General features: G+C 45.4%; 3 protein-coding genes across 3 annotated transcripts; all 3 read left to right on the plus strand.

Annotated features, from left to right (window-relative positions):
• The first annotated feature begins 1,923 nt into the window (after positions 1-1,923).
• LOC109694368 (signal-regulatory protein beta-1-like) lies at positions 1,924-13,746 on the plus strand. The gene is made up of 6 exons (XM_074072407.1): positions 1,924-2,074; positions 5,368-5,724; positions 9,048-9,359; positions 11,587-11,904; positions 12,944-13,043; positions 13,389-13,746. Exons 1-6 carry the CDS (start codon positions 2,002-2,004, stop codon positions 13,462-13,464), a joined length of 1,236 nt encoding a protein of 411 aa, XP_073928508.1. The 5' UTR covers positions 1,924-2,001; the 3' UTR covers positions 13,465-13,746.
• Positions 13,747-25,912: 12,166 nt separating this feature from the next.
• Positions 25,913-40,585, plus strand: Sirpb2 (signal regulatory protein beta 2). Its single transcript, XM_020176251.2, is given in 6 exon segments — positions 25,913-26,122; positions 34,236-34,601; positions 35,756-36,097; positions 36,644-36,688; positions 37,952-38,069; positions 38,071-40,585. Coding segments are annotated over 6 exon segments (1,182 nt in total). The 5' UTR covers positions 25,913-25,962; the 3' UTR covers positions 38,222-40,585.
• Positions 40,586-48,251: 7,666 nt separating this feature from the next.
• On the plus strand, positions 48,252-67,205 carry Nsfl1c (NSFL1 cofactor). Its single transcript, XM_020176248.2, has 9 exons — positions 48,252-48,425; positions 50,523-50,620; positions 52,226-52,300; positions 55,000-55,165; positions 55,788-55,880; positions 57,022-57,131; positions 57,500-57,637; positions 65,214-65,378; positions 66,804-67,205. The coding sequence occupies exons 1-9, from the start codon at positions 48,321-48,323 to the stop codon at positions 66,964-66,966; spliced, it is 1,113 nt and encodes a 370-aa protein (XP_020031837.1). The 5' UTR covers positions 48,252-48,320; the 3' UTR covers positions 66,967-67,205.
• Positions 67,206-71,006: the final 3,801 nt, after the last annotated feature.

Consider the following 71,006-nt stretch of genomic DNA (forward strand, 5'->3'; position numbering starts at 1 on the left):
CTCTAGTGATAGAAATCTGATTGCCACAGATACTCTAGATGTACCTGTAATGAGGAGGAGACGGGAGTGAGCATCCCTGCAGAGAGGAGGGAGCTGAGCCCCAATGTGAGTGAAGGGCTGGGACCTGAGACTGGCAAAGCATTTAGGGCCAGATCACTTAGGGAAAGAGAAGAGTCTTTTATTTTACCTTTCCACAGTGACATGATCAGATGTCACTTTTAAATTACAGTATGAAGAAAAGACTGTACTAGGGAAAGGATGAGTGAGGCCAACTGAAAACTCCCCAAGCCAGAGATGAACTGGAGAGAGGGATGCAGGGAGATTTAAGATTGCTAGGGACTAACCACCCATGGTAGTACATACTTGTAATCCCAGCACTCAGGAGGCTGAGGCAGGAAGATAGTAAGTTTGAAGCCAGTCTGAGCTACATAACAAGACACTGTCTCCAAAAAAAACAAAAAAGGATTGGTAGGACTGATTGTTAGTGACCATATTGCCCCCCCAACAACCCAACAAGCCCCCGCAGATTCATACTTTAAATCCTGGTGCCCAATGCAACTGATTAGGAAGTAGGCCTTTGGGAGGTCACTACGTCATGAAGATAGAGGTTTCATAAATTGGATTAGTGCCCTTTTAAGAGGCCCAGATAGCTGCTTAGCCCTTCTGTCATGTGAGAACACAGTGAGAAGGCACCACCTGTGAACCAAAAAGCTGGACCTTTCCAGACACTGAGTGTGCTGATGTCTTGATCTTGGACTTCTCAGTCTCTAGAACTGTTAAGAAACAAATTTCTGTTATTTACAAGCCACCGAGTCTACATTTGGTTATAGCATTCCACACAGATTCAGACAAAGATTTATTTTAGATAAATGGATATGGGGGAATGAGAGGAATTATCAAAATGGCGCCAAGGTTTTCCAGCTTCACTAGGTGGGCAGTCTTGTCACATACTGAGACAAGGATGTAGGAAAGAGAGCATGATGGGGTAGGTGAATGATGAGTGTGCTTTGCAGATGCTAAGAAGGACCCCAGGTGACCTACCCACTGCCATGCAGACACCAGTCATCTCCAAGCAATCAAATCCTACCTGACTCCCCTTTGAACCTGCCCCTTCTAATCCACAGCTTTCACCAGCCACTGGGAAGGAGGCAGGGGTTAGACGTGTTGAGAAAACTGGGTCACTAGATCCACCAGCTTGTGGCTGAGAGGCGTGTGTACCAGTTGCTGCTGCTCAGAACTAAGAAAGTAAGTGAATTCTTGGCTGGAGTGATTTTCTGGCCACTCAGAGCTGCACCAGACCTAAATGGCCAGAAAAGGAACCCCTCCTCCTCCCAGCTGTATCTGGGTGTGTCACTCTCCTGTGTTCATCCCACAGGATGAGTGACACACCCAGAGGCCCCCACCAAGCCTCTGCATCCTCTAGAACTGAAACCATCCTCCCACTCCCAAGGTCTAACTCCTGGCTCACCCAAAGCCACTTCCCCTACAAGAAGACTCTGCAAAGCCAGGGGTCCCCATCAGATTTGGCCTCAAGCTCTTTTTATCACCGATGTCTCTGGAGTAGGGAGAGCAGGCGCCTCAACCCCTAGAGGCTTCCTATCCAGGATCCCTCCTCCTAACTCCAACTGCACAGTTCACCTGAGCTAGGACACAAGGCTGAACACCCCCACCACCATGGCAGACAACGTCTCCAGGTTCTTGGATGAGGACTGGCCACTGGTGCCCCTGACAGGGAGTGAGGGGCCCAGGAGACACAGCCTAGGTACTAAGAGAGTCTGCAAGGGCCTCTGCAAGCACCTGGGAACATTTACCTATCAGTAACTTCTGGGCTTGATTTCCATTCCCCAGCCTAGAAGCAGGAACTGGCTTAATCCCACAGCCCTTTCCCCGTATCACAGTCACTTCCTCCTATATTACAGAAGACAAAGCGTCGCCTATCTTTGCTGAGCACTGAGTCGGGGGCCATCTCAGGACTCATACAGAGCAGATTCCAGGTGCGCAATGCCCATCCTTGCCTCTCAGCCCCGCCTGCCTCTGCCACTGTTGCTGCTGCCTCTGCTGCCGGCACTCGCAGGTGAGCACCGCCACCCTCGGGCACCACAGTACAGGATGCTGCCTGAGTTTGGCAGTAGCCCCATTTCCCCATCGGCAGTGGGGTGGATGAACCTCCATTCCTGGGCCTCTTTCCTTGCTACCTCTTCCTCTTGAAAACATTTCATTAAATGGTTTCTATTATAAGAAAAGTCTCCCAAACAAATCCCTCCAGAATTCCTACACTAGAGGGGTCCTTCCTCTCACACCCAGCTCCACACAGGATTTACCCCACCCAGGTGCTTCTCAGTGGCAGGGTTTCCCAACTGCTTCTCCCTGTCCTCTCACACCCTCCATGCCCTCTAACGCTCCATGACCCTCGGGGCTTGCTGGGAAGGAGGTGAAGACACAGATATTGACTCTTCTGTCCACTGAAGACCATAGCACCATCACCAGTTGCCCTGGTTCAAATGGATATAAATAGAGAGAGGCGCAGGATCACGAACACTACGCACACAGTATGGACTACCAGAAAACACTCGTAAATGGTGCTGCTTATACCATAAAATCCCCCAGAATTCTAGCATCCTACAACCATGCTCCTGATGTGCGTGTTTCTACTGCCTGTACACACCCTTCTCCCTCCAGCTGACTCAGACAGCAGAAGAGGCAGTCCTCCTTCTCCCAGGGTGTTAACATCTTATTGAGAGTCTGTCCAGGAAAGTTCAAATATTTTTGAAACTGACTTACCAATGTTCAAATACAAGTGTCATCACTATTAGGCTATTGACTCTGGGCAAGTTACTAGACCTCTGTGCCTCACTTTTCCTGTCTGTGAAATAAGGATAAATAATAATGGCTTACTAATAGGGTGTAGTAAAAATTAAACATGTTATTAATATAGTTATGTGTTTAGAGTAATATTGGCACACAGAAGTGTGTAAGCTTTCGCTGCTATATGTTTTCAAGGTTTAGTAAACACAAATAGGAACACATTAAGATGGTCTTGCAGGGCTGGTGGAGTGGCTCAAGTGGTAAGAGTGCCTGCCTTGCATGCGTGAGGTTCTGAGTTCAAACCCCAATGCCACTAAAGAAAAAAAAGATGGTCTTGCTATTCTGGTCATAACTCGACTCAGTGTGTATCTGTCAATCTGTCAAGTCTGTGTCTTCATTTAAATTCACAACAATCACATGAAATAGGAATGATCCATTATGCTTGACAGAGAGACATGGAAGCAGAGGGAGTAATTGAGCTTGCCAGAATTATCAGGGCTGGACGGAGTATTACCTTGAGACCAAGTCAGCCTGATGACACACCCACTGGACTCCAGGTCAACTCTTCTAGTTTTCTGTTGCTATAACAGAATATGTGAGATTGGATGATTTATAAAGTAAAAGAATTTATTTTGGCCTTCAGTTCAATAGGCCGGGAGGTTGAGGATTAGTCCGCCATGTCTAGTGAGGGCCTCACGATGCTTCAACTCATGGTGGGAAACAGAGGGCAAGTGGAGCTCGTGAAAGAGGTAGAACATGAGGGGTGAACTTGCTTTACAACAACTCACTTTGCTGGAATTAATCCAGCCCTACATGAGAAAGAACTCACTCGTGTGATAAAGGCATTAACCCATTCATGAGAACTCCACCTTCACAACCCAAATGCCTCCCACTAGGCCCTGTCTCCCAACACTGCCAAATTAAGGAATGACGGCTCCAATCCATGAATTTTGGGAGCCACTCAAACAATTGCACTCCTCTTGTAAAAGTCCTTATATGAGCCAGGCACAGTTTTAATTATTTGTCAAAGGTTTTCAGAGTTCAAACTCCACAAGTCCTATTTTTCATAACTTATATATGCATAGATGAGAAACTGAGGCTCAGAGAGTTTACGTAATTTTCTCAAGGTCAAACATCAAGTAAGCAAAAGAGGAGGCATTAAAGCCAGTCACAGGGATTCCACAAGCCCTGTTTTTAACTCTTCACTGTGTTGCTTCCACATATATTAAATTTTAAGAAGAAATACAATTCAACTAAATATGTTTTATTGCCTTTTCACCTAATGTTACATTGGAGATCTTTTTCCACATTGATGCATGTGTCTACACCATCATCAGTACAACCCAATATGTACTTCAGCCTTATCAATTTAATCGCTGCTTGGTTTTCCATTATGCAGTTGCAGTATCATTTATCTAACTAACTCCAAGTGAGTGGACAAGTGCCTCTCATCAAGCTTTCCTATGTTGCAAATACTATGACTATGTGCTCACTCTTGCCTGATCATTCCTTTTGAATAAGACCCTAGAAGAAATAACTAAGCCAAAGGGTATGAGTGCATTTTGAAGGCTTTTGAAACATAGAGTCTCCCAATAAAATAAGAGTGTCCCGAGGTCGGTAACACATCATGTCACACACTGCAAGGAGCAGCAGCAAAGGACAAGAGGTCATTCTAAATGTTTGTGACCAAAATAGCTTTGGTGAGTCTTTCACCTTTACTTTCCCCTCTGTTTCACATATGGCTTTGTCACATACACTAGATTTTGGGGTCATGGCTGTAAAATGCCATCTGGAAAGGCTGTGTCACTTTGTGTCCCTCCCCAGCATGACAGAACCTGGATCACCACCCCCTTAGCAACACTGAAAATTGGCAATCATTCTCACTCTTACCACACTAGCACTCTAAAAATAGTGTCAACAGAGAATATTCTATCTTGTTTTTATTACATTACAGGCTTGCCAAATAACCCAAACAAGGAAGAAATGTACAAGTAATCAATACAAGTCCCTCTACCCCTCCCATCCCTTGGAGGCAGCCATTTTTTAAGAATTAGCTTGGTTTTCTGCCCAGTACCTTTTTAACATGGACATAAAATGCCACTTTGACCCTGTAGGGAGTCTGCATATTTTCTGGGGTCCAATTCTAGGCTTCCTCTGTTAACATTGACCTCTCTGTCAGCCATGGTACCAGCCTCCTCTATTATTGCAGCCTGAAAACAGGCTTTCACCTGCACCCATTTTTTTGTAACTTTTCTTTCTAATTGTCTACCTCTGAGTAAAAGATGCATTTCACTGCTTTCCTGGGGTTGCTGAACAGTCTTTCATAGATTTTCTTCTACTCTTGTGACCTTCTTATCTGTATCCTTTGTAAGGACTGTCTGGTTTCTAGGTCACTCTTGATACCCAGTCCAGCTATTTGCCCACCCTAGAAGCTAAGGCATGATGTGCAGAGAAAGAATGAAAGGGACTTCAACTGCAACCTGGACCCAGGCAACTAGACCCCACTCTCAGCCCCAGCTGGGTAGGGCAAGAGACTTGGAGCTGACTTGTGTTTCCCTCTAGGAATGGCAAGTAAGGAAGAGCTGCAGGTGACTCAGCCTGTGAAGTCAGTGTCTGTAGCAGCTGGAAATTCAGCCACTCTTCAATGCATTGTGACCTCCCTGCACCCTGTGGAGTCCATTGAGTGGTTCAAGGGTACTGGACCACACCGGCAGTTGACATACAGGTTCACAGGAGGCCACTTCCCACGGATAACAAGTATTTCAGACACCACAAGGATAAACAACACAGACTTTTCCATTCGCATCAGTGACCTGACCTCAGCAGACGCTGGCACCTACTACTGTGTGAAGTTCCAGAAAATGGGTTCTGTCGATAAGGAGCTCCAGTCTGGACCAGGCACCCAGATATTTGTGCGCAGTAAGTCCAGATCCCTACAAACCCAACCCATTGTTCCAAGACAAATCACAAACCCCAGGAGCTCAGCCCAAAGTCCCCTTTTGACAGCCTTGTGTTAAGTTTGGAAGACAAGGAAAATTGGGAGAGGGGAGCAATCTTAGTGAGGGAGCTGAAATATAATCAATAGACCCCTGACCCTTTAGAATCTCACAGCTGCCAAAAGATCACAAAATAGACCAGAAAGCCCTGGGGGTAAAAGTAAAGACTCCAGATCCAGTTAGCTAGGGTTCAACTTCTAGCTCTGCCTCCTAGAGATTGTGTGACCCTAATGAGTTTTTTTAATTCTCTGTGCCTCCAATGTCTTCGTCTGTAAAACAGAGATAATAATTGTCCCCACTTCACAGGCTCATTGTAAGGATTATAAATGTCAAAGCGTTTATGAACAGAAAACACTTAGAAGACTGTCTACTACATAACATTATATCAGTACATATCATCAGTGTTCAGGGTTCTACAACGAATTAAACTTAAGAATACAATCTTATGTGAATAAATGGAAAAAAAAGAATGCAATCTTAAAGATATGCAGCCATAGTTTCTAAGATGATATGAATGATGGAATTGTTGGAACAGAAAATCACAAGAACTGCAATTTTGATGTAAAATATGTAGCCTCTGTATTTCTTAAGCTTGTCATATTCTTTTATTTATTTTTTTTTTTGGTGGTGCTGGAATTTGAACTCAAGGCTTCATGCCTGCTAAGCAGGCATTCTACCTCCTCAGCCACACCTCCAACTTTAAGTTTCTCACATTCTTGACTTCAGTCCTGGTTAATACAACCATGACAGAAAAACAATAAAAATTTAGCAGATGGAAATAATGAGGCCATTAAAAACTCCTGTATAAAGAGACAGCGAATAGCAAAGGCAATACTCAGCAAAAAGAGCAATGCCAGAGGTATCACAATACCTGACTTCAAACTATATTATAAAGCAATAGCAATAAAAGGAGCATGGTACTGGCACAAAAACAGACATGAAGACCAGTGGAACAGAATAGAGAACCCCGATATGAATCCACACAACTATACCCACCTCATTTTTGACAAAGGTGCCAAAAATATACGATGGGAAAAAGACAGCCTCTTCAACAAATGCTGCTGGGAAAAGTGGTTGCCATCTGCAAGAAACTGAAACTAGATCCATGTCTATCACCCTGTACTAGTATCAACTCAAAATGGATCAATGACCTAAATATTAGACCCGAAACTCTGAGGTTACTACAGGAAGGAGCAGGAAACACTCTGGAACTAATAGGTATAGGAAAAGGCTTCCTCAGTAGAACCCCAGCAGCCCAGCAACTAAGAGAAAGGATGAATAAATGGGACTTCATAAAATTAAAAAGCTTCTGCACAACAAAAGAAATGGTCTCTAAACTGAAGAGACCACGCACAGAGTGGAAGAAAATATTTGCCAGCTACACATCAGACAAGGGACTGATAACCAGAATATACAGGGAACTTAAGAAACTAAACTCTCCTAAAATCAATGAACCAATTAAGAAATGGGCAACTGAACTACATAGAACTTTTTCAAAAGAAGAAATTCAAATGGCCAAAAAACACATGAAAAAATGCTCACCATCTCTGGCCATAAAGGAAATGCAAATCAAAACCACACTAAGATTCCACCTCACTCCTGTTAGAATAGCCATCATCAAAAATACCCCTAACAACAGGTGTTGGCGAGGATATGGGGGAAAAGGAACCTTAATCCACTGCTGGTGGGAATGCAAGCTGGTGCAACCACTCTGGAAAAATTTGGAGACTTCTTAAATATCTAAACATAGATCTGCCATATGATCCAGCAATCCCACTCCTGGGGATATACCCAAAGGAATGCAACACAGGTTACTCCAGAGGCACTTGCAGACCCATGTTTATTGCAGCACTATTCACAATAGCCAAGTTATGGAAACAGCCAAGATTCCCCACTACTGACGAATGGATTGAGAAAATGTGGTACTTGTACACAATGGAATTTTACTCAGCCATAAAGAAGAATGAAATCTTATCATTTGCAGGTAAATGGATGGAAATGGAGAACATCATTTTGAGTGAGATCAGCCAGGCCCAGGAGACAAAAAAATCATATGTTCTCCCTCATATGCGGACTTTATATCTAGGGCAAATGCAGCAATGTGGTTGGACTTGGATCACATGACAAGGGGAGAGTACATATGGGAGATATGGGAATAGGTAGAAAACCCAAAACATGAAAGCGTTTGATGTCCCCACTCCAAAGGAGCTAATACAGAAACCTTAAAACGACAGAGGTTATCATTAGCAGGGGATCAGGAACCAATGTAAAGATCAGTTAGAGATGAATCAACATGGGTCTTAGCACATGGGTACATGAAAGCAATAGTAGGAATCTCTCTGTATAGCTATCCTTAACTGAACTAACAAAAACGCTTTGTCTTCCTTATTATGCTTATGTCATTTCTTCAACAAAATTAGTGATAAGGGCAGAACAGGACCTGCCTGAAACTGAGCAGAGGAGGGGGGCAGGGTGGGAGAGGGGAGCAGGGTAGAGAAATGACCCAATGTATGCACATGTGAATAAATGAAAAACTAAATTAAATACATAAATAATAAATAAATAACTCCTGTATAACAAACACAGTGATGATATATATAACATGGCCCAGTTGTAAACAATACTCATTTGGTCATAAAAATATAAGTGGAAAACACTAAGAAAACAAAAACTTATGCCGTGTCTGTGATAGAAGGATGTGAAGAAGAGAAGTATAGGTGGCAAGTGGAAGGAAATAAAAAATATCTTAAGTCATCATCTTTGTAGTAGGTGTATCCACAGATGTAAAACTGAAAAAAATTGAAAAATAACAGTATAAGGATGTTATTTAGAAACACGGAGAAATGCCCAAAGGATCTGCTGAAATAGTCAAAAGATGGTCTGTACATTTTGCAAGAAGAAGCAGCTAAGGGCCCTCTGTTTGATGGTAAGCCTTAGTTGATTTTTTTTTAACAATATACTTTAGTACGGAAGAAAGGGAGGAAGAAGAGAACAGAGGATGACATACATAGTCAAATCTGAATTTTAGCAAGACACAAGGACCTGGTTTCCAAGTATGGGTTGGAAGAGTTGGAAAGTGAAGTTGATGAGGCCACTTTTTTGGTTGTTATAACAGTAGTAATAAAACATATTAAGAGAAGAGACTGGAGAGAAGTAGGGAGGGAGTCCAGCAGGGAGGATATCATGCTAGAGAGTAACTCACCATCTTCATTTCTCTCTCCTCTCTCCTCCTTTGCCTGATCAAAGCCAAGCCCTCCCTTCCATTAGTCACTGGTCCCTCCAGCAGGGTCAGCCCAGGCCAACTACTGAATCTTACCTGCGTATCAACCGGCTTCTTCCCCAAAGTCATTGATGTGAAATGGTTTGAGAATGATGTAGAGCTCCCAGCCTTCTGCACCCTCATCTTCCTGCCTGAAGCCGCTTCTTCCTACACCATGGTCACCACCCTAGTGATCCTTGCCTCCTCCTCACTCCACTCCCAGGTCACCTGCCAAGTGGCCCACAGTGAACTGCAGAGCCCCCTCAGAGGGCACGTGAACATCTCCCAGTTCCTCCAAGGTAAGACCCAGATTCCCAACAAGAGCTCTTTGCCTACATCTTCCCACTTATTCCCACAAACCCCCAGGGAGGTGGGCATGAGGCTCCTGTCCCCCTCCTGCATAATGCTATGACCCATTCCTCTTTCAGAGTTCCTTGCCCTCTAGTCTCTTGGGAGATGGAAGTTCATGTATTCATTCAACATGTTTATTTATTTATCTATTCAACATAGGGTGCCATTATTCTAGCATACTAGGAATTACACGGTCAACAGAATAGATCTAGTTCCACCTCACTGGGCCCACAGTCATGTGAAGCCTATCAACCGAGACACAAACAACTATATATAAAAGATGAAACCAGGAGAAATGTAGCTAACTTGAGAAATGTCTTTTGAAGAAGTGATGTGTGAACCAAGGCGTGGAAAACATAAAAGGGTCAGTCAAGCTCAGTAGAGTGTGTCAGGCAGAGGCAAGAGCATGGGCACAGCCCCTGTGGCGGAGTGGTGGGCACAGGCCCTGTGGCAGAGTGGTGGGAGCAAGACAGATTTAAGGAGCTTCTGCTAGCTGCCTGGGACTAAGTGAGATGAGTGCATAGAAAAAGAAAAGGCCAGAAAAAGAAGAGTGGATACCAGATCACACAGAGTTTCTAGGCTATCGCAGCAAGGACATTTCTCCCACTTGGACTCTGCACCTGGACCTCTGATGACCCAAACCTCCATGCTACCATTGCTTTGCCCCAGGCACTGCCTTGAAAGATGCTTTTTAAACCCAGGCCGGCACAAGGGCAGGAGTAATGCAGACTGCACCCTCCTTCTCTGGCTCTGATTTTATGAGGGCAAAGCCCATTGTTCATTTTCCAAGAGCAAAGCCCAGATTGTTGTGTTGAATCAAACTTTGCAGAGCTAAGGAAGGAAATGCCCCTCACTGCTGCTGAAGCCCATGTCCTGGACTTCATGGGGGCTTTTCCCAGGCCTCAGCTCTCTCCTTAACCCTCTCCCCACCTCAGCATGGGCGAGTCCCACTTCCCTCCTGCAGGCAAGGAAAATGGCTTCCAGGTGTCCAGAGTCCCAATTTTTCTTCTGTCCAGCTGCATCCTGAAAAAACCAAAGAATGCCCATTAATAGCCTTGATGCTCATTCTCAGGTAGCCCAATTTAAGAAGGTTCTAGAAAGTGGTTGTGTTGACATGATCACTACCCTTCACATGTCTTTCAGTGTCCCCAGAGGTCAGAGCCAGAAGTCAGCCCATCTTTGGGTTGACCCAAATTCTGTCTCGTCTCACCCACACTCCCTTCAGCACTTTGGTCTTCTTTCTAAAGACCTAGAACATGCTAAGCTTCCGTCGGGGCCTCTCCCCAAGACCTCTGTCTGAGATGCCCTCCTCACCCCACTCTCTCCCAATACCCCCTTCCTCCTGGCCTCCTTTACCCCATTTTCCTAATGTTCCAGGTACTAGGGCTACATAACAAATTATTCCAGTACTCCAAATTGACTTCAGATCTCCAAAGTTATGATGCCCAAAGTGCTGATGGGGCTCAGCACAGATGGCTGATCTTTGCTCTGGGCCTCAGCTGGATGACTCAGTGGCTGGAATCATTCAACAGATTCTTCACTGACATCCTGGTCCCTGGGTCTGGATGTCCCCTTGGGACCTCAGTTCTTCATGGCATGGGCTGCTTCTTATCATCTTTCCCATGGGCTAGCTTAGGTTTCTTCACAGCTAGTGATGGTGTCCCAAGAAAGACAGAGCCAGGTGAAAACCATGTCAACTTCTATGACTCACTTTGGGAGTCACACATACCATCTCACCAGGCAGGCACAAAGTCGCACTCAGACTTCCTCTCTGATGAGGAGTGGCAAAGCCCTAGAAGCACATATTGGAATTATTGTCACCATTTTCTGGAAAACACAATCTGCCACAGACAGTTAACTCATATTATACTATCTTTCATGTTTTTGCACAAATGTCACTTCCTCCAGAAACCTTCCCTATCCTGCCCACCTCCAGACCAAGTCAGGTACCCCTGTTGCAGGCTCTCAGAACCCCTGTGCAGGTCATGTGACTGCTTATCTCCTCCCTTCCCTCCCCACCCAAGTGTGAGCTCCATGAGGCAGGGCCCATGACTCTCTTGTTCACTGCTATATTCCAAGAGCGCAACACAGTACCTTCGAGGGTCTGGCTGCTCCCAGAGCATCCACATGTTCTTCATGAAGAAAGAAAGTGACAAAAGAGGGTTATTGTTTCAGTTGTGCCTACAGTGAGCATATCTGCACACCATGTCCTGGGACTCCAAGCGGCCATCCTCACCTGCCATGTGCGAAGGTTTTACCCCGAAGACATGCGAATAACCTGGCTGGAGAGGAATGGATGCTTCAAGAGTTGTGAGGCCCTTGTTCCCACCAAGAACCCAGATGGCACATTCAGTCAAGACAGTCACATCCTGGTCAACACTTCGCAGCTGGAGGACGAAAGGGTGTTCACCTGCCAAGTGTTTCAGGACTCCCAGACACTGGTCCAGAAAAGCCTGCAACTGAGCAAGTTTAGAGACCAAGAAGTAAGCTTGGGTGAGTAGGAGTGGAATAACCAAGCAGTTCAAAGCTCAGACCTTCTGTAATTCCAGCTATGTGGGAGGTAGACATGGAAGGATCACAGTTCAAGGCAAGCCCAGGTAAAAAAGTTAGTGAAGACTTATTTCAAAAACAAGCCAGGCTTGGTAGTACATGCCTGTAATCCTAGCTACATGGGAGGGGGGAGATAGGTGGGCTGTGGACTGAGGCTGGTCCTGAACAAAACAAGATCCTACCTGAAAAACAAACTAAAGCAGAAAAAAAAAAAAAAGAAGAAAAAGGCTTGGGGCATGGCTTAAGTGGTAGAGTGCTTGCCTATCAAATGCAAGGTCCTAAGTTCAACCTCCAGTACTGCCAAAAAAAAAGAGAGAGAGAGAAAGAAAAAGAAAAAAGCTCAGACCTAAGACTGGGGCATAGCTTAGGCCTGCATTCAATCTTCTACACCATGAGGGAGGGGAATGAGGGACTGAGTTCAGATGTTTAGCTTTCTAAAACTCACTTCTTCATCTGTAAAGTGAGAGAACTCCAGCATCCTCTTCAGAGGTGACCCCTTGGGTACCCTGAGCATCAAATTTGTACTCCCTTCATCACATGGCCAATGCCACCCACCCGTCCTGCCAGATGCTCCTGCGAGCAACTAAGTTCTCACACAGAAGCCATTTGGCTTCAGCAGTTCCTGTGCATCTGCCGGGTACTTGGCTGGGATGCTCTCATTTGAGGCAAAAACATCCTACAACGTGTGTTATGGTCCCTATGCTAAAGATAAGGAAACTGAGGCTCAGAGAGTTATGTGACTCAGAGACCGAGACGTTATCTTGGCAACTGAGTCAGGAGTGGGACTGAGCCCACTTGAAGGTCAAGTAACAGAAACAGGAACCAAAGGGGCTGAGGGCGTAGCTCAGATGGTAGAGCGCTTGCTTAGCAAGTGCAAAGCCCTGAGTTCAAACCCCAGTACTGCCAAAAAAAAAAAAAAAAACAGACTCTAGAAGCAGAAACCAGGCTCATCCTGACCGTTCTGATGTCTTTCTGTCACCAGGTGCCATACCCACCTCTTCTCTCCTCCTTCTTGGCTGGAAGCTGTTTCCTCTGATCATACTTTCTGCCATCTATGTCCTGAGGAGGAGCCTCCCCTCCAAGTAAGGAGTCATCCCAGCTAGGACTTGGGCTCCCACGGTTGGGGACTCAAGCTACAGGAGTACTATAAGAAGAAAGCTTGGGACCTTCCCATTTCTCCCCTACCTTGAAAGAATGGTGAACCCAGAGGGCCCCTAATAACTGCACCCAATCCATTCAGCCTTCCTGTGTCTCACAGATGCACCCTGGTGTGGGCAGGGGTGGGAGACATTTAAAGAGGAAGAGAAAGAGGGGGTTGTAGAGACTACACCCTCAAAGTAGGTTCTGAGAAGAGCAAGGCTTTGCCTCAGCTCCCCTGCTTCCTCTGTGAGTCACAAACACAGCAAAGACCTTTCTGTCTTATTCAGGAGGACTGGCCCAGGAGTGAGTAATGCCATGATCCCTAAAGTTGCATCACCAGCTTCCGCCGCATCAGCCCTCTGACACCCGTCCCTCCCTGGCTAACCCCGTCACTGTCTCCTGAGGAGGTGAGAGCCTACACTGGGAAAGTCAGTAGGGAGAGGAGGACTCTCATGCTCTCCTCAGGAGTGAAAGCAATTCTCACCTCCAAGTCCATGAACCTGATGGAGAAACCCAGCAGAGATGGGACAGGTTCCAATCCAAAGGGAAACAAACAGACACCTGCAGTTCACACAGCCCTTTCTTTCTTTTTGTTTTATTCATTTATTCACATATGTATACATTGTTTGGGCCATTTATCCCCCCACCCCCATCCCCTCTCTATCCCCCTACCCCCCTCACTTCCAGGCAGAACCAGTTCTGCCCTTATCTCTAATTTTGTTGAAGAGAAAATATAAGCAATAATAAGAAAGACAAAGCATTTTTGCTAGTTGAGATAAGGATAGCTATACAGAGAAATTCCTAGCATTGCTTCCATGTACAAATGTGTTACATCCCAAGTTGATTCATCTCTAACTGAACTTTTAACTAGTTTCTGACTCCCTTCTCATATTGACCTCTATTGTTTTAAGGTTTCTGTATTAGTTCTTCTGCAGTAGAACATCAAATATTTCATGTTTTGGGTTTTCTACCTATCCCCATACCTCCCGTGTGTGCTCTCCCCTTATCATGTAACCCAAGTCCAACCACATTGCTGTATTTGCCCTAGATCAAAAGTCTGCATATGAGGGAGAACATACAATTTTTGGTCTTCTGAGCCTGGCTAACCTCACTCAGAATGATGTTCTCCAGTTCCATCCATTTACTTGTGAATGATAGATTTCATTCTTCTTCATGGACACAGCCCTTTCTGAACCCTCAAGGAAAGCCCATTGTAGCCCCAAGCTCTGCCGTGAAACTTTTGCAGCCTTATCACTAGAATACAGTTGAAAAAAACACTACGGCCAATAAACATGCGAAGAGATGACCAACCTCATTAGCAATCAGGAAAAGCCAAGGGTGCCATTTTGTTCCTATTGGAATGGAAAAGATAAAAAAGGAATTGGATCTTTCTTACAGTAAGCAATTTAGAAAGTGTTGTTGAATGAGCTACCCTATAACCCGGCATTCCCACTCTTGGTTTACACCCAAAGACTCACACATGTAGACCTGGAGATAATGTACAAGTACATACACTGTAGCAGTCTCTAAAACTGACAAAACCTGAAAATGACCCAAATGTGCCTGCACAGGAGGATGGCAAAGCAATGACTGCAGTCACAGCACAGGATACTTGTTACACAGCAGTAAAAATGAGGGAAGTGCACTACATACAGTAATCCATCTAAATCTTAGGAATAAAATATTGGTGGAGGAAGTAGACTCCAAAAGATTTCAGACAGCATGATATTCTCTTTATAAAAACAGCTAAAATGTGTTTAGGAATACACAGAAATACTAATTCTTAAACAGGTTTTAGGCTTGGGTTTTTTTTCTTTGTTGTTTGTTATGGTGGTACTGGGGTTTGAACTCAGAGCCTTTTGCTTGCTAGGAAAGTACTCTACCACTTGAGTCATACCTTCAACCCTTTTGCTTCGGTTATTTTTCAAATAGGGTCTCATGTTCTTTGTTCAGGAAGATTTGGACTGTGACCTTGCTACCTATGCCTCCTTCAGTAGCTGTGATTACAGGAGACAGCCACCATGCCGAGCTTATTTGTTCAGAGGTGGTCTCACTAACTTTTTGCCTGTGCTGGACTCAAACTGTGATCCTCCCAATCTCTGCCTTCTGAGTAGCTGGGATTGCAAGCATGAACTACCATGCCCAGCATTAGGTTTTAGTAATACTAAAATTGTTTTTGGGAATACATTGAAATGTTTTTTAAACCTCATATTTTTACAAATGAGCAATGAACACAAGAATCCAGTAGGAGTCCCTGGAATGTAGGGAGGCAAAAGGATGACAAAGCTGGGTACGTACAGATAGATGGAAAAATTGTCAGGACTCTAGCTTCCATGTTGAATGGTGGCTTCATGAATGTTTATATAACTATAAGCAAACAACAGACAGAATAACAAAACTGTATACAATTGATATAGGTATGCAACCAGGTACATGGATGGGTAATTGATGAGGAAGAAAAGAGAAAAAAAGGATAGATGGGAGGATGGAGGGATAGATGGATAGATGGATGGATGGATAGATGATTAGATGATTGGCTGATGGGCAGACAGATGTATGGACAAAGGATGGATGGAGGGATGGATAGATAGATAGATAGATAGATAGATAGATAGATAGATAGATAGATAGACAGATAGGTAAAGAAAGAAAGATAAAAAGAATCTTTATGGATCTTGAAGCAGGAATTAGAGCAGGTAAAATCTGTGTACTCACCAGGCACTGCTCTTGCCTGTAATCCTAGCTCCTCAGGAGGCAGAGATCAGGAGGATCACAGTTCGAAGCCAGCCTGGGCAAAAAGTTCATGAGACTTTATCTCAAAAGGAAAAATCATCACAAAAAGGCTGATAGAGAGAGGCTCAAGATGTAGACCCTGAGTTCAAACCCCAGCACTGCAAAAAAAAAAAATCTGTGTACTTAAGCTACAAAGGAAAAAAATTAATGGAAGCTCATTACCCATCTACAAGCTCCCTTCTTATTGTGATATTCCACAGTTTCATATAAGGAGGGAAAACATAGTTACTGGTTGATACCATGAGCCTGGAACTTCATCACATTCCAGCCCTACAAGGTGGACACCATACCTCTTTTGCAGGTGAGGGATGTGAAGAAATCTGCCCAGTGTTACTCCAATAACAAGTGGTAGAACCAGCATGTCCAACTTCAAACCCAGCGCTTCTCATTCTTTCCAAGGAGCCACACTGCCTAGGCTTCAGAGGAGGTGAACTTTCCAAGCCCCATTCTTCTGCCTTCTGATCTGTCAGGCCCGCTGTTCTACAGCAAAGCCCACTTGATACCTCTGGTGAGCAAGAGGAGGAAAAACACCTTTCAGGTTTGAAAGGTGATCCTGGAATAGATCTAGCTTAGTCATAAGCACCAAAATGATCTCAGTGAATCTCTAAGGAGAAATGTAGTCCAGGAAAGGTTTTGGAGAAAGGCTGTATGTAAAAAGGGTAAGCATGGCCAGAGAGGTAGGCTTCTTGCTCTACTTTTTCACTATGGCTTCACCCATCATTGTCCCAGAAGCAGCAGTCCCAGAAGCAGAGACCAAAGGTTCTGAGCCCAACCACCATTACCCCTCAAACATGATTCACCTCCTCATCACTCACTCCTGCTCACAGCATAGCAGGTTCAGCTTCCACATCCCCTTCCCCAGCCTCCAACTCTGGAAGTCTCCAGGATATCTTTATCTCTTTCTCCTTTATCTCCCCCTTGAAGCAGGGTCAAAACTAAGGTAAAGCAGGTAGACAGCATACCTCACCTTAGTGAGGTGAAATTCAAGCAAGACACTCATTCTCAGTTTGACCTTGCCTCCTTACATTTTGTGCCCTAGATGACCTATGTCTCCAAGTCCATGAGTTCTGTTCCCTCTAGCTCATTTGCATGATCGCTCAGCCCTTCATTGGCGCTTCCCTGGACTGGTCCAATGCCTCCTCAGAAGGGTTGCTCTGGAGCCTTCAACACATCCATTAAATCAGGATGGTCTTTTTAAAACATTCGTTCAAAAACTTAGACAGTTCATCAGCTCCCACATCATACCTCAAGAAGGACATAGAGGAGATCCCAAGTGTCTCCCACTTGAAATCAGAGGGGAAGTGAAGCAGCCAAAAGAGTCCAGCTTGGACATGAAGAGTCTTTATCCATTTGAGGAAATATCCCATATACTAGACCAGCCCAGCCCAAAGTTTGCTCACTGCAAAGAAGGCCACACCTTCATTTATTCCACAAATATTAGTGAGTGCTTGTCGTCTGCCAAGCACTAGGCAGATACCAAGTGAACACTGGCAAACACTGAAAAAAAAGGTGGTCTCAACTCACAGTTTGATGAGGGTAGGCAGAAAATAAAGATGAGAGAGAAGGACCCGGGGAGGGAAAGGAGGAAGAAAGAATTACAAAATGTAATGCATGCACTGAAGAAAATAAAAGGGTACGAAAAATAGTGAGATCACAATAATAGAGGTCTGCACAGGGTGCAGGAATCAAAGGGCCACTCACTAAAAAGAATGGCAGAGAAAGCCTTTACGAAAAGGGAGCATTGAAGCTGACATCTGAATGTTGCAAAGAGCCTGGGAAATTCCTTTTTGCCAGAGGGAACCCACTGTGCCAAACCCTAAGATACAAAGGAATTTGGAGTGTTCAAAGAAGAGGAAGGGGGCTGGTGGGCTGGAAAGCTGAGTAATGAGATATGGGGAAATGATGAGAGGTGGGAGGGAGAAAGACCACCCAGGGATACTGGCCATACAAGACACTTAGGACTTTAGTCAAAGAAAGGAAGGACATTAAAGTTTTAATCCACAGGAAAAAAATTACACGATCAGGTTTACATTTCTAGAAATTACCATAACTCCTGCGGGATAGGCAGGTTATAGGAAAGCAAGCAACCAGAAAACTCAGATGTGAGGTTACCGCAGTGAACCAAGAGCAATGATGAGCTATGGTGGTGCCAGTGAGGATGGAGAGAAACTGACTAATGACAGGTGTACCTAAAAATGGAAATGACAGGACTTGCTTGGGGTGGAATGAGAAGGTAAGAGAGAGAGAGGGGAGTTGTGGATGGCTTTGTGACAAGATTGAGCAATGGATGAGATGAAGAAGACAAGTGGAAGAAGAAATTGGTGGTGGAAATTAACAGCTCAGTTTTAAACATGTTAAAAGAATGTTTGTTCATCATCAAGTGGAGACACAGTGGGCCGATGGACAGATGCATCTGGAGTTCAGGAGAAGGGTCAGAGCTAGAGAGATATTTTTGGAGTCAGTGGGTCTATATAGCTGGTTGCCAGGGTAGCCAATTAGCAGAGCTGAAATATCCAGATTTCCATTTCCCATCCTTCTGGCCTCCCAAAAGCCCTTGGATACCGTGTCATCTCCATCCTCCTGTACAAAACAGCTACATACATAGACACGGATTGAAAGGGGAAACAGCTACATACATAGACACGGATTGAAAGGGGAAACAGCTACATACATAGACACGGATTGAAAGGGGAAACAGCTACATACATAGACACGGATTGAAAGGGGAAACAGCTACATACATAGACACGGATTGAAAGGGGAAACAGCTACATACATAGACACGGATTGAAAGGGGAAACAGAAAAATGACTTGCTTTCATTTGTCAGGATGACATGATTATAAATATATTTTTTCTTTTCATCTTCATGTCTTCTGAGGGTTGTCAGCATTTTCTTCAACAAATAATTTTTAAACAATTAAACATGGTCTGAATTAGTGGCAAAAAAAAAAAAAGCAACCCCTGATATCTGCAGAGGTTGAGAGCACTCCCTTTATTTTCGGTCACCATGGAGTGCACTAGTGATTCTCAGCAGCTTCCCTGGGCCCTTGGGGAGGCCCTATAAAGAGAGAACAATGACCTGATACATTCAGAAAGTCATTCTGGAAAAACTTTTGGTACCCTTAGTCCAACCCTCTTCCTGACCCATTTACAGGTGGGGAAGTTGTGTCCTGAAGAGCTTAGCTAATGAGATCAAATAAAATAATGCCACCATTCCAGATGTACAGAATACTACATTGTAGAAATTTTCTATAATCTAACATTTCTATTTTAAGCATCCATCCCATGGACTTCATCTTGGTGGTTTAAGTGGTTTCTCCTCCACCAAATCAGGGTCTCCCCCACCCTTTCCATCCCCAGTGTGTGAGAGGTCTATCTTAGCAGATAGACATCTGCTAAGATGCCTATCATCCTGCCCAGCCCTTGACCACAGAGACACGAAGTTGCTCAGCACTAACTTCCTTCTGATCCCAGGGCTTTCCCATGCCCACTGGCTTTCAGCCCACCCGCAGTCCTCTTAAGCACACTGGCACCAAGCAAGCTCGACAGGGTGGTCTTAAGCCCTTTGCAGCCAGGCAGAATGTACACTCCATCTGCTTCTCTGTTGCCAGGCTACAGCAGGAACTCTATGAGCTGTGTCACCCTGATCAAGTCCTCCTGACTGTCCAGTCTTTGTACATTTGTCCTGGGGTTTGAGGAAGCCAGTTGCAGGATCCTTCTCTGGAGACCACCAGTGTTGGTTCCCTCCAGCCCTCCTCCTCTCTCCCACACACTGAGCAATGTTGTCTAGTCCCAACAGTTAACTGAGGTGGGGATGGGGAGTCGTAATATGGGCTCTCCAGGAGCCCTTATTTTTCTAAACTTTTGCATCCTTCATTTGGATCTCAGCTTTTGAAACTCAAAAGTGCATTTGTTCTGCTTTTGCGGTGACAGGCTCCCTGGAGACAATGCATTACATTCATCTGCTGACTAATTGGGTCACAACAAAACTCATCATGCAGGAGGGGAAGGCATCCATGAAAACCAGACTACAGAGCTCAGCAGTGCCACCTACAGGCAGGTTTTATTATGTATACTTTGCAAGGAGAATTGTATCTCAACAAAGTCAACAAAGAAAAAAGATGGAGAAACCATTCGTATAGTTACTTCATTTTTATTTATTTATTTTTTCATAAATACCTCTTTGACTTGGGAGAATCTAATATATCCAATCATACAAAACATATTAGTTCCCTGTGTGCCTTATTCCTACAAATTCCCAGTACCCCTCTACTAGTGAAATGCAGGAAGAGATAAAATAATGAATTTCATGAAAACAATTTGGAACCCTCATTTTTTTCCCAAGAATCCAAAATGTAATTGATCTCAAGCTTGGCAGGAAGGAGCAAAAGTTATGTGGAGGGCAAGTTCAGATAGTGGGATGCATTGCCAGATTCTCAAAACCTAAGGATCTGAATCTTCTGCAGACAGTTACTATGACACCTTAATAAAGGCATTTTTTACTCCAAGGAGCAGTTTCTATAATGCTTTAATAAAGGTAAATATTGGACTAGTCCAGAGAAGTGTTTTTCATTTTTATACCATATCCACTGTCTGTACACAGAAGCTGTGGGCTAGTAGAAGCTTTTAGCAGATTTCCCTTTACATCTGATGGACCAGAACCTCAACACATGTCCCATACTCAACGAATTATTCAATCAATCATTGGCCAAGGGGTGGGGCTGATGTAACTGGCTTGAAACTCTGAAGATTCATCTCCCTGGGCTAGGGAAGGACCTTGGTTCTGCTGAAGCATATGGCTGGATGGAACGGGGGTTCTGCTGAGGCATATGACATATGACTAGAAGGAGTAGGGGTTCTGTTGGCAAGGTGGAGGGGGATGTGACTATGGAGAGACCCAAACAAGGGTATCTTCCATAGAATGGGTGGTGAATTCAGTAAGCTGTGAAAATACTGCATCTTGTTAGGATACAGAGCCCTGGAGGTGTCTGGACCTGGAGGGAGAATGCTGGATGCATGCCACAGAACATTTAAGCTCTAAGAACCAGAGCACTAGGAGTTTCACCAAATGTCCCCCAAGAAAGCTTGGTATGGAGAGGCTGGGGCAGCCAGCAGAGCTGGCCACTTTCAACTGAGCCAGCTGGGTCTGGGCAAGGAGCAAAGCCACAGTGACCCTGAGAACTAGAGTTCATTCCATTTGTCATTCCCAGTGCACTTGTATAATCAAAGGGGGGGAAGGGGTACAGGGGAAATAGCTACTATTTACTCTCTAGGCACAGGTGTTCAAGCTGTATTTGATTGGAGTTAGAAAAATTTAAGTGATATACTTATTAATTATAAAGAAAAAGAACCTAATGGAACACCTGGCAGACATCACCAAGTAATAAAAGTGAATATCACCAGTTTGGGGCAAATGGAAATCCCAGCCAGGTACTAAGCAGCATGTGAAACTTTTTGTGCCTCAGTTTTCTCATTTGTGAAATGAAGATAACAATGAAATATACTCATTCCGTTGTTCTGCAGGCAAAGTGTGTCACATTTAAAGCACCCCGAACAGTCTTGTACAGTGTAAACTCTTCATATATGTTAACTGTCTATTCATCTTGTAACCTGAATGTTGCTTGAATTTTTTTGGAAAGTCTTAATCACAAGAGACCCTATTTTGAAAATACCCAACACAAAACAGGGCTGGCAGTGTGGTTCAAGCGATAGAGCACTTGCCTAGCAAACATGAGGCCCTGAGTTCAAACTCCAGTTCCACAAAAAAAAAAAGTTAAATTTGGTAAAATTAATGCTATGTGGTTTTCCACAATAAATGTTTTTTTAAAAGATCCCATACACTCTAAGGAATTTATGAGTGAAAAAAGCCAAAAGTCAAGACTGTATGACTCTATTTATATGAAATTCGAGAACAAGCAAAATCAATTTGTGATGGTAGAAAGTAATGATGGTTCCTCTGGGACCAAGATTGAAAGGGAAGGAACAAGAAGGAATTGTATCTTACAGTGACAATTACATGGGCGTATGCAGACATAAAAAGTCTAAAAGCTTACTGAGCCACACATCGAATACTTTCTATAAGTCATACCTCAATAAAAACTTAAGGCACCATCAAAAAGCAAGTCACAGGATTTGACATAAAATAGGAAAGGAAGCAATAAAGGAAACTCGAGTTCTATAAGGCAGGGCAAGTTACAAATAGCAGAAAGCTCTGAGGACCTTAGAGGTTGTGGCATTAATGAGACAGCAAATTCTTTCTCCTAAATGAAGAGTATGACAAAAATACCACTACATGATATCAGGATTAGTCATAGAAAGCTGAGCACTTCTGTGTAGTTCTCTTGGGAATCTAGGATTTGGAGCTTACACCATTGGAAATCCTCATTGCTTTATCTTCCAAGTTCACTGCTAGGTTTGGAAAGATCAGCGAGGGACTCACAGAAGCCACCACCAGTGATCACAGCTGCTGGTGGTGGAGTGGTGACTCAACAGAGTGTGTGGGCACTGCAAAACTGTACATTTGCATAAGTTAAATTGTGGATGCCCACATACCTACCTGCCCCTTCTCCATGGTTACAGGAGCAACCATGCTTCTCCTTCACCTTCAAGATTTAATGCAAACACCTCTCCTTAGTAGAACCGAATCCATAACAGTTCTGGCAAGGAGTCCTGGGAGATGTAATTCCCAAGTTTTTAGCCCTTCTGTTGAAGGGGAGAACAGAGGAGGAAGAGGAGAATAGTGCTGGTTGCACACACTGGTTTGCTGCTTTTTAAGTTGGTATTTACTCCATTGCTGATGAGGATGATTGTTTCCCTTACACTTGCTTACTGTGCTTTCTATTTTACAGTAAACAATGAAAAGCTATTGTTTTAACACAGTTCCTTTTTTTTTTTTTTAGTAGAGGCTTGAACTCAGGGCCTTCACCTTGAGCCACTCCAACAGTCCAATTTTTTGTGATAAGGTTTTTCAAGATAGGGTCTCAAGAACTATTTCCCCAGGCTGGCTTTGAACTACAATCCTCCTTATCTCTGCCTCCTGAGTAACTAGGATTACAGGCATGAACCTATGGTGCCTGACTACAGTTCCATTTTGTAGGGAAAAAGAAAGCTGATTTAGGAGCAGCTGAGCAGCTCAAGTGGTAGAGTGCCTGCCTAGCAAGTGCAAGACCCTGAGTTCAAACCCCAGTACTGACAAAAGAAAGAAAAGAAAAAGGAGAGAGAGATGTGTAGAAGGTGTAGATTGTGTTTACAAACACTTCAAGTGCCCCTTTTGAGAACAACTTAACTCACACTAGTAACAGTTGCCATCATTCATGTGACACCCAGCACTCTGACCAGGAGGAATCTCATTGCTCCTTGTTATTCAGAAATTACTGGGAGCAAGACGTCCATTTTATCAATAACGGGACAGCTATAACACTTCAAGTACTTTCTTGTGCATTTTCCCTTCTTATAGGAGTCCATTTCCAGGCAGGAGACTTGTTGCTTGGAGGATGGAGCAGAAGGATTCCAGCTAGAACAAAGAAGCCTATTTGTTAGGAAGGGAACTGAGGTTAAAAAAGTCCCAACCAGAAGCAAATAAGGGGAAATCCTCCCCTTATGACTTGTGAAGGTGGCAAGAGAAAGAGGAAAGAAGGGCAGTAAGTGAGATGCTAGAAGTCTTGGCACCCGCAAGATCCTGGGGACCGACATGTGCTAGGGTGGGGTATGTTTAGAGGCTCTGAGACTGGAGCCTGTGCCTGGCTTCCTGTGTACTCACAGACCATAGGCTGCACAAAGGAACATATCCAGCCTGGCTTCTGAGCACAAGGTCAGAAATGGTGAAGGAGCTGGATGTCTCAGACACTGGTGGTTAGCTCTAAGGAAAGCAGTGTCTGGGAGCCCTGTAGAGAAGACATTGAGTCCTGTGAATTCTGTACTCAGTGTGCTCATTGTAGATGCATTACCCAAAATGTCCACAATTCTTTCTCCCCATTCCATACCACGTCCTTTGCAATATGACATGACTTTGTAGCTCCTCCTATCAAGAGGTGAAATCTAGACTCAGGCATGGTAGTGTCCTCCTATAAACCCAGCTCTTGCGAGGCCAAGGCAGGAGGATCAAAGTTTGAGGCCAGCCTGGGCTACATAGTGATGTAATGAGATCCTGCCTTAAAAAAAATGGCAAAATCTATTTTCTTTAAACCTAGTCAGGTCTTATGACTTGCAATGACCGAAAGAATACAACAGAAATGATTTTATGCCTTGTAACTTCTTTTCTCACTCCCAAACTTCCACTCTCATGGGAACCAGCCTAGGCTAGCCTCCTGGAGAATGAGAGGTCACACGGAAGACAGTAGGTGCCCCATTGACTATCAGCCAACCCCAGTAGCAAAGCCACCTGGCCAATCTACAGTGGGAGCAATCCCTGCCAAAACCCCCTGAGATGAGAAGATCTGAGCCCAGACTAAACCATCAACCCATGAAATCATGCACTAAATAAATGATCATTGTTTTAAACCCCTAAACTTTGGGATGGTTTGATACTCAGCTGTACCTAACCAATACAATTGCCTGCCTGTTGTAATACAGAAAGCTATTTGTAAGTAAAATTTGAGGAGAAAAGAAATAACTGAGGAAGGAAACTACATAGACGAGTGAGTGGTCTGGAATTCCCCTGTTGCGGTGATGTGGGGTGCTGAGGGGTCAGTACAACTGTTTAGACCTGTATCAGTTCAAAGAGGCTACCATATACCGTGTTCTCCTCAAAAGGAGAACAAGTACAGGAGCAATGGGTACCAACGTGGCACCAACCACAGGACCCACTGCACCACACACCTAGGGCAAAGTGCACAGACCAGGTCAGATCAACTCCTAATGGCTGACACCAGACCCAAGTGGCCCAGGGGCATAATTCAGACCCAAGGCCTGCCAGCTTCCCCAGGAAGAAACCAGCTTCCCTGCACCCCGGCCCACGTGAAGTGAGGTAGGGAGGGAAACACTGAGCACCTGAAGTTTAGTTTGGTTTTGTTTTTCTGGGAAAGACGGGGAACCTAAAAGAGAACAGAGGCAGTACACCTGCAGCCATGTTTTATTCCCATTTTGTGAGTCAGGAAACAGATGCACAAGGCACTGAAATGATCGTCCTATAGTCACAAAGCCAAATCTGAGTAAAGCCAAGATGTGAAACCAGACAGTGTAGTTGATGCTACAGTGGGAAACTGGAAAGCCTGGGGTTGCAAGTCCAAGTTTCCCTTCCTGACTGCCAGCCGTGGGGGCTCCTGAGGAAGCAGAGGTCCCTTACAGAAAATGAAGATGCCACATAGGCGGATTTTTGCATAATCAGAGTTGAACCATTTGTACCCTAGGAAATGGAATTTTAGAGAGATATCTGTGTTTGCACATTTAGGAATTGGATCTGTGCCCTCCCTGCCCTGCCAGGGAGGCTAGCTTCATAATCGATGCTTCTTTTGTTGTTGCATTTTGTTTTGTTTTATTTTGCTTTGTTTTGTTCTGTTCTGTTTTGTTGAGACAGGGTTTCTCAGTGTAGCCCAGGCTGGCCTTGAACATTTAGCCTCTTGAGTGCTGGGATTACAGGCACACACCATCACACCCAGCATAATCAATCATTCTTGAGCAAGCCTCCTCTATTTCTTACATACCATGAATAATGGCAACTAACATGGGTAGCACTGCACACTTTCCATCAGGTTAGCCTCTCAGCACCTTGCTGGGAAGGGCATTCTGCTCTTCACATTTTGCAGATAAGGAAACAGAGGCTCAGAGACAGCAAGCAATTTTGAAAGCTCACACAGCCAGGAAGAGGCAGACCCAACACTTGATCCTAAGGCCAGCTGACTGCAGAGGGCGCCCTTTGTCAGGGGCACTCGTCTCTCTCCAAGTGTACAGGACAGGGCCTGTAGCATGGAGTCATTAAGATTTTGACACAGTCATTACAGGAACCATAGCCCAAACACAAAAGTCCGGAAGTCTTTGGACCCGGCTCCTTCCTCTTGCACCACCAGCCTTGCCTGTTTTGTGAAAACACTTCCCCAAGTAGCCAAGGGAAGAAGAAACAGCCTCATCCATGGGCCCCACCTCAGACTACAACAACCACCAGAGAGCAGATGGCCACCAGTCCTGGGGACCACAGGAGGCATCCTGGGCTGCACACAATGCACACCCCCACTGCCTGGCTCCCTCACCTCCCTGCTCCCTGTTGCTGGCGTTGATCCTTGTCCTATCAGGTGAGTAGGATCTGGGACAGAACAGAGTCCAGCGGTGGCTGGTTCCAGAGAGGGGACCCAGTGTTCTAGCATGTTGAGGGACTTGACTCCACCGAGATGGAGTATGAAGGGGGCCCTGAGAGCTTTCATGACCCCAGCAGAGGGCAGACTCTGACTCCCAAAAAGCAGGACGTCTTTGGAAGCAGCATAGAGAAGTGACAAGGTCCCTGGGCTCTGCTTATACCCGGTGGGTTCTGGTTGGAACTTGTGTGGCCATGTCTGATGCCAGGGCTCTGTGAGCTGTCTCCTCTTCTATAAGATGGGACCGCTCATAGGCCCTTCTCTAGGGTGCCAGGAGGATTAAACACAAAAGTGGTGAGATCCAGCATTGGACCAGCTACATGGTTTGTGGGAACCAGTGCAAAGTGGAAACACCTGTGTCTTGCTGAAAAAAGTGTTCAGAGTTTCAAGGCAGTAATAGCAGAGGGTCCACCTGGGAAGACCAAGCCTGAATCTAAGCTCAGGACCCTGTGTGACAGTACACATCACAAACTCATGAGCCAGCCTCAGCTCAGCTTGAGACACAGCTAATTGCAAACTTTACCACTGACTGGTTTACATAACTTCTCTGAGCCTCACTTTTTCCCGTCTGTAAAAGGGGGCTAATAACAAGATCTACTTCATGACTTTTTCAGATGATTCAATAGGATACTACTACCAGGGACTCAGCGTACAGTAAAGGTTTAAGAATCTTTTATTATCATACCTGTGTCTCTCCTCATTCAGGATCAGGCCTATTTAGCTCCTGGGTCTTGGGGCTCCTGGGAAGCTCAGCCTCTGAGCGCTGAGCTCTCCGATCCAACAGGCAGACCCTTTGCCCTATGGACTCATTCCATCTCCTGCCCATACCCATGCCCCTACTGAGATCTAGATTCTGTTCATCACACCGGGGCCCTCCAATTGGTCACTCCAAGAGAGGTTCCAATGGGATGCAGGTATGGGACCAGACCTGGATGCTTCCTCACTTTGAAGGTCATATGAGTTGTGGCACCATGTCACTTCCCCAAGCTGCTTTCATATATATATATATATAAAATAAAACAGAAAACCTAATGCCTACTCATTCATTCCAGAAATACTTTTGACTGTCTGCTAAGTTTCAGGTTCAGAAAAAAGTCAACCTAAACTACACAGAGTCAAAAATACTTTGAATATTTTTTGAAAATATTGATGCTCTACCAGGCTTCCAAAGGTAACCCTCAAATGGTGACCATGGAAAGCAGAGAACATAGAAAATGGCTGGGAGGGAACCCTAGAGCTGTGGGGGAGGGCCTGGGCAGCTCTATAAACAAGGCACAGGCAGAGCTCTTAGGACACGGGTGAAGGCCCCAGTGACAACCTGAAAAGAGAGTCGGGAGCAGGAGGGGCAGATGTGTTGAAAGGGCCCAATTCCAGCTTCTTCCCTGGTGTTTCCCTTCCCTAGATACAGTCCCAGCTGGGATAAGACTCATCCTGAGTCCTCAACTTTTCCCTCTGCTTCATCTCCATTCATTGCCTCTTTCTCCCCACACACAGGCTTCATCTGCACAAATTTATCTTTTATAAACAGCTTTATTGAGGGGCAATTTATATTCAATAAAAAAAAATCACATGTATATAAAGTACAGGTGCTGCCGGGCACTGGTGGCTCATGCCTGTAATCCTAGCTACTCCGGAGGCAGAGATCAGGAAGATAAAGGTTCAAAGCCAGCCCTGGGCAAAAGAGGGAGGCTGGTGGAATGGCTCAAGGTGTAAACCCTGAGTTCAAACCGCAGCACTGCAAAAATAATAACAGTACTAATAAAGTACAGATGCTACTTGATATAGGATGGGCTGTGTCCTGATAGAACCAGTATAAATTGAATTAACGTAAGTCAAAAACGTGTTGAATCCACCTAACCTGCAGAACATCAGCCTAACCACCCGAGCAATGTAGGAGGGTAGTTGTTGACCCTCACGATCGATCGCATGGATGGAATGAGAGCCAGCTCTGTGCCACTGCTCAGCTTCACAAGAGAGGCACATACCTAAGGTCACTAGCCTGGAAAAAGATCAAAATTCCAAGTAAAGTTTCTACAGAACAAGATTGCTTCTACACCACAGAAGTGGAAGAATCAGTCAAAACATTGTAAGCCTAGCTCTGTGTGGGCAATCTGATTACTCTGTGGGTGTTGGATAGGTTTTGCACTTACGAAATCATCACCAAATTCAAGACAATGAACATATCCAACACCCAGAAGGGTCTCCTTGTGACTCATCCTTTCCACTCCTTCCAACCTGAGGCAAGCACTCATCTGCCTCTGTCACTATAGCTTAATTTGCAATTCCAAGGAGGACCGTACAGTCAGGCCTCTTTTGTCTGGCTTCTTGCACTCAGCATAATAAAGGTGAGAGATTCACTTGAGTTGTTGTGTGTATCAGCTGCTCATTTCTTTTCATGTCTGTCTCTCATGTGGATAAGCCACGGTTTGTTTTTCTACCTGTTGGCAGACTTGAGCTGTTTGCAATTTAGGGCTATGACACAGAAAGCATCTATAAACACACATTCTTTCATTTCTCTTGGGGAAATAGCTAAGAATAAGATGACTGGAAAGTACGGTAAGATTTGGTATTTTTATCTGTTCCCCCATATTCTTTCCAACACTTGTCATCTTTTTCATTTTAGTCATTCTAATAGGTGTGGAATAATAACTCAGTGTGGTTTTAGTTTGCATTTCCTTAGTGACATGTAACAATGCTGAACGTCTTTCCATTGCATCTGTTTTGTTGAAGGGTCTCTTCAACTCCCATTTTTTACTGTGGTCCTTGGATTTTGAAAGATGTTTATAATCTGAACACAAGTGTTTATCAGATATATGCTTTGTGTTTTCATTCTCTAACAAGTGTCTTTTATTTCTGTTGTTGTTTGGGGGATTGTTTTTTGAGACAGGGTTTTGCTATGAAGCCAAGGCTAGCCTGGAACTTACTATGTAACCCATGCTGGTCTCAGCCTCCCAAGTGTTGGGATTACAGGCATGCACCACCATGCCCAGAACTGTCTTCTTTATTATTATTTTAACTGACACATACATTAGTACATATCTATGAGGTGTAGCAATATGTAATGATCAAATCACAGTAATTAGCATTTCCTCAAACATTTATCATTTCTTTGTGTTGGGAAAAGTCCAGACTCTTCTAGTAATTTTGAAATACATCATAAGTTCTTAAGGACTATAACTACTCTGTTATAGAGCACCAGAACTAATTTCCCCTGTCTAGTTGTATTTTGGTAGCTGTTATCTAATCTCTTTCCATCTCTGCCATCTTCCTACCCTCTCCATTTTATAGTGACCACTGCTTGGTCCTCTTCTTCTATGAGACCATTTTTCTTAGTTTCCATATATAAGTGAAAACATGCTGTATTTATTTGTCCTTCTGTGCCTGATTTATTTCACTTAATATGATTGATGTCCTCTGGTTTATTCATATTGCTGCAAATGACAGGATTTCATTCTTTTTATGGCTGAATAGTATTCCATTGTGTACATAAAACACATTTTCTTTATCCATTCTTCAACAATGTATTTTTCTACCTTGGTGATTCCATATCTTGTCTATTGTGAATAGTGGTGCAATAAACATGGGAGTGAGGGTATCTTTTGAACATTTGTGATTTCATTTCCTGTGGTACACACCCAGTGGTGGGATTACTGGATCATATGGTAGTTTCATTTTTAGTCTTTTGAGGAACCTCCATACTGTTTTCCACAGTGGCTGCACTAATTTACATTCCTAGCAAGAGTGAATGGTAGCTCCCCTTCCTCTACATCCACACTGGCATTTGTTACTTTTTTGTCTTTTTGGTAATAGCTATTCTAACTGGACTGAGATGATACCTCACTGTGGTTGTGATTTGCATTTCCTTGGTGGTTAGTGATATCAGTCATTTTTCCATATACTTCTTGGTCATTTGTATGTCTTCTTTTGAGAACTAGCTATTGAAATCATTTGCCCATTTTTAATTGAGTTCTTTTTTGGCTGTAGAGTTTTTTTTTTTTGGCTTCTTACAGATTCTAGAATTAATCACTTGTTGGACAAACAATTTGCAAATATTTTCTGTCATTCTTCAAGTTGTACTTTCACTCTGTGGATTGTGTTCCTTGCTATACACAAACTTCTTAGTTTGGTAGAATCCTATTTTGTTTATTTTCACTTTTGTTGTCTTTACTTGGTGGGTCTTCTTTAAAAAAAATCTTTGAGGATAGGCATGCCTCAAGTGGTAGAGCTCCTGCTAGCAAGCACAAGACCCTGTGTTCAAACCCCAGGACCACCAAAAAATTTTGGTTTTGTCTACATTAAAGTCACGAAGTGTTTCCTTTATTCTTCTTCTAGTAGCGTCATAGCTTCATGTCTTACATTTAGGTCCCTGATCCATTTTGGGTTGATTTTTGGACGTGGTGAGAGGTGGGGATCTAGTTTGACTTCTTGTATACGTGCATCCAGTTTTCCCTGCACTGTTTATGGAAGAGACTGTCCTTTCTCCAATGTACCTTCTTGGTGCCTTTACCCAAAATCAGTTGACTGTATTTAGATGGATAAATTTCTGGGTTCTTCATTCTGTTCCATTGGGCTGTGTGTCCATTTTTTATGTCAGTACTACGTTATTTTGGTTAATTTAGCCTCGTAGCATGTTTTAAAGTCAGGTAACATAGTGCTTTCAGCTTTTTTCTTTTTGTTCATGTTTGCTTTGGCTATTTGGGGTCTTTTGTAGGCCTCTATGAATTTTAGGATTGTCTTTTCTATTTGTGAAGGATGGCACTGATATTTTGATGGGAATTCCATTGAATCTATGCCGGTTGGAGTGGCAGGAACATTTTAACATTTTTTACCATCTGTGAATATAGGATATCTTTCCATTTTTTATGTGTGTCTTCTTCAGATTCTTTAATCAGTTTTTTTATAATTTTCATTGTAGAGATCTTTTTGCTTCCTTCGTTAAGTTTATTCCCAGACATTCGAATCTTTGTAACTTTTTTAATAGGATTGCTTTCTTTATTCCTTTTTTAGCAAATTTGTGGTGTAAATACTACTTTTATGTGTGCTTTTGTATCCTGAAACCTTACTGAATTCATCTAGAATTGCCTAATATTGCACTTACTACTATGATCCATTTTGAATTAATTTTTGTTTATGGTTGGAGGTATGAGTCAAAATTCATATGTTTGCATGTGAATTCCCAACTGTTCTAGTGCCATTGTTGAAAATACTCTCCACTCTCTGCTGAAATTGTCTTTACAAACCTTCATCAAAACTCAGTTGTCAGCTGGGTGCTGGTGGCTCACACTTGTAATCCTAGCTACTCAGGAGACAGAGATCAGGAGGATTGAAGCCAGCCAGGACAAATAGTTCAAGAGACCCTATCTTGAAAAAAAACCCATCACCAAAAAAAAAAAGGGCAGGTGGAGTGGCTCAAGGTGTAGGCCCTGAGTTCAAACCCCAGTACTATCAATAAGAAAATAATAACTTTTAAAAAATCAGTTGTCCAAAGCCAAGTGTGATGGTATATGCCTTTAATCCTGCACCTCAGGAGGCTGAGGCAAGAGAATACAAGTTTGAGGTCAGCCTGAACTACACAGGCTGACCTCAAAAAATGAAACAATTCAGTTGTCCATATGTGTGTGAATAGAAAAAAATCCATAATCATAATCCAGAAAGAGGACTCCCCGTTTAGTTCCATTGATGTGTTTTTCTATTTTTATACAAATAAGACAGAGACTTGATCATTATAGCTTTAATAATAAATCTTACATCGGGTACCATTAGTTTTCCAAATTTGCTCAGTCTCAAATTGTTTTGCATATTCTAGGAATTTCAGAATCAGCGTGTCAATTTCTAAAACAAAGCCCTGCTGGGATTTGAATAGAGATTGCATCAAATCTATATGTTAATTCAAGAAGAACTAGCCAGGGTTCAAACCCCAGTACTGCAAAATAAAAAAAAGAAGAAGAAGAACTAGCAGGCATGGTGAGGCACAGCTGTAGTCCCAGCTACTCAGGAGGCTGAGGCAGGAGGTTCACTGAGCCCAGGAATTCAGCCATGGGCAACATAGTGAGGCATGTCTCAAAATACAAATTAAAAAAGAAAGTGGGTTGGAGGTACAGGTCAGTAGTAGAACACTTACCTAATATAGGTAAATCTTAGCCAAGCAATGCCTGTAATTCTACCTACTCAGGAGGCAGAGATCAGGAGGATTGCAGTTCAAAGTCAGCCCAGGCAAATAGTTCACAAGACCCTACCTCAAAACAACCTTTCACAGAAAAAGGGCTGGTGGAGTGGCTCAAGGTGTAGGCCCTGAATTGAAACCCTAGTACCTAGTACAACATTTACAAAAGTTCTTACAATGTATCAAATATATCATATTTGAATTCACCCCCTCCACCACTCTCCTTTCTCCCCCCATTCCTGGAATAGTTTCAAGAGGTATCATTTTTGCATTTACATACATCTGCACACATTTTTTGTACCATATTTACCCTTGTACCCCCCTTTCCCTGCCTCCTCCCTCTCCTGCTAGTACCAACACCTCCCTCCCCCTGCAGGACCAATTTTCACAAAGAGTCCTTGAGAGGAGTAAATGCAGTGAGTTCAGCCCTGTTTCTCAGTGCTCATTCTGAAGCCAAGCTCAACAGTTCACCCCATCTCTACAATAGACCCATTTCACAAAACACGAGCAACAGCTGCAGCTTGTCGAACTCACAGGAGACAGGGATGGTGTCTACCCTCAACACGACACCACACAGACCTGCACCAGGGACAATTGAGGGTGAAAGGCAGGGGCCCTGGAAACAGGCAGCTGGGGTTTGAATCAAGGCCCTGTCACATATTCTTATTGGATGACAGTTTTCCAGGACTGTTGCAACAAGAGTACCACAGACTGGGTGACTTCAACAGAAAATGTATTTTCTCACAATTCTGAGACTACAGTGTTGGCTAGGTTGTTTTCTACAGCCTTGGCATATACACGGCCACCTTCTCTCTGTGACCTCATATGAGCATCTCCCTGTACATATCTGTCCACTGCATGGTGGTATTCACAGAGAATCCCAGCACAGAAGGCTGACGCAGGAGGATCACCATTCAAGGCCAGCCTGGGCACAAGTTTGTATCTATCTCAAAAATAAGCCAGGGGGCTGGCAGAGTGGCTCAAGTGGTAGAGCACCTACCTATCAAGCATAAGGCCCTGAGTTCAACCCCCAGTACCACCAAAAAGAAAAAAATCCCTGGATCAAAAACAAGACAGGCACAGTAGGACATACCTATAGTCTCAACAACTAGGCAGTTAGAGGAAAGAGGATCACAATCGAAGCGAGCCTCAGCAAAGTTAGTGCACCTCAAGTGGTAGAGCACCTGCCTAGCAAGCTGGAGGCCCTGAGTTCAAACCCTAGTATTGTCAAGTGGTAGAACATGAGTTCAATCCCCAGTTCCAGAAAAGAAAAAAAAAAAAAGCCACCAGTCAGATTGGATTAGATTGGATCCACCCTAATGTTGTCTTTTAATTAACTCTTTAAAGACCTTATCTCTAAGTATAATCCCATGCTGAGGTACTAGGGATTAGGACTTGAAGATATGCATTTGAGAAAGATAATTCAGCCCCTAACATTGGTAAAGTACCTAGCCTCTCTGGGTTCTAGTTTCCTTTCTTTTTTTTTTTTTTTTTTTTTTTGCCAGTGCTGGGGTTTGAACTCAGGGCCTCAAGCTTCCTAAGCAGGTGCTCTACCACTTGAGCCACTCCACCAGCTCTCTACTTTTCTCTGTGACAAAATGGGGAAGACGCTGTCTACCTCATAGGAGCTCTGTGAGGCATAGGTGAGATCACGCATGCATGTGCAGTTCGTGGTGACCACTCAATTCAGCTGATTCTTTATAGATTTTCCATTAAGATCTATAAAGAAGGCCATCCGTCGTCCCGCCTTCCCCTGTCCGTTCCATCCACAGCCCTGCCTGTCCTGAGCCAGTGCTCTTGACTAGACAATGACTAGATTCTTTTCTCAGACCTGCCCTCTGGGGCTCCAAGCCGTCCTGCCAGTGAACAGCCTTTTCTCCTCTGTTATAGGGGTCTCTGCACAGAGCAATGGGAATGAGAGACAGGTGCTGCAGCCTGAGGGCCCCATGCTGGTGGCAGAAGGTGACACACTCCTCCTGAGGTGTATGGTGCTTAGCTCCTGCATGGATGATACAATAAAATGGGTCAAGGTGAGTGCCCAGGATGAGCGAGAAGTGTATAATTTCCAACATGGCTTCTTCCCTGGGGTGACACCCCTGATCCAGCGCACATTGGAGCCTCTCAGTTGCGATTATTCCATCTATATCCACAACATCACCAAGGAGCACATAGGAACCTACTTGTGTGCGAAGTTTGATGGCTTGAGCGAGGACTCAGAAAGGAAGCTGGACGAGGGCACCTCTGTGTTTGTAAAGGGTAAGTAGGAGGTGCTGCAGCTCTCACATTTGCTCTGATCTGCCTCTCCTTCCTGCACAATCACACAGGATCTATCCACCCGGCACATTTGCTGGCAGCTGGGGTAATTCTGCTCCTCCTGTCTCGTGCCAGGGCCCAGGGTGAACAGGTAGCAGCTACTGGTGGTGTGTTTTTGTCATGGAGATGGCAGAAGCACAGCTCCCCACATTCCATCTAAGCTTCTATCCTATTAAGTCTTCTAACAGCCCATTGGTTATGGCAAGCCACAAGGCTCAGCTCCAAGTCAAGGAACAAGGTAGTGTGGTTTTCCATCATGAGGCTCTGGCAAGATTGTGGAGGAGGGGAGTCAGGATTTGGGGCTGGTGATGTAATCTGTGAGTCCCCCAAGTAATCAGCCAGGTGCCCAGAATTCCATGGTTACCTGGATATCCAAATCCTGGGTTTGTTACTCAGTAGCAGTGTGTTCTCTTTCTTTTATCAGGATCTTGCTATGTAGCCCAGGCTAGTCTAGAACTCACAATCCTCCTACCTCATCCTTCCAAGGGCTGGGATTACAGCCATGAGCCATCACACCCAGCCTGTAGTCTGTTCTTACATCTATGAACGTCAAGTGCTTAAATTGCAAAATAGGCAACAAACTGTGTACATCATAGCACATTCAGTGGTTAAACAGAAGGGTGGATGCTTGGGAATACCCCTTCCCCAACCCCACCAATGCTGTTGACAGGAAGAGGATCTGTGTGAGAAGGGTCATTTTAACTTGACACCAGCATTTCTGGAAGCTTTCTCTGGTCTCCTTCCAAGCTGCGATGGTACCTTCTCTGGGGTCCTGAAGTCTCCTGAGATCCTAAATCCTCTGGTTTCCAGACCCAGGGTGCTTTTCTTGACTACCTCCACCACCACACTGAGAATGACTTCCAGAAAATCTTGAGTCTTGTTATGTTTTTTGTTGTTTGTTTGCCAGCCTTGGCACATTTAGCAGGTACTCAGAACTTTTTACCGAATGAACCAACCTGTGAACAAAGGAAGGAAGGGTAGAGAATGGCTGAGAGAAGAAACCCGAGCAGCGGGAAGGGAGGAGAGATGCCAGAAGGAAATGAGCGGGCTTTGGAAGGGCAGAGGGAACCCAGCAAGGATCCTCTCTTGGCCTTCAGGAGCTAAAGACCCGGAACCAGGCCTCTGGATCTTCCAGCCCCAGGAACTGGTGTTGGTGACCCCTGGAGACATTGCCTTCCTGAACTGCACAGTGCTCGGAAATGGTCCCCCTGGCCCCATCAGGTGGTTCCGGGGGACTGGTCTGAACCGAGAAGCCATTTACAACTTTGAAGGCATCTCCCACCCCAATGTGACAGCAGTGAGGGCCTCCAACAATGACTTCAGTATACATCTGCAAGGTGTCTCCTTGGAAGATGCTGGCACCTATTACTGTATAAAGTTTCAGAGGAAATCCAACACGCAGTACCTGTCTGGACAGGGCAGCAGGCTGAGAATGAAAGGTGAGACTGGGTGCTTAGGAGGTGTTGAGGGCAGGTTGTCCAAAAGGAAAGTTTCACCATATTCCAAACAAGCCAGCTCCTCTATAGCCTCTGTACCTTTACATAAGCTGTTCTCTCTACTGGAGCTTTCTCCTTTTTTTCTGAGAAAACACCTACTCTTCCTTCATGGCCTGGTGTAAATAATCCCTCTTCTGTGAAACTTTTTCCTTGTTCCAGGCAGATGTAGCTTCTCCAAATTCTGGATGCCATCAAATTTTGTACAGACCATTAAGAATTCAAGAAATGTCTGTTGCATTCTGCATGGTGCTGAGTGCTAGAGATGCTGTGATGCATTACATTGACTGTATCCCAGAGATGCACAGGCAAGAAGGTCTCACTAGTCCTTTAGAGTTGCAGGGTTTGTCTTCCAACCCCCACCCAGGTAGAAACTGCAGGCTTATGCGTGGCCCCAGCTCTTAGCACAAGCTCAGGAAGTGGCAGGAGAGAAAGCTAAGGGGAAGCAGGAGAGAGACTCTCTCCCTTACAGCAAACCCCACTTTCCCACAGAGACAGAATTCTCCAATGAACCTGAGGCTCAGATAGCTCCAACAGGTGAGTGTACCCGCTTCTGGAGAGTTAATGGGTTCCCCACAATTAGGGGGTACCGCAGATGGCTTAGCCATGGAAAGGGCTCATCTGCCACCTGGAAAATCCCCAGAACTCCAGCTCAGCAGCAGAGGAGGGACCCTGACAGCCATGTTCTAGCAGCTGAAAAAAAGCAGGGCTCTGGGAGCCAGTGATGCCTCACTGCTCAGTGGGAAGCATTGCTTGACAGGCGGTGACCAACCCCCCACAATGATAGAGTGTAAGACTGTACTGAGAGGCTGGGTGCAGCTGTGCCAAGGGCATGGCTGTGGGGCCAGGCCTCTGGGATGGAGACTTTCACAGTTGTGTGTCATGTATGCATTGCCTTGCTCCTTGATCTTTAATGTCTAAAAAGAGGGGGAGGGAAGAGGATGGAAAAGCCTGCCTCTTTGGGGCGAAGGGTGGTTCTCCAGTGAGGTCAGAGGGGCCAAGGGCCCCCTGGTAACACTTGGGGGCACTGGGTGACTGGGGAGCTTGGGGTATGGCCACATTAGCCTCCCTGATGCTGGGCTCTATTCCTGCCACTTGTGGGAACCAGACCACCTAGGTCCCATCACTTCTTCTTTTGCAGTACTGGGGACTGAACCCAAGGCCTTGTACTTGCTAGGCAAGTGCTCCACCACTTGAGCCATGTCCCCAGTCCTGTTGTTTTCATTTTGTTTTTGAGATAGGATCTTGCAGAACTTTGCCTGGGCTGGCCTTAAACTTGAGATCCTTCTGCCTCCACTTCCCAAGTAGCTAGGATTACAGGTATGCACCATCACGCTCAGATTTTTTCTTTTTTAATTTTTAACTGACACATGGTATTTATGCACATATTTACAGTACCAAGTGATAACTCAATACATGAATACAATATGTAATCATTTCTTTGACACAAGTAGTCCTAAACAAACCACTTCCCACTTTGAGTCTGTCTCCTCATCTACAGAAACTGATCATTAACCTGTGTTAGAGGACTAAATTAGGCAATTGGGGCATGCATGACTCAGGTTCTGAGGCAGAGGAGCAGGGCAGCCAATCAATGACAATAGATTTCTACCAACTGAGGTCAGGTGTTGTTGAAATGATGTGGGTGTAAACAGGGTGTCAGCCAAGACTTCTTTGGTCCCATGACAGAGGGAGGGGAGGGCTTTGATCAGTGTAGAAAGGACAGCAGCAGAACCTGACCTCTCCCAGGGCTATACAATACTCACTGAGGGTCCTGCTAAGCTCTCCCCTCTCCCCCAGGCCTCCTGTCTGTGCTTACACCTGTGGTCCTGGGGCTGAAGGCAGTGACCTTGGCTGCACTCCTACTCACCCTGGCTGCCTGCAGGAGGAGCCTAGGCAAGAAGACTTCAAAACCCCAGGCCTAGCACTGCAGTGAACAGCTTAGTATGGATCGAGGGGCAGGAGCAAGGGATCATCCCTGGTGTTGGATCCTCTGACATGGAGGTGAGCCAGGCTCCTCCACCATCTCTCTGCCTTCAATCCCAGCCTCCGCATGCCAGCCGGGTCTAATGACAAGTCTAGATCCCTACGCCTGGCTGCAGTCACCTGGTAAAATTCCCCACTTGGCACTGGACACCCCTCTGATGGCTGCTTCTCTCGCCTCAGCCTGTTCAAGCCCTCCTGTTCTTTCCAGTCCTCTCCCTGGTTACAGCTCCTTCTGCCGTGCCTCCCACTTTCTGTCACTCTCCTTAGCTTTCTTGTCATTCACCATCCAACCCAGCGTCTTCTTCCCAGAAGATGTTGCTGGGCATTTCTACTCATCCAGTGGAACACCTGTCTCCCTCCCAAACACACATTCACATCCCTCTCTCCCACTTTTTCCTTCTTTCCTTCCCCAGTGGCCGGCTTGGGTGGGTGTAAGAGAACACAGGTGTGGCAACTAACAAAGCTCTTGAATAACAGTGGCTTAAACTAAAAAAAAAGAGAGAGATTGAGATTTTTCTAGCAATATCCTGCTATAAGCAACCCAGGCGGCACATGGGCGCCCTAGTTTGGAGCCCAGGATTCCTTGGTCTTGTAGGTACCAAGTCCTCATCCCAGGCTTCAAGACTGGGGAGAGAGGCAGGAAAAGGGAATGACCCTCCCCCCTTTAAGGGCACAGTCTGGAATTTGCATCCCTCACCTCTCACTGGCTGGAATATGGTCACACCTAGCTGCAAGGAAGGCTGGGAAATGTAGTCTATATTGTGGCAGCAATGTGCTTCACTGAAATGTTTCACTAAGGAGCTGGAGGGCAAATGGGGTAACTGGAGATCTCCACCACTATGAAGTGAAGGCCTCCTCTTCCTTGCCACGTTCAATACCTGAGCTTAATTCCCAGTGGGGCAGCATAAAGGAACGCACTTCTCATTAAGAGTGCCTTTGACCTCCACTTGGAGGTTGCTACCGCCATCTAGTGGTAGAGGCCGACGGTGCCGTCTAGCAACCTCTAACACACCGCTCAGCCCACCATCAAGCAGTACCTGGCCCAGGTCTCCAGGGCCCTGAAGCCCAGAAGTACCGAAGAGTCTGATGTGAGTGACTTCAAACCCTGAAAGATCCTTCAGCGACACAACATCGAGGACAATAACAGGGACTTCTCGGCCCTGTGTGAGAACCGGGTCCATCTCACACTTACTGAGACCCTAGTGAAAACAGAGTTTTGGACCCAAGGCCCAAACTCCTAAGATTCCATATGTCAGCTCAGGCCACCCGCCCCTAAATGCCAAATAAAGGGGTATAGTGAAGGCAGAGAAAGGAGGTTTATCACATGGCTCGGAACATGCCTTGGGAGTAATCAGAGCAAGCACTCAGCTCATCTTCAGTCATCTTCGGGGTACAGCCATGAGCTATAGGTATAAATAGGCAAAAGAACTTGGGGCAGGGGACAAAGGCATACATAGTCTAACAGCCGCAATCACAGGTGTAGTTGTGACTAGCAGAGCAGTCTTGTCAGGCAGGTGGTTTGGCTGGTCCAGTTTTGGAAAGTCACCCCATGAAGGGAGTAATATGGTTCCTGCTTGAGAGGATTCTTGGAATAATTGTCCTCACTGGGAGGGTAGCAGCTCCAGGTGGCTCCAGTTCATTGTCATAAAGGTATTATCAGTTTTGTCCTTTTGGGAATCCAAGGTGATTGTAAAGTGACTGTAAAAAGAATAGCTTACAGCAAAGACAGATACAAAATGGAGACAAAGGTGCCAAGCTTTTCCTGTTTTTAGTTAATTTGTGAGCTCAAATAAGGAGTCAGTGCTTTTCAGCAAAAGCAACTTGAGCACTTCTTACACTGGTATGTGCTGTGTGCACTGTGGACCTTCAGTACATGTGGACTCTCTTTCCTCTTTCCATGGAAACATTCAGTAACACCTACGCCAGGGAAAGAGGATCAGTCTGGATGCTTGTCGTTATGGCAAACAGGAAAACAGCTTGAACTAAGCTAAAGAGGACATTAAGTCTAAAAATGGAATGAGTCATTGCATTACCAGACTAATATTAAAAAGGGTAATAATACCCCCCCCCAATGATATCCACATCCTAATCTCTGGAACCTATGAATGTTGCCTTATATGGGAAAAAAAGGATTTTATGAATGTGATTAGATTGAGGATCTTGAGACCAGGTGGTGAGCCTGGATTACCCAGCTGAGCCCTAAATGCAATCCCAAGCGTCCTTATAAGAGAGAGCAAGACAGCAACATGTAGTGCAAAATCGCAGAGAGCAAGGGGCCCACAAAAGCGGAGCCCAGAGTGATGTGGCTGTAAATTAAGGAAAGCCTGCAGCTGGAAGAAACACAGAAGGATTCTCCCATGAGGCTCCAGAGGCAGCATGGTTCTACTGATGCCTCGATTTCAGACTTTGGGCCTGGATAGTGAGAAAATAAATTTCTTTTGTTTGAAACCACTGAGTTTATGGTCATTTGTGACAGCAGCCTCAGGAGGTGATACCACAGGTAAACATGGAGTTGGAGCTCCAGAATGACCTCACAGGGGTCTCTGACCTGCCGCTGCAAACCCCGCCTGTGGGGCACTGCCCAAGCTGGTCCCTGCCACCCCTCTAACCTCACTTCCCACTACCCCCTAAGTTGACCCCATTCCAGCAGTCCCTTGGGCTGTGATCATTTGAGTCTCTGCTTGACTGTTTCCATTAGGAAGCCTCCCTACACCACTCTATCCATGCTGGCACCTCCAACCCCCTCATCTCCCATGATTCTTACTACTACCTGAAAAAAAAGGTGTGTGTGCGCTTGTGTGTGAGTGTGTGTGGGTATGTGTGTGACTGTGTGTGTTTATTTCCTTGGTCGTTGTCAGTTAGCTCCCTCCACTAGAATTTGAGTTCCCTGACAGCAGGAACCTCATTTTCCACCATTGTATCCCGTTCATTCAGTCCTAAAGGAGGTTGCGGTCTGACTATGTGCTCAGGCACTAACCAGTGTGCTGAAAATGAAGCAGAAAAGTAGTACACATAGTATATGTGTACAGCATATATAGCAGGGAGGAGGACCAGAAGAGAAACAGACAGACCTGTGTTCTGATAAAGTAGCAGGGGGAAAGGGATGGCATAGCAGGGAGATAAAACCTAAAGAATCTGAACGGGAAGAAGGTCACATAGCACTAGGGGTAGAGGGGCACTAACACTAGGGTGAAGTAGCCTATAGAATTGCATGTACCACATGTGGGTTAAACCTTGTTTTGTTTTGTTTTCTAATTTTATTGCCTCTGTAACCTGCTTGCAAGGGTATATAAGGTGAGATCCCTTTGTTCTCAGGGCTCAGCCTTTAGACACAAGCCCGCTGAGTCTGTGCCAGCACAATAAAGCGTTGCTTCCTCACCTGAGTCCTGTGTCTCTGTTTGAGTTTCCTATAACACATAAAGGTAAAGTTCGTGGTTTGAGAATCTGGCTGCACAGGTTCAAATTCCAGTTGTCTTACTTACCTCTCGGGTGAATCTATTTCTCTCGCTTTCCTTGTCTCTAACCTGGTAATTGTTGGGAACCACCATGAGCCACAATCTGACAAGGTCGTTGCAGCTTAGCAGGATCCTGACAAGGTCAGGGGTTGCAAGTGCACCTTGTCTCTCACTGAGGTTTTAAGGAGCATGGACTGGCTCCCTTTGTCTGGAGAAAAGAATCATTAGCCTGAAGGTATTTGTTTATGAAAAGTTAGGAACAGGTGATATGTCCTTAGCAACCAGGCCCGGATTTTGTGTATGTGAAACCAGGTGAAACTAGGTGAAAACAGGGAGGTCTGTGTTTCGTTAGTGAAACTAGGAGGGTCCAGGTTTCGTTTATGAAACTAGGAGATTGGAGCAAGAACATTGTTTTTCAGGTAGAGGGCATTGTTCCCCAGGCATAGAAACTCTCCTTGCATTGTATAACTTCCTACTTTGTACTGTTTATAAGCCTGATGCAAAAATAAAAAATTTGCCGGTTGGTCATCAGCCTTCTGGCCCTCTTGATATGTGCCTTGTCTGTTCATTCCTTCCCTGAGCACTTTCGGGTCAAGGACCTCTGGGATCCTGGCAGGTAATGACATTAGTACCTCCTTTATCAGGTACTTTCAGGGCTAAGATGCACTGGTGCATTGAAGCCTTAGCTGCAGCCGGCCCACAGGAAACGCTGACTGTTGCTGCTATGATTACATTGTGCAGTGCGGCTGTCATTGTGCAGTGATGACTATAAACTGCAGCACCGTCCTCCCCAGGCAGGGAAGTGAGCTGCCCACAGGACCTGGGATCTGCCTCTGTGACTTCAGCCACCATGGGTGCTGAAGTGCTCACATTCAACTGAAAAGTCCTCTAGAAAGTTAGCTGGCTCTGCTCAAGTTGTTAACAGCAAAAGGTGTTTCCAGAAGTCCTTGGTTCTTGCACTCTGGCATAGAAGAATCCAAGCAGAACATGTGGGGTGGTGAGGTAGATAAGTTTTATGAAGGGAAGGGGAAGTACTGGCTCTGCCAGATGAAAAGTATCAATGCAGGGTGAGAAGAAAAAAGGGCTGGGGTCTTTTGCCAGGTCATTTTTATACCACCTTGAACTTGAGGTGGGGAGAGAATACATCATCACCTGGTTCCTCTGACCTGTGGACTAGGGGGAGGAGCTCCTTGAGTCGGGAGATGGAGTAGACCCAAACTTTCCCTAATCCTAAACTGCCTCAAAGATGACCTATAGGGTCATGGCCATGGGTGGTGAAGGAAGTAGTCCCCAAAAGAAGTGGAGGAGGTACTAGAAAATAGAGCAAAAGGTAAGTAATACAGGACCCTGGCAGAGGACTCAGGAAAACCTGCTGTTACAGATTGAATGGGTGGGAGGGAACTGAGACAAAGTCTCTCGTACAGATGCTTTGAGGCTTGGAGCACTGCATGGGCAAGATGACAAAGAAGGAACAGAGGAAAGGCCACCATCTCTTGCAGGATCTTCACATGTCCTTTGTGGACTTTGGGATCTGAACCTTGGGAAGTTAGTGGCTGCACACCTGGCCTCCCTGAATTCCAGAATCTCTCCTTCCCTTATTTTCTCCTGTCTTGCAGCTCTTCATCTCTCCTTCCCTTCCAGTCCTCCTCTCTCAAAGATCCCCAGCTAAGCCACCCAGAACCCAGCCTCCATGATGGGACCTTCACATTTGTCCTCTCCGGCCTTAAGGGCCCACCACTTCCTCCTACAGATAAGACATAGAACTGGAAAAGAGGGGGCAGAGACCACTCGACAGGGGCTTCCTGCATCCTGACTACCCAGGATGGCAACCCAAAGGTACAGTGTTTGGATGGGGCAAGGGAGGGAGCCTGTCAAGAGTACCCTACCCTTTCCTCAAGACAAACAGCCCAGAGAGCAGCTAAGCATCTGTGGGTTGGCAAAGGGAGGGGAGTCAGCCCTAGTCAAGCATGGTGTTTCCCGTCTTAAACTCTATATTAATAGCATTTTGACACACAGATCATTGCCAGCCTTGTCTTTTGGCTCAACAGTTGAGACTATGCAGGTTGAAGGCAATAGCTCTAATTCATTTCATCTTCATAGCTGTGTAGTATTCCACTGAAATCAGGTTGTTCCAGTTTCTCACTAGCATAGAGACCAAGTCATTGTGTCCACTGGTACAAATATGCAAGTCTTCCTAGTGCACACACTCACAAGCAGAATCGGTGGGTTACGTACTTTTGTGCCTTCTCAACTCTGCCAAGTTTGCCAAATAGTGTCACCAGGCCACTGAGCCAGCTTACTCCTATGCCCTTGCTGGTTCTCCACATGGTCATGGCTTGTCACGATTTTTACCAGCTGCCATTGTTGTTGCATTGGGTCTCACTATGCAGCTAAACATCTTCCCAGACACTGGTTTGTTGCTCACACATCATTGATCCCAATCAGGAGGAAGACTCCTCCCAAGAGATCGTTTTTTCTGTTCAGTATCACTAAGCCAGAGAGCAAAACTGAAGTTGAGTGTCAATAGCCAAGTTTATTCAGTGGCCAGAGAAAGGAGAACAGAGATCTAGGCCTGAAACTCAATTTCTGCAGGGTTAGAAGAAATGAGAAAGATACACACCTGTATTCCTAGCACTTGGGAGGCAGAGGCAAGAGGACAGTTAGTTCAAGGTAGTCTTGAACTAACTGTCGTTAGTTTGTAAGACTCCATGACTCCATCTCCAAAATAACCAGAGCAAAGTGGACTGGAGACATGGTTCAAATGGTAGAGCACCTGCTTTGCAAGTGCAAAGCCCTGACTTCAAACCCCAGTCTCTCAAACCCTCCCCCACCCCAAAAAAAAAGAGAAAGAGAGAGTAAGGAAAGGGTTTAACAAGGGGGAAGACTGTGCATATCTTTCCTAGAATAGGCAGATATTTCCACAACTCAGGCACCCCCCTTCTTTGCTCCTTGTATGGTCATGGCTTGTAGGCATGTCACTTAGTATGTAAATTACATTATAATGAAGTTAGAGGTCCTCTGATGTCACTCTGGCAAACCATCTTAGATTCAGCCAGTTGTGGCTATAGAGGAACTTCTGTCCTTCAGGCATCCTGTCCTCAAAGATAAAAAGATTCGAGAGAGGCAGAAATTCAGCTGGGCCACCCAGGCAGCACACTGGATCACAGGTGGACAGTTCTCCCGTTATTTTATTATCATTGTCCTTAGTTGACTTGGGGAAGTTGTGAAAGGAGCCAGCAGTCCTGGTTTTGCTGAGTAGGATCATAGGGCACGAGAAGAGGGACTGGAGGCACCTATGTAGCAGCTTCTGCGAGGCTTGGGTATCAGCTTAATAGCTTGCTTTACATGGCAGCTTTACCTAAGCTGCTTGGATACAGAGGTTCTAGTGCTTGGGGGACTGGAGGGAGAGACCAAAGGAGACACTGGCCTTGGAGGACACACAGACCCTGCCCACAATGAAGTCACCATTTGTGAGGAGTCACCAGAGAAAAAGGAAGGAGGATTCCCAGTTAAGAAAGAAGGACTCTGGACTGGCATAGTGGCCCAATTGGTAGAGTACCTGACTAACAAGTGTTAGGTCCTGAATTCAAACCCCAGTACCTCCAAAAAAAGAAAAAGAAAAAGGGACTCAGCTTCCCAATTTCCACAAAAATCACAGGAACTTGAAAACCATGACAAAAGTCATTTCAAGGGATTTCACAAAAAAAGTAAGCTCACAAGGCAGAAATTTAACAAAGACTTGTTTAGTAAAGCAGAGAGAAAGAAGCCCACCCTCACACACACACAGGAGGTGGGAACAAGAGGCTCAAGATGGGGTCCCTGACCCTGATGTATTTATGCCTTCTGACGTGGGCACATCACCTAGCAACACCTAATCATTTTGCTCAGTTCCCAAGCATGAAGACAACAGGTTTAGGTAGATCTATTATTACTCAGACCTGGAGACAAAGAGCCTGGGTGGGCTTGTTAGTACCCAAAACATGAGACAATGGCTGTAACATTTAGCACTTCCCCTCTGGTCAAGGAACCCACTCGCCAGGCATGCCTGGGTCTCTCCACTCATTCAAGGAGATTGTAACTCACTAATAGAAGGAAGGAATGCTTGCTGTTCTCAGTGAGTTTTGGCTTTACCTCCTTATTGTCTTAATTCCCGAGTCTTGTTTGATTTTTTTTATTATTATTTCTAACTTCCCTGTCGCCTTATTCTACCTATCTTGGCTCAGACAGCGATGGGGGGTGTCTGCAAAAGCCACTGGGAACAGGTGCCAATGGCTCATGCCTGTAATCCTAGCTACTTGGAATGCTGAGATCAGGAGTATCTCAGTTCAATGCCAGCCTGGGTAAATAGTTCAATAGTTCATGAGACCTCCATCTCAAAATAACCATGGCAAAATGGACTGGGTGCATGGCTCAAGTGGTAGAGCATTGGCTTTACAAGCACAAAGCCTTGAGTTCAAACCCCAATCCCACCAAAAAAAAAAAGGAAGACTGGAGTAGACTGGGACTGGAAGGTGTGAATGGGGGAAAGTAGGACTGAAGGAGGGGAGGAGGGGCCAGATGTGAGGCTAGAGGTGGGATGAGAGTGGACAGACTGGGATGAAACATGGGAAGGAAGCAGGCCATGAAAGGTGGGATTGCATTAGTACTGGGGGCAGAGTTAAGGATGAAAGTGGTCTAGAAAGCATCCAGAGGCCCAACTTGGCTGGGTGGGTCAGGAGGTTGGGGGGTCTATAAGGTAAGAGGTGAGGTTGGAGGTGGTAGTGGTTCAGTTTGGAGGTGGGGGTGGGAAGGAGGGGCTGGAGCTGGCCCTTGGCGCTCACACCCTTTGTGTGAAGGACACTTAGATAAGGGCTATGTGAGGTAGTTTCAAATTCACCCCTTCCCATCCCCTCCAATCAAATTGCTAACCTAAATTCCTCCAGGCAATGGCCTAAATTCCAAACAACGGAACCTTCCAACACCACACACAGGAATTGGCCAGCATAGTCCTACAGGTGGAGGAGAGGCAGGGTGGTGCCGTGGTTAGGAACAGACCACTGAGTCCTCAATCCCTGGGGTCAAACCCATTTGGGAGTCTGGATGTCCCCATTTGTAAGAGGGAAACAATAATAATGGAACTTACTGCAGGAGGTTGCCATGAGGATGAATTAGTATATTTAAAGCTCTTTTAAGACTGAGGTATAGTAAGTGCTTAATAAATACTAGCTATCAGATAGTGTTACATGGAAGGATGTCCCCAAGCCCTCTGGAGAAGGCATCAGGGGTAGTACCCCCATCTCCAAAGGGCTTAAGAGTGAAGAGGGGGTGATGACCAGGTTCAGAGACTCATTCTAGCCCAGCTGCTGGACCTTGAGGTGCTGATCACATTCAGATCTTTATACTGGGGTAGAGGGTCATCAGTTTCCATGTGGAAAGGCCTTATTGGAGCTGGGTGTGGTAGATACATCTATAATCCCAGCACCTGGGCATCTGAGGCAGGTGAAAGGAGGATCATGAGTTTGAGCCAGCCTGGACTATATAGTGCCCCTCCCCCCAAAAAAAGAAAAGAGAAAAAGACCTCATTGACACCCAAGTGTAAAAGCACAGTCTGGGGAGCCTCCTGTCTCTTGAACTTTCTATGACTTTGAAGTGCATTTCAGGTTGACACAGCAATGAAGAGTGCAGGGCTGGGGACCAGGTCTGATCTTGGGTAGCCTTGCAGTGGAAATAAGAGTCTTTTGCCATGAAACTGTCTCACCTCCTGCATGTGCTACCAGGACCCAGTGCCATGCACACCTGCTCCTAATAACCTGGACCTGGACCCTAACTTGTTTGACATCAAGTATTGTTTGCACCATTTCAAATAGTTCAAGAAAGCAGCTACTGTATCAGTGGAGAGAAGACTGGATGTTGTATTATTCATAACTTCATTAAGATGGATTTGGAAGCTGGGAGGTGATGGCAGGATGATCGAGGGTTCGAGGTCAGGCTGGGATATATAGTAAGACCCTGTTTCGAAAAGGAAGGGAGGGAGAGAAGGAAGGTAAATCCAGCAAGCAGCAAATGCTAACGCCCTAAAGCCAAGGCACCCTTGGCACATTTCAGAACAGCAAGAAGGGCAAAGCGCCTGGGGCAGAATCTAGTGAGAACTAGAGAAATGAGGTGGGAGAGCTGGCCCATGTCACCTGGGTCTTTACAGGTGGTAAGACTGCCTTTGACACAGGGTGAAATGGGGAGCCATGGAAAGGTTGTGAGCACTGGAGTGACAATTTCGACATCTGGGGTTAATTTCCTCCTCCTTCCCCCAAGTAAGCAACAAGAGGGCAGGGACTTATATTCACAGCCTTGGAGGACAATCAGGCATAGATTGCTCTCAGGAAATGCTTCAGCAAGTAAATGCATGAACGACTGAAAAAAGTAATGAAATGAAGTGATGAGTCCGTGGGTAATTGTGAATCTGACTCCTTCAGGGTCCCTTCACCCCACAGGACTGTGGAAGACCCGCCCCGCCCCCTCATGCTCTGCCTGCTCCCACGCCCGTGGTTAGGCTGAGGTTCGCGCTGCCGCCAGAGGGCGCAGAGCCGTGGAGGTTTCCCTCACGGAAGGCTTTGCGTGAGACACCGCGTGGGGCGGGGCCTGCAGGCGGGCGCCCTGCGGCTTAGCCGAGCCGAGCGGCAGGCGGAACGCAGTGGCGGGGCTGGGGCTGTGAGGCGGCGGCCGGAGCGGTTTGGGACGCGCACGGGGCGAAGATGGCGGCGGAGCGGCAGGACGAGCTGAGGGAGTTCGTGGCGGTGACGGGAGCTGAAGAGGACCGGGCCCGCTTCTTCCTCGAGTCGGCCGGCTGGGACCTACAGGTAGCGCCACGAGGCGGGCCGCGTCGGGCGGGCAGGGGTCTGCGGGGGGGCGGGGGGGGGGCGCCTGGCGCTTTGAGCCCGAGGCGGCCGAAGCGCACAGTCATCCCTGCCGGGCCAGGGCCCGACCCAGGCCTCATGGACCTGGGACCGCGTGCTTCTCGTCGCCGGCTGTGCTTGGGGGTTGGAAGGCACTCTACGTGGCCTCAGTTTCCCCCGCGGGCTCGCGGCGTCGGCGACAGTCTGGGCGCTATCGCAGCCCGCATGGATAGGGGTCGCCCGGGGGCGTGGCTGTCGCGCCGAGTGGACTCCGAGGCCTGGCGGGACCGAATGTCCACCTCCGGGGGTGGACGGGCGCCCTGGTCCAGGTGCCGAGCCCAGCCTCAGGCGACCCACGCCTTGTCTCGCTCTATGGCTTCCAGAAACTACCTGGGGGCGGGGGAGGGTAGGTCGGAGCCTCTTCACCCCTCTTAATTAGCTTTTCTGCAAAATGAGATCCTGTGTAAGTTATTGTCGAGTTCACAGGCACGCCACAGTGTGAATTAAATACTTGTTGATTAATGGAGAAGTTAAGCTGCACGAGGCAGGGGTTTTTGCGCGCTGATGAAGCCCCACCACCTGGAACGATGCCGGGCATGTAAGAAGCACTCGATATTCATCGTCCAGAGAATCGCATGAATGTTCTTAGCCAGCATACGTCCCAGGTGGATGATGGCGATGACTAGTGTTTATCGAGTACCTACTACAAACCAGGCACTGTTGTGTTTTGCTGTACGTGCCTTATGTCACTTAGCCTTCACCTTTTGTGGGATGAGGCATAAAGAGGTTGTTAAGTAACTTGCTCAAGGCTTCACTAGCTACTAATCAGACAGGTAAAGACCAACCGAGTTTTATGGATGAGGGATTGGAAGCTCAAAGGAATTAGCCCAAGGTTACACAGCCAGTGAGGCACACAGTTGGGATTCAAACTGGGTCTGCTGGCTTCGCCATTTACATTGCTTCCCAAACCTAAGCTTTGGATGAAGCATCACATGCATTTATAGGCCCAGTGTGAAGCCCCTGTGCTGGACAGAGGTACAAAATAGGAATGTGTCTGCCCCAAAGGACATAGTGTCACAAATAACAGGTTATCTATCCCTTTCTCCTCACGACAGGAGGAGAGGCAGTCTCATGCATGTGGCATGATGGACTCAAATGCAGGCTCTCTGAATGTCAGAGCTGCACAAGTCCCAAGACAGCACACCACTTCTCAGCAGGCTGGTTATATCCCATAAAGGCACACCCAGACTGGCTATGTCCCGAGACCGCTCAGTGCCTCCTACAAGGCTGGTCACCTTGAGGACAAGAGCTATGTCTTTTTCATCTCTCTAGACCTTATTGTTCTTCCTTATTTCTTTGTGCAGAATATGTGATTAGTAAATGCCTATCCATTGAGTTGGTGAGAGAGACATTCAGCCACAAATAGCCAAAAGGCTCATATATTCCTTCAGTATGTATAGAACTGATATGTGATGGTGGTTATATAAATCTTAATGGATCATTTCACCCAGTATGCAGTGTTGATGGGACAGATATCCCTATTTCATATGTCAAGAAACTGAGACTGACCCCATAGTTCCTGACTTCTGGCTGGAAGAACTTAGGAGAGCCAGAGCACACTGCCTGGGATGGAACCTGGCTCCACTCCTTACTAATTGTAACCTTGGGCAGTTTCCTTGATTTGTCAGTGCTTCTGTATCAACTATAAAGTGAAACAGTAATAGTACTAATTGCATGGAGTTCTGAGAGGATTGAGTGAGTTAACACATGTAAAGTTTTCAGAACACCCTGGCACATGAATCAGTGGTCAATAAATAGATGTTGGTTTTACTTCAGAAGAATGAAGAGTGTCTTCCACTCCAATTTTCTTTCCTTTTTCCTTAGTGGGTAGAATTTGTTTCAGGTGATATGAAGACTAACAGTTGGTCTATTATGTTTTGTTCTAATTTTGTGTGGCTCCAGATAGAGGACATCTTACAAGTGCAGGGCATGTCTTTATGTTTATGTTTCTCTGTGCTCAAAGAACATACAGGGTCCCAAGGTGCTACTTCTATGTTTCAGATTGCACTAGCGAGCTTTTATGAGGACGGAGGGGATGAAGACATTGTGACCATTTCACAGGCAACCCCCAGTTCAGTGTCCAGAGGCACAGCCCCCAGGTAAGGGCCAATTCAGTTGTTGCTACATGAGTGTTTCCAGCAGTGATGAGTTCTTTTTGGACCTGACAGAGATTTCAGGCCTGGGTGTTTGAACCAGAATTCAAACAATTTGCAAGTCTCAGTCGTTTTCTGCAAAGAGACGTGTGATCCTTACCTGAATGTGGTTATAGGGTTAATTCTGAGAGAAAGTACAGGGACACACTTTTAAAAGTTTTTAATGGGGCATGTGGCTTATACCTGTAATCCTACCTACACAGGAGGAGTGTACAAAAAGTTCTAGAGACCCCATCTCAGCCCATAAAAGCTGAGTGTGGTGTGTACACTAATCCCAACTACTTGGGAGAAATAAACAGGAGGATCACAGTCCAGGCCAGCCCCTGCATAAAGTAAGATCCTACCTCAAAAATAACCAAAGCAAAGAGGATGGGTGTGTGGCTCAAATGTAGAGCGTCTGCCTAGCAAATGTTCATATGTATATATGAAAGAGTTTAACAACAGGAAGACAGAGAACTTTTTCCATGAATACTCATCCTAGCCTGTCATTCAGACATGTCAGGCTAGAAAGTTCCCCTGGGAAGGTGAGGGAGCAAAAGTACCCTCTCTGGGCACTAGTACAGATGTCATCACTTCGATCCTTTGCACCATGTCTTTATGCAAATGCCAGAAAGATAGTCTCAGCTTACCCAAGCAATGACTGTGTTGCCATAGCGATTGCTCTTTGTCCCTTCACTTCTAGTTGATGAAACCCCAAAGCCTCTCTTGTCCTGATTGTCTTCTTCAGGAAGGAGGATGGCCAGTTTGAGGGCCAGTCTGGGTTACATAGTGAAACCCTGCCTCAAATAAATTTTTCTTGACTGGCCTGCAGTGATGCCACCAGTGCTGCCACCAGCACATTTATTTGTCCTTGACTTGTTCTTTTTCTAGTGTGTTATTCTATCTTGTGTCTGCATTTGTATATGCAACTTTCCATGATGCTATATTGACCCCTCTTTACCAACTAGCCTCCCCAACCCTTTATCTACCCAACAGTTCTTTGGCGCTAGTCCAAATGTGGTGTTTTTCTGAGAGACCTTTCTTGCTATGTCTCCTGCTCCCCACAAGAGGTTTTGTGTTCACAAGGCCCCATGTACTTCCGTCTGTCAGACCCCCTTTTGCTGTGCATTATAATGGATGCTGCCTGGCCCATCTGTGCCACTAGCCTATAACAACTGCCAGTTTTCTTTATAGACCCAGCATTCACTTCAGTGCCTAGCATATAGGCACTCCCTCAATATTCAAAAATTAAATGATAGAACTATTCAGTAGTAAGTTTTTAAATTAATAGTCTATTCTACCACTCCCAGGACAGCTTAGATTTCATTTTACCTCACAGTAGCACTTTCTAATTTATTCTTAGTCCTGTATGACTTTAAAAAATAAGTGCCATATTATTTTGCATATAAACTTAGGGGAATTAACCATCCACATATATCCTTTTGTCACCACCACCACCCCACCATGCACACACACAGAATCTCACCCCAGTCTCCTCAGCTCAGTAGCTGGTAATGGGGGTTACCTTTCTTCAGCTGTCCCTAAAATAATTTTACTTCTTTTTCTTTCCAGTGATAATAGGGTGACATCCTTCAGAGACCTCATTCATGACCAAGATGAGGATGAGGAAGAAGAAGAAGGCCAGAGGTAAGTCTGATGAGAAGTACAACCCACAGAAAGTTCACAGCAGTGCATAAATCACCTAGAGCAGGGTCGCTATTATATCTTAAGAACAGTCTCCTACTTCCTGTAGCTTAGAAGTGATTCTTGTTCTGTTACTGTTTTTTTTCTTTTGTCTTGTCCTAGATTTTGTTGTGGGCTGTTTTTAAAAATTGTTAAAATAATATGTATTTGCTAGCAGAGAGTCTCAAGTGGTACAGCACCTGCTTAGCAAGCATGAGGCCCTGAGTTAAAACCCCAGTGCTGCCAATAAATATAATATGTATGTATTGAGGAATATTCAGGGAAGGGAAACTAATCAGTAAAAAGGAAAAAAGTCAATCATGTTACCACAGTCCAGACCATAACCATGTGTCAATACTTTTGTTGTATTTCTTTCTATCTTCTTTCTTTTTATAGAAAAAAATCAATATATCTCATAATAAGCAGACTAATTGGCTTATCAATGTGTGTTCCCCCAACATACATACACTGTTTTGTTTTGTTTTAACTTTTTAGGTATGTCATAATAAAATTAATGTCCATTGTGGAAAGTCCAAGTCTAGAATAATGAAAAAATGTAACACTTACCCTTTGGTATCCATCGTTAATATTTTGGTATATTCTTATTTGGTTTTTGTTCTATATATAAATATACTTTGTTTTTTACTGCATTTTTTATGGTAATGGTAATTATGTGATGAAAATAATTTTTTCTTTGGTTAGATTAATGCTAGGTATTAAACATATTGTGTTATTAAAATTCTTCTTAAGTAGTTTCAGTGGTTATTGTTTAATAATCCATCATATGGGTTGTCCAATATTTAGGTAGGTTATTTCCAGTGTTTTACTACTATTAAAGTCAGTTCTGTGAACAGCTTAGTGTATTGATCTTTGACCAGTTTTTGGTTATTTTTCTTATAGTAGTTCCTAGTAATGGAAATACCAGGTCAGGGGCATGAAAAGTTTTAAGGCTGTTGATCATAGGCACCCAGTTCTTAAGCCAAGGCTTAAGATCCATCGAGCAAAACATTATCTACTTGGATTGAACAAGAATAAATTGGCCATAGCTTCATTTTACAGGTTTGGGTTCTCCATGGGTCTGCCTCTGTTTGTCAACTATTCCTCAGGAGCATTAAGTATATAATAGTCACGGAGGAAATGGAGTTACCTCACATTAGTCCTTGGGAAGTATACCGAGAAATTAATGTGTGTTCTCTGCAGATCCTTTACAAGCCTTTTCTTTTTGTGAGACTAGTATTTGAACTTAGGACTCTACACTTGCAAAGTAGGTGCTCCTACTTAAACCACATTTCCAGTCCATTTCTCTCTGGTTATTTTGGTTATGGGGTCTCACAAACTATTTCCCCACACTCCTCCTAATCTCAACCTCCTAAGTAGCTAGGATTTCAGGAGTGAGCCACCAGCTCCCGGCTAGAACCTTCCTTTTAAATACACTCAAGGTTTGAGGATATATGTTAATTTCAGGATTTTACACTACTTGAGTGAAAGGCAGTGTCATCAAGTACATGAATGGCCAGCTCCCAAATGAGCTACTTCGCTTTCTCCTGAGTCACTTCCTCCAACCTATGACATTCCATTATTATCTCCATTATTTCAATGACTTTCTTGGCCCCTCAGCATTTCAGACCTGAAACAACACTGCCTCTCCTGTTTCTGCCAAAGCCTAAGCTTTGCCTCTCCTTCCCTGGTAAATGCTAAGAATTAGAGGGCCAAGACTAAATTTTACAAGTTCTCACTTCCCCCTTCTTGGGGATATGCTGTTGACTTAGCAGTAAGAGTGATCCGAGGTAGCTACTTAACAGCTCAGTCTCAGATCTAGGTAAAAAAAAAAAAAAAGTACTGACTTCAATCTCAAGCCCATTGAGAGTCTTAACCCATTATAGCAGCTGGTATGGGCCCCTTGAAGCTTGTATTTGAGATTGAAGCTTCTCTGGGATTCTCCAGTACTGTTTCCTCAGGGCACCCAGTAATATGTTACAGAATGGTGAGGTGAGTCTTGGGGAAGCTCTTGTTGCTATCACAGTGCCTCACATGTGTGCATTACTCTGCTTGTTCTTTTGCATACATCTGCTGATTCGAACTTCATGACCCTGACTTAAGGAGCAGGTAGGTAGGGCATGTAATCCCTCCCTCCCATTTCAAAGACAAGGAGAGTGCAAAGAGCAATACACTGGCTTACTCAGGCCACACAGTGGCAGAGCCAGGACTGAAGTCTAGCTGCTTGTACTAACCACTCCACTGCCATCAATAATCCAGAGCTACTAGAGATAGCTGCTTTTGACTAGGACCATGGTCGCTATCCTCCAGATGAATGATTCCAGTGTACTCTGTCCTGCACTGATGTACTGTTGTGCATGCCTGGAATAACCTTCCTCATCTCTTCACCTGATAACCTCATTCTTAAGACTCAGCCCCAGAGACACCCTGCTAGGCAGCCTTGGTTGTCCTTCTGCACTCATTGTGCCGAGGTCCTTACTGACTTCATGGCTGCTCACATTGCATTGTACCTGCCTGCCTCCTTACATTTGTCCCCAGCTAGCCAGTAAGTTCCATAAGATGGGCATTATACATTTGCATCAGTGTGCCCATACCTATCCCAGAACCCAATGCATACTGTTCATTTTCTAAGTGTGTTTGGTGTTAGAAGTGTATTTTCTACACAGGTTTTATGCTGGGGGCTCAGAAAGAAGTGGACAGCAGATTGTTGGCCCTCCCAGGAAGAAAAGTCCCAACGAGCTGGTGGATGATCTCTTTAAAGGTGCCAAGGAACATGGAGCTGTTGCTGTGGAGCGAGTGACCAAGAGCCCTGGAGAGACTAGTAAACCAAGAGTGAGCATAAGGGTCTTTGTGCCCACAGGACTTAGCTTCCACATCGGGGAAGGAGGCCTTTTTCCCTCCACTAGTGACTGTTTTCTCATTTTCTTACTTGGTTTTCTATGTAGATAATTAGTGCAGTTTCTTTCACCCTTTTACAGGTAACTGTAGTTGGGGACAGAGTTTCTAAATCTGTAGCTTACAGTTTGGAAAAGATCCTGCAGACATGTTTGCTTTGGCATAGCCAATAGCCAATTTGACCACTCATACTTTGCTTTATTTTATTTAACTGAATTAATCACCTGTTGTTATAGAAAATAGGAATATCTGTCTTTGGGAAAAATAAAAAGTCTTTGGTATTATCCTGTACCCAAATTCCTAAATGGCCTTCATTAACTAGAATGTAGTGGCAGCTGTTCTCTTTAACTGAGTATTCCTGCTGTTTCCAGCTTCATGCCAATCCTGGTCACTTAATTCATTTACCATTCTGCCTGGCCCTGTGTAACTTGAGTTTGATACTCAGAGAAAGTAGTTAGCATCTTGATCAGGATCCCTGTCCTCTCTTTCCCTCACCTAAGATGTGTCACTGTATCCGAGTAACCCTACCACCAGATGTTTATGAACTTGTCCTTTACAGCCATTTGCAGGGGGTGGCTACCGCCTTGGGGCAGCACCAGAGGAAGAGTCTGCTTATGTGGCAGGAGAAAGGAGACGGCATTCCGGCCAAGATGTGAGTGTGCATCTGTCTCCCTTAAGAAAGCTTGTGGACTTTGTTCGGAAGGGGTTGGTCCTTCTGAACACATGTGCATGAACCAGCAGCCTCTGAAAGGGGGGCTTGCAGAAACAGTGTCCTTGCAGTGGTCTGAACAGAGGGGCTCACTAGGAAAAGCAAAGGCAGCTCTCATCTGCTGGGCAGGGGGCTGGTGAGAAGGGTTGGGAAGGGATTGGGCAAGTGATATTTTCTGAGCACTCCATGGAGTACTCCATCTCAAGCAGAGGGATAGTATATTTGGGGTTCTCTGATAGTATGGGCATGATTTGATCTTCAAACCACCAGTAAAAGCTTGAAACACTTTTTTTTTTTAAGTTTTTCTTATTGTCTAATACTTTTTCTGTGTGCAAAGGGTCTCTCTTCCTGAAGGTAAAATCATACACAATTTTAAATCTTAAAATTTCTAATGTTGTTCACAAACATTTTCATGGAGCCTTGTGACTATTAGTTTCTGTAATGTATGTTTTAAATAATTTTAGGTTTATTCCAAAATAAAGTCAAACAGGAAGAAAAAAATCCTATCTCCTCGTGGCACCAGTTATTAATTCATTGGTTTCTGGCCTTCTAGGCCCTTTTCTGTGAGTGTGTTCAGGGAGGGAGTTGATAACAGAAATTGTCGCTACCCTTTTTTTTCCTATATTCCTTTTTCATTTTGTTTTGATGTTACTGGGGTTTGAACTCAGGGTCTTGTATTTGCTAGGCAAGCAGTCTATCATTTGAGCCACACCTCCAGCCCAATTGGTACCATTTTTAATGATTGCAAAATGAGAAGATTGTCATGGTAGTTGAGTAAAGCACATATCATACACATTGGCATCCCTGCAGATAAGGTAGGCATAGCTTTCAGTGAGTCACTCACTCAGAACCACCTAGCTAGTGACTTGCAAAATCAAGACACAAACCCAGGTCTCCTTAAAATAAATGCCCATGCTCATCACCTGTATTGTATCTCGTCCTGTTTTAGGTTGATGCTTGTTTGGTGGTTATTGGTTGACTTCCCTGTGCATGCGTATGTGTATATGTGTGCCTCATTTGCAGTTTCAAATTGATGTTCTGTCCAGAGTCCTATCAGTGTATTAAGTGTTGACCTCCTGTACAGGTTCATGTAGTGCTGAAGCTCTGGAAAAGTGGATTCAGCCTGGACAATGGTGAACTCAGAAGCTACCAAGATCCATCCAATGCCCAGTTTCTGGAGTCTATCCGCAGAGGGTGAGCAGAGAAACTGTGCTTTCATCCCAAATTAATAGATGGCAGGTGGAAAAGGAAGAAGCAAAACATTTATTATTATTTGAGAAATTTGATCAAATTTAATACAGTTGAGATACAGATTCACAGGTTTGCTTCAGAAATTTTGTGTCCATTTTTTTTCTTTGGGCCTGAGACAGAGCCAAGTGGCCGAATAAAAAATAGGTGTCTGCTGTAGCTGAGCAAGCAAGAGAAAAGTGCAGTCAACTCTAGAGTGGCTGGCTCCCAGTGACTTTCACCACTGGAACTGAGAGGTTTCTTCCCCCTTGTCTTCAGTGCTGGCATTTTCATGCTACTCTCTGTAAACCCTAACATTGTCTTTTCCCTCACAGGGAGGTGCCAGCAGAGCTGCGGAGGTTAGCTCACGGTGGGCAAGTAAACTTGGATATGGAGGACCATCGGGATGAAGACTTTGTGAAGCCCAAGGGAGCCTTTAAAGCCTTCACTGGTGAAGGCCAGAAACTGGGCAGGTGAGTAGCAACACTGGGAGGGTGCCAGATTTTGTGAGTCCCACCAGCCAGGTCCTATAGATCTGTGTCTTCAGTATGAGGAGCTTTTCATTTACAGAGTGGTTCACATTTTGGTTTCATGGGGGAAGAGTATGGAGAGAGTATACTTTGCAGTTAACAGACCTGAGTTTAAGTCTCTGTTTCTTTACTTTGTAGCTATGTGACCTTTGAGTGAGAGGAGCCTCAGTTTTCCCAGCTACAAATTGGTACTAATAATAGTCCTTACTCCCTAGGATTACTGTTGGGAGGTGTAAAGGAGCCAGTTTATTTCTCATACTGAGCAGTAAATGTGACAAAATTGCCACTTTGACTAAGAATCCATGGTGTTCAGGGAAGGTGTGATCACTTGTATGGCTTAAGGTCTAGAGTGGGGATTATGAGGGGTGTAAGGAATTTCTAACTTTTCCACCCACAGGCCACCTACTAGCATTGCTCGGGATCCAAGGAAGCTCAAGAACTGGTTGCCTCTGTACCATTATGGCAACTCTTTACTTTTTTTTTTCTTCTTCTTCTATACTGGGGTTTGAACTCAGTGCCTACACCTTGAGCCACTCCACTAGCCCCTCGTTTTTTTTTATGATGGGTTTTTCAAGATAGGGTCTCGTGAGCTATTTGCCTGGAGCTGGCTTTGAATTGTGATCCTCCTGATCTCTGCCTCCTAAGTAGCTAGAATTTTAGGCATGATCCACCAGCACCCAGCTGATTCTGCTTTTTTGGTGGTGCCTAACACTGTCTTTTTCTGTGACTTTTTCTGCCACCTTTCCTCTGCCACTGCCTGTACAATTCTGATTTTTATACAAGGAAAGCAAGGCTCTTGGGCTTTAATGGCTTGCCCTTGGGCGCATGGCTGCTTTATGACAGAGTTGGGAGTGGAATCCAAGCCTTCTGATTGGCATTCCTTCCCATGCTCCTGGACAGCAGGACACCCTCTCTGCCCTACACCTAGCAACCCTCATGCTAACCACTGTCCTTGCTACCCCCCACCGCCATCTGCAGGGATCAGAGCTGGGTTTGCCAGCAGCCAGACCTTTCTATCTTTTGGCTGATGCACCCCTGGAATCCCCTGCCTCTCTGTTGGCCTTCCATGCCTCCTTAGAGTTAGGATATTAAAGACCAGCAGTTTGTGATTTATGTAATTATGTCCACATGCTCTCATCATTTCATCTGCCACCTTGGGGGCTATGGGCAAGCCCAGGACAGCCATGATTAGGATGAGCTTTCCTATTAGCTATGGTGAGCTTTGTAGAGCACCTAATTGTTTTTCTTCTATTATTATTAACAAAATATGTTCAGACAAAGAATAAGCTATTCTTAAACCCAATATCCAGAAATATCCTTCTACTCTCATTCAGGTATATAATACATGTGTGTGTTTGTAAACATGCTACTATGGCTTGGATATAAAACTCATTGTGTTAAAGGCTTGGTCCCCCCGCATGGGATTGTTGGGAGGTGATGGAATTTTTATGGGGTGGGGCTTAATGTGTGGTTCTGAGTTCATTGGAGACTTGCCCTCAAAGAGGATTGTGGGACCCTCTTTCTCTTTTGCTTCCTGGCCATGAGGTGTGAACAGTTTACTCTGTGCCATTGCTGTCTGGCATGCCCACTAGAGATCCAAAACAGTGGGTCTGCCTTATTTGGGACTGGAACCTCCAAAACTATTAGCCAGAATTTCTCTTAATTTGATTATCTCAGGTATTCCCATAGAGTGAAGGGAAAGTCACTAACAAACATGCTGTTTCATCCCCCACTTTTTCCTAATAAGTGAGGTAGGCTGTCATTCCATATTAGTATGTATATTTCTACACAATTGCTAATGCTTACGTTATGTTCTATTCTATGGATGTACTATAGTTACACCAGTCCTTGGTAAAATATTTAGGCAACCACCAGTACCGTGAACAACATTGCAGTAAATGTCTCTGTAATTAAATCTTTGTGTATATGCTTTTGTTGGACCAAGATAAAATTGCTGGCCCCAAATTTCTTCATATTTTTAAGATGTTGTCAAATTACCCTCCAGAAAGGTGATAACAGTTTTTTAAGGGAATGTTCAAAAGTCAAAACAGGATGCATGGCTCAAGCAGTAGTGCACCTGCTTTTCAAACAAAAAGCCCTGAGTTCAAACCCTAGTCCCACCCCCAAAAAAAAAAAAATTTCAGAACAACATGCAATTTGGGTTTGTTTATACTTTCATGAGCTGAATAGGGAATGCTTCTTTTGGGAAATCTAACTAGTATACAGTGTGTGCAAGCCTCTACATCTTAAAAAATTAAAGTATTTTTAAAGAACTCTCACAAGATGGAAATACTTTATTAGTGCAGTAGATGAGTCCCATAAGTCATGAAAGAGCTTAGTAATCGGGGTGAGCCAGGCACTGGTGGCTCACTTCTATAACCGTAGCTACTTGGGAGACTAATACCAGGATGATGGCGATAACCCTAGCTACTTGGGAAACTGATACCAGGATGATGGTGGTTCGAGGTCAGCCTGGGCAAAGAGTTCCTGAGACCCCATCTCCAAAATAACCAGAGAAAAATGGAATGAAGGTGTGGCTCACCTGCAAGCGTGAAGCCCTTAGTTAAAAACCATCAGTACTGGGGGCGGGAAGCCAATTCAGAATGATGTTTGTCAATGAAGTAAATATTCATTGCCAGTTAGTTTACTTGAATTTTGTCTCAGGTCTGGATTTTTTTTTTTTTTAATTAAAGCAACTGCCTTTTTTTTTTTTTAACCCCAGTATTGTGGTTTGAACGCAGGACTTCACCCTTGTTAGGCAGGCACTCTGCCCCATGAGTCACACCTCCATTTTAAAGCTGAGCTTTAAAAAAAAATGTTTGGGGCTGGCAGAGTGGCTCAAGTGCTAAGAGCACCTGCCTAGCAAGCACGAGGCTCTGAATTCAAACCCCAGTACCGCCAAAAAAAATGTTTTATATAGTTAAACACAATGGGATTGCAGGGGGGGGGGTTGTTTTTTGTTTGTTTGGGTTTTTTTTTGTTTTGGGGTTTTTTGTTGTTTTTGTTTTGTGGTATTGGGGCTTGAACTCAGGGACTACACCTTAAGCCACTCCACCAGCCCTTTATTGTGTTGGGTATTTTTCAGATAGGGTCTTACAAACTTTGCCCAGGCTGGCTTCGAATCACGATCCTCCTGATTTCTGCTACCTCAGTAGCTAGAATTACAGGCATGAGCCGCTGGTACCCAGCCAGGATTGTGGCTTTTGAGTCTAAATCAACTGGACAGTTTCTTTAGTTTTTCCCATAAATTTTGCTATATTTTCCATTGTCTTTTTGTTTTTGTTTTTTTTTTCCTTTTGAGATAGTGTGTCACTGTACCCCAGACTGCCCTCAAACTCTCAGTCCTCTTGCCTTAGCCTCCTAAATGAGGTTACAGGCATGTACCACTACATCTGGCTACATTGTCTTCCAAATGTCAGCCAAAATAATTAAGACCGTGAGTTTAAGAAAATTTTCTCAAGTTTACCTTGAAAATAAGGCAGTCCTGAGTTTTTTCTCTAGTTTTCTGGAAAATGATGCTTTATAGTGAATAAGTAAATAATCTCATTTCTAAAGTGAGAAAATTCTTTGAATTGCATGAAGTGTTTCTGGTTGGTTTTGGCTTTTCATCTGTTTTTTTGGGCAGCAGCTAACCTGACACTTTGGGAAGGACTGCACAAATTTGACTTTGATTTGCAAATACCAAGAATGGGTGAGGGGGGTGGGGGAGGCCACGGCTTTTCGAAATGAGCTTTAACTGCTTGCTGGGTTTATGTAGTGATAGTTTTCGTGAAGGTCATGGCTGAGTCTCAGGATTTGTAATTGTTACAAGAAAGTACCTTAGTACCAGTTTATTCCACTATGAAGGCATGAACAGTTGGGTGACTGAGGCTCTGAAAGAGGCTTGGTTTCTCTGAGACTCCTTATAGTGTTTGCAGGGAGACACTAAAGAAAGGCATCTGGTTATAGAGGTCAGTCCTGACCTTTCTGCCTTTGGGTGAAATGCCCTCACTGCTGCAGGTGACCATCTGCTCAGGCGGCAGCAATTCTCAGGAAGACCAGACAAAACTGTCCTTTGAACAGGTGTGTGTGTGTGTGTGTGTGTGTGTGTGTGTGTGTGTGTCTGTCCTACACAGTGAGTAGGGCAGTTTGGAACGCTAATGCTCAAATGTCTGTCTTAAAGAAGCAGAAGGCCCAGTGTAGGAGTGTCTTCTCCTCTTCTCCCACACCCTCTGTTAACAGCACAGGCCAGAAGTACCTCTCCTTTTACTTAGCCATGTGTAGGTGGTAGCATCTCAAAGTGATTTGGGTTCAGTATTCAGGTAAATGTAATGGGACAGAACCTTAAAGAGTGATAGCAAGCAGACATTTGAGGATTTTCCATTGTTAGCCATGCATGATACTAATAAGCATTTCCATGTGTTTATCTCCTTTAATCCTGGGTTTGTTTGCTTTTTGCTTTCTTTTTTTCCTTGATCTTGATGGTACTGGGATTTGTTTGTTTTGTTTTGGTTTTTGGTTTTTTATTTGCAGTACTGGGGCTTGAACTCAGAGCCTTCACCTTGAGCCACTCCACGAGCCCTGTCTTTTTTGTGAAGGGTTTCTTGAGATAGGGTCTTCAGAACTATTTGCCCGGGCTGGCTTCAAACCGCAATCCTCCTGATCTCTGCCTCCTAAATAGCTAGGATTGCAGGTGTGAGCCTCTGGTGCCTAGCATTTAAAAGTGTAGCCCAACAAGCCTCAAACTTACAATCTTCCTGCCACATCCTCTTCGCCTCATTGATTACCGGCATGTGCCACCACAACCAGCAGTACTGGGGTTTGAAGTCAGGACTTCACACTTGCAGTACAGGTGATCTACCACTTGAGCATGCCTCCAGACCTTAATCCAGTTTTGATTCCCATTCTACAAATAAGTACCAGGACTTGGCAAGGTCAGGCCTTGCCCAGGGCCACACTGCTGCTCAGTGCTGAACTAGGCTTGCTTCCCCTCATCCCCCAACCCAGTCTCTGCACTTGTTCAACTATCTTGGGGATTTCATTTAACTTTTTTATTGATGAGGAATGTTAGGGTTAGGTTCCTAAAATCCAGGCCTACTTCTAGCTGATTCCAAGACCCGGCACTGTGATCTAAAGCCAGACAGCTGGTATTCTATCCTGGCTCCACCTCAGACCAACACGGGCATCCTAGGCAAGTCACTTGACCCCACTGCCTCAGTTCCTCATCCATCTTGTTTAATTTAGGGTTGGAGTGGGGCCAGATGGCAGGCAGTGCCTCTGCAAAGCTTAGTAATGGCTGCCACTCACTATACCGCCTGCTCTGAAAGGTACATAGAGTGAAGAGAGGATCTCCATTTACAGAAGAAGACATGGTGGTGCTGAGACCTTCAGTAACAAGCTGAGTGTCACATAGCTTCTAAGTGAGGAACACATCAGACTGCCTGGAGGAGGGGAACAGTTTGAGAAAGCATTTTCAGTATAAGTATTTCCCAAAGTAAGCCATAGGAAGTAAAACCTGTGAAAATCCTTTCTGAGGGGAAGACACAGACTATATAAAGGGAGATAGCTGTTGCATGAGCACTTAATTTGTGTAGGGGGGGGGTACTGGGGTTTTGAACTCAAGGCCTCACACTGGTAGGCAGGTGCTCTACCATTTGAGATACTTCACCAGTTCAAATAAGTACTTAAAATTTTTAATCTGATCTATAGCATGTGCTGTGTTCTTATCTGTAAAATGGAGATAATGCCCATCTCAGAGGGTGCTTGAGATCATTTAGGGAGCCATGAAGACAAAGCCCCACAAGACATACTCACACAAAGTGGATGTAAATGTCACTCCTGGTGTCTGTTCCCTCTACACTGCAAAAGATGCCAAGTACTTTGGAATAATAGCCTCTTCCTCATTTTAGGCCTGGCTAAAAATGTGACTGTCCTTTCCTAGTGGGAGTAGCTTCCATGAGTACCTATCGTGTACTTGGAATTGTAACAGGAGAGTTGATAAAACTAATGAGCAAAACAGTAGTAGTAGATGGAAGGCTTTTATATGTGTAACCTGGAACTTTTCACTAGTGCAGTTCTTGAAGCGTGTAGTAGTGTCATTTACTTGTGTGTCCCAACCCATGTTTGAATACTATGTGCTCCTCTTGTGCCACCTAAGTATGGCCAGCATATACCTCTGATCTCCGTTTTATAATTCTCCAGGCCCATACTTTTCACTTTCACAGAAAAGGATAAGTTTACTTTTCAGTCACCATTTGCTGTTGTACATTCCCAGGCAGCATCTCACTGACTGGTTTCCATGAAGTTCTCTTTTTGTAAGAGATTAACAAGTGTGATTTGAAAAGACCTGGTGCAGGTGTCTTCACTGCACAGTCTCTCAACCTTCAATAGGCTGGTGGCCTGTGATATGCTAGAACATGAGACATTTCCCAAACCTTCCTGGAGAGATCTCAAAGGAATAGGGTCCTCTGGGACACACTTGGAAGAGCACTTTCAGTTGGATTTGCTACAGGTACCCTTTTTTTAGGCCATAAAGAGGAGAGGGAAGGGTGGGGTGTAGAAACTGATCTAATTAGAGACTTTGGGAGAAGTCAGTTAACTCATATAATAGCCTCTCTGCAGAGGTCTAGACCAGGCCATCTGCTCAAAGGCTAAAAATGAGGCAAGTAGGTGGTTCAGCAGAGAGGATAAGACTCCAAATGATTGAAGAATTTGGACTTGTATGAGCATTTTGTGTTTGTCGCCATCCTGAGTGCTTTATGTACTCAGGACAGGAAACCTTGTCCCTTGTTACTGGAATCCTGTTAAAAGGCCCTCGTTGAAACTAAGGGAGTTGGAGTGGCTTGCCCAAAGCCACACAGCTAATGAGTTCATTCAGGCTCTGGTTCATCTGATTCTGAGAGCTGAGCTCTAAACACTGGCAGACTTTGTGTCCTGTTCACTGTATAATTAATCCTTACAGTACCTGGCCCTTAGCTGACCTTCAGAAATTCTTGCCCCCACCACCACCACCATAGTTGGCACATGAGTATGAGATGCACACGTAAAGGAGGTCACATTAGGAGATGCTGGCCTGAACTGTCCATCACAGCCAGTCACCCACCAGGTTGTGCCAAAGCTGCCTTAGCCACAAATTTGGAATGCCTCCCTCAGCTACTTTGTGGAGCCTAAGACTCATCCCAGTCTATTGGATCCTCCAACCTCATGACCCAGTCTTTGCCATCCCAGACTATGTTCCCTTCAAGCCCTTGGTCAAGTGAGGACACAAGGAAGAAGGTTTGAGCAACTGGCCCAAGGCTTCTTAGGAGTAGGAGCCAGCTGCAATATCCAGTGCAATGTGTAACTCAAGGTGTGAAGTGAATTGTTCTTGACCCAAGGTTCCTATAAAGGCAAGAATTCTGTCTGTCCCAGTTACTCTGTCAACAACACCAAACACAGGGCCAGGCATATGACAGTTAACTCGGTGAGAACCTGAGAAGAGGCTCCCTTCCTGCCAGGGGCCTGGTTTCTTTTCCTATCCTGATAGTTCCTTTCTCCTCAGCACGGCCCCCCAGGTGTTGAATACCAGCTCTCCAGCCCAGCAGGCAGAAAATGAAGCCAAAGCCAGCTCTTCTATATTAATCAACGAGTCAGAGCCTACCACAAACATCCAAATTCGGCTTGCGGACGGTGGGCGGCTGGTGCAGAAGTTTAACCACAGCCACAGGTACCTTGCATTCTCTGGCCTAGCTTTTTCTAGCAGTGTCCCTGCTGATCAGGGACATCAGGCAGTTGCTCTTCCTTCTGTACACCAGCAAGCAGGCCATACTTTTCTCTGAAAAGCAGCAAGGCAGAATGATCTATAAATCTGAAGCCCTTGGCCCTAGTCCCCACTCTTCCATCAGTATAGGCAAGGACTGTGCTCTTCCCTCCTATGGGTCTCATTCTTCATCCTCAGGGTTTAAGCCACCGGACTTTGTTCAAAGGAAATTTTATAACACTCAGATATGGAAGAGATCAAATTAGAGCTACCATGTCTAATAGGGGACAGGATGTACAGTGCTCATACCCCACTACCTGGTTTCTCCCACCAATCTCTCTCCAGAGCCCTCTGTAAACCACTTATTTGTAAAGCTTTTCTGGATCTGGTCTTTGATAATTCTGGGGGATACCTGCTGTACTGTCTCAGATTATGTGGGCTGGGTCAGCGCAAACAGTCTCCCCTGTTTTAAAGTTGGGGAAACTGAAGCACCAAGGGGTAAAGACACTAGCTGAGGAGGTGCTCTAGGACTGTTGCCAGTAAAGATACTTGGCAACTCCTTTCTCTGGAACAGTGTCTAAGCTTCATCAGTCATGAGCCCACTAAGGTTCCCACATGTGGGCCAGTGACTGGTTTGACAGTCCGTGAGTGTTGACCAGGTCCCCCCCTTATGGGGTAGAGGTGTAAAACAAGCTTGGGAATGAGTCAGGAGCATCTGGAGCTTTGCTCCTACTTCTCTTAGTTGGGGGAGGGGAGCCCATCTAACTTACCTAAGTTACTGCCACAGTGTCACCCCAGCATTCTTGCCTAAGGGGGCTGTTTCTGCAGGGGTGAGGGGGCCTCTCTCAGATGTACCACTCTGTAGACTGCACAGAGGCAGAAGGAGACTTATTTCAGGTGATTCCATCCTCATGACTACCAGGTTCATATCACAAGCAGCATCTGGAGAAAGGGATTCCTGTCACTGAGGAGTTTGACACACAAAAGAGTCTTCACTGCCCCATGCAATTCAGGAGAAGATAGTAGTCAGATTGTCCTAGAAATGTTTGCTTTATAAGCAATATAACTTAATCAGTGCCACGGAGTAGGGAAGCCTGCCTGTAGGGGAGGTAGAATTCAATGTGGGGAGGAAGTAGGGTATGATGAAGAATTAGAGGGAGAAAAGGGTGAAGGAAAGGGAACAAAATTAGGCAGTCCTTGGGCACAGTAAGGGTGTTCGTGTTTATCCTAAGGAAGGTAGGGGATTGCCCCAGAGAAGGGACTAGTCTGCTGTGCTTCCGGGTGACAGCTTTGGCAGCTCTGTGGAGAAGGGTGGGCATCCTTCAGAGAGCAGGGGCTGTGTGTGGGTGGCAGCCAGGGTCCCTGTTCACCCCACTTACCCCACTCCTCCAGGATCAGCGACATCCGACTCTTCATTGTGGATGCCCGGCCGGCCATGGCTGCCACCAGCTTTGTCCTCATGACTACCTTCCCCAACAAAGAGCTGGCTGACGAGAATCAGACCCTGAAGGAAGCCAACCTGCTCAACGCTGTCATCGTGCAGCGGTTAACATAACCGCCCAGCCTGGCTTCCCCTTCCTCCCATGTCTCCCACGGTCAGCAGCCATGCTTGTGGGAACCACCCTCCTGCCCTTGTGCACACCCAGCAGTCCAGTGCCACGTCTCCTCCGTAGCTCTGGGTTCTTAGACTTTGGTTGGACATTTGTTTTCTCCTTAGTTTCATTTCCTGGGTTTTTGTGATGATCAGTGGACTTTAAAGGAAAAATAATAATAAAAACCACCAAAAAAATTGAAGGACTATCACCAGCATGTTGTACAGAAGCTCCCACTGAAGGCGGCTTTGATTGCTGTAAAATCTTGTTTGTTTGGGGACTTGGGGGGAGGCCTTCCTCCAACCTCTGTGTAAAAATCGCTGGGTACATGGTATTCACCTGTCCCAAAGGTGGCTACGTGAAGGATCCCCCTTCATAGGGAAGGAAGAAGGGAGACATGGGACGAAGGTTTGCAGCCTCTCAACTCACAGGAACATCTCACCTGCCCCAGCAAAACCAGACATTGGCCCCCAAAGTGAGAGGTCAGAGCTGGATGCACACAATCCCTTCACAGGAAAATGAGTGCTTCCCAGCTCCACTGGCTTAGCTTGAGACAGCCATGCTCTTGAGCCCCAGCCAGCTGAGGCACCACTGCACCTGCAGCAGCCCCTATCCCTCACCAGCCAGGCTGTTCTTCCTGGCGACTCCGGTCATTGCTTTCTTTACTCCATATGCAGAGTTCAGTAAGGGTATCTTGGCCTAAGAGAGAAACAGAACCAGAGCTGCTAAGTAATACCATTGGCAGATCAAGTTTCGAAGAACATGGGCATCCTATGCCACAAGCACCTTTAACTGTTGGTGTTTGCGAGAAGCTTCTGGTAAGCAAATTTTGAGGGCAAGTGTGGTGTCAGCATGTGGTTTTGGGTTGTGGGTTCCAATTCATACTTGTTCTTTGGCAGCACTCTAGGCCACATCCCAGCCTGATGAGGACCCTCCACCCATCAGTTTGCTTCCTTGTGTGGGTGGCTGAGTTACCATTGCTCCATCCTCCTCTAAACTGTTGTCACCAGCCACTTTCACTTTTCTGCTTCAACCCCTACCCCAAGCCAGGAACCCACACAGCGCCCACCCAGAGCTGCCAAGACCCATCCTGAGAAAGGGCTTTGGCTTGGTGCTTCCAACCCCAAACTTGCATCTACCACCGTGTTTTCTGCAGGTGGAGGTGACTGGAAACTTAAATGCAGGTCTGGAAAAAATTTGTCACCTTGACCATTAAAAACCAGAATGAGGACAATGGAATTTTGTACCTTTTGTACTGGGTTCCTTGGAAGGAAGTTGGCAGCAGCCATCCTAAGTGCTTCAGTGCTTCACAGGGCCCCGCTTGGCAATGCAAGACCTAACGCCCAGGACACAGCTGGTAAGTGGTAAGCTGCCAACTTCCAGAGCCCGTGCTTCAATGCCCACCTAGGCCCTCCATCCTCACCCTACCCCTGGGCCTTGGATGTACACTCTGTCTCCTCAGTATACCATTCCCCCTTCCCCACCTTGCCTACACACACTCAGGCTCCCCTCTTAGCCCCTCCTCAGGGTTTCTGTTTTACATCAGTTTGCACATACCAGGAGAGATGGTGAAGCACCCATATACAACCTGCATCCTCTAGGGTAGTTTGCAGAGGGCTCTTGGATTTCCACCCAGCCCTGAGAAGTGAGCACCACCCATTGGATCTGACTTGTCCCTGGGCCTGGCCAATGCTAGAGGAATTGTGCTGGGCTGGCTCCAGGCCAAGGAAAGCTGTTTCTAGTATGTCTTCTGGACGATCCTTAGCCACTAGTCCTGGGCTTCTGAATTCAGGGCAGTGTTTACCAACTGGACCAGTCTGGATCATTGCCAACATTGGTTGGTGATGGATTTACTACTTGGTAAATGGATCTACCAAAGATGTAGTTTCTGTAACACCCAGGACATGTCCTGATGGAAAGACAGCACCCCCACCACCACCCCAGTCATCAAAAAGGCAAGTTAACTAACCATCATGATGCCCTTTCTAGCTGACTCCACTGTAGAACTGTTAACCACACCAAACAACCTGTAGGTAGGGTTTCATATACTTCTTTTTGCTTCCTCGGGAGATGACCATGGGAGAAGCAAGTGTGTGCAGGATAAGGGCTGGGCTTGCCTCCATGACTTCAGGTAACACTGCCCATCATGCCTTCCAGAGGGGCAGTAGCCTGTTGCCCACCAACAGTACAGAACATGCCTTCTCTGCTAGGAACTACAAGATGACGTGGAGCTCATTGAAGAGAAACAGCTGGTGCAGAAATGCTGTGCAGTTTCCCTGCCACTCCCTCTCTCCTAAGCACCAGTATTTCCAAGGGAACTGCTGCCTCGGGAATCCCTCTCAGACCCAAATAAAAGGTCTTTCAAATGGGTGTGGCTCCTGTGTCTTATGGTCTGTGGCTGTGGCCTCACATTCCCCTCTCCAGGCCACACATCAGGCCAGGCTAGAGGGAGTAGGAAACCTGTCCTTGAAGCATATAACCTCATCCCAGTCAGCCAGCTCCTGCACGGTATGACCTCATGCTACACCCAGTCTTTTAGGTGCTTCTTTTGATGCATCCCAAGTCCCACTACTTTTCATTCCCTCCCTGTGCTCTTCCAGTCCTGCAACCACAGTAACTACTTCATCACTTCCCCACCTCTGCCATTGCCCTGGCAGTCTTGTCACACCCAGGCAGCGGGCTCCTTTCACCATGTCAACCTCATCCCATCTCACCTCAAAAGCCCTCAGGAGTTTCCCATCCCCGCTGGGCTCCCCAGAACTGACAAGCCCTACAAAACCCAGCCTCTGCCCATCACCCTTGATCCCTATGCCTTGTTCTACTATCCTTAGCTTCTTCCATCTAGTGTATTACACTCACTCCACGTATGTGTTTCCTTTAGTCCTCAGTAGATTGCAAACTCTACCACTCCAGGGTTTTGTGTTCTTCACTCCTTGTATCCTGAGCAAGTGGCACATGCCTGACAAGTAGTAGATCCTCAGCAAATAACTAGGTGGATGAAGTGGAAATGGAGACGAGATGTTTTTATCCAAAGAATGGAGGCGCTCCATTTAGTAAACACTGGGTACTGCATTCCCTCAGCCACAGAGGCTTTGTTCTACGGGACACCTGTAGCTTCAGGTTCTTCCTACACAGGTTCTAAGAAGACAGAATAGGAGTCAGGATGTAAAGGAATGCCCCAGCACCTGCCACACCTAAGACCTTTGAAGCCAGGACTAAGCCTTTAGCAGGCACTGATGATGCCAGCGGCTGCTACTATGTGACAGGCCCCAAATGTACTTGACCTCATTTAGTTTGACAACACCAAGGTAACAGCCATGGTTACCCATTTTATGAAAGACGACACCAGGGTTCAGAGCAGTGAAGTAACACAAGGAGAGAGGCAGAACCACACTTGGATCATGGACTGCCCGACTACAAAGCCCTTGACCTTGAGACACTAATGCTTTGATAAAGGCCCAAGGAAAGAGGTGGGAGGGGTGACAGGGACCTTAGGGAGTGGGACAGGAAAGACGGGGAGGTCGTCTCAGTAGAGTGCACTGATGAGCTGGGCTGTGAAGGATGACTAGGGACTGGTTCCTCAACAAGGAGGCAAAAGGTTTCATCTGCCTCAAGAGACAAATCCAGTGGCCACATGAAGGTATGGGATAGGCAGATCTGGTTTTGAACTTAGGTTTCATCATTTGCCAGGTATGTCTTTAGACCAGTCCCCTAAGTTGCTCTGAGTCTTGCTTTCCTCATGTATAAAAAAAGGATAGTGGTTCCTTCCTCCTTCACTGTGGGGATCAAAGCCATCTGTGAAACCCTTGGGGAGGAATGTTACAAATTACGTAGCTGCCATGGGTTGATCCCCTACCTGGGCCACACACTGAGCACTTTATTAGGAATGAGCTCATTAACTCAATACTCCTATGAAGCCGGTGCCTTTATTCACATCTGCACAGAGAAGGAAACAGTACCTTATAGATAGGCACCTCATCGATAACTCAGAATAAGAATAATG

The sequence above is a fragment of the Castor canadensis genome, chromosome 5 (assembly GCF_047511655.1).
Source record: "Castor canadensis chromosome 5, mCasCan1.hap1v2, whole genome shotgun sequence".
In the NCBI taxonomy this organism is placed as follows: domain Eukaryota; kingdom Metazoa; phylum Chordata; class Mammalia; order Rodentia; family Castoridae; genus Castor; species Castor canadensis.

What these genes read in the sequence shown, in the direction of transcription:
- LOC109694368 (XM_074072407.1), top strand. Translation starts at nt 2,002, where the DNA reads ATGCCCATCCTTGCCTCTCAGCCCCGCCTGCCTCTGCCACTGTTGCTG. An exon ending in CACCCAGATATTTGTGCGCA is followed by an intron (nt 5,725 to 9,047) that starts GTAAGTCCAGAT and finishes GCCTGATCAAAG; the next exon opens with CCAAGCCCTCCCTTCCATTA. An exon ending in AGGAGGAGCCTCCCCTCCAA is followed by an intron (nt 13,044 to 13,388) that starts GTAAGGAGTCAT and finishes TGTCTTATTCAG; the next exon opens with GAGGACTGGCCCAGGAGTGA.
- Nsfl1c (XM_020176248.2), top strand. Translation starts at nt 48,321, where the DNA reads ATGGCGGCGGAGCGGCAGGACGAGCTGAGGGAGTTCGTGGCGGTGACG. An exon ending in CGGCCGGCTGGGACCTACAG is followed by an intron (nt 48,426 to 50,522) that starts GTAGCGCCACGA and finishes TCTATGTTTCAG; the next exon opens with ATTGCACTAGCGAGCTTTTA. An exon ending in TCCAGAGGCACAGCCCCCAG is followed by an intron (nt 50,621 to 52,225) that starts GTAAGGGCCAAT and finishes TTTTCTTTCCAG; the next exon opens with TGATAATAGGGTGACATCCT.